Source organism: Quercus lobata, chromosome 8, assembly GCF_001633185.2.
Source record: "Quercus lobata isolate SW786 chromosome 8, ValleyOak3.0 Primary Assembly, whole genome shotgun sequence".
Lineage (NCBI taxonomy): Eukaryota > Viridiplantae > Streptophyta > Magnoliopsida > Fagales > Fagaceae > Quercus > Quercus lobata.
In genome coordinates this window covers 2,378,705-2,450,793 of record NC_044911.1, presented here as the reverse complement: position 1 = coordinate 2,450,793, position 72,089 = coordinate 2,378,705, and the positions used below count along the sequence as shown (strand labels likewise).

General features: G+C 33.6%; 2 protein-coding genes and 2 pseudogenes across 10 annotated transcripts; all 4 read left to right on the top strand.

The window, feature by feature from the left end:
* The first annotated feature begins 17,390 nt into the window (after positions 1-17,390).
* Positions 17,391-30,208, top strand: LOC115955434 (disease resistance protein RPM1-like). 9 transcript variants are annotated; one of them, XR_004084135.1, is made up of 9 exons: positions 17,391-17,580; positions 17,949-21,008; positions 21,831-21,871; positions 23,744-23,858; positions 24,349-24,485; positions 25,185-25,261; positions 28,195-28,290; positions 28,501-28,851; positions 29,446-30,208. XR_004084135.1 is itself a non-coding variant. In XM_031073560.1 (2 exons), the coding sequence occupies exon 2, from the start codon at positions 18,113-18,115 to the stop codon at positions 20,981-20,983; it is 2,871 nt and encodes a 956-aa protein (XP_030929420.1). In that variant the 5' UTR covers positions 17,391-17,580; positions 17,949-18,112; the 3' UTR covers positions 20,984-21,010. The 9 variants fall into 9 exon arrangements, 1 of the variants encoding a protein (XP_030929420.1); XR_004084133.1 differs by having other exon boundaries at positions 28,501-28,877; XR_004084138.1 differs by lacking the exon at positions 28,501-28,851.
* Positions 30,209-39,150: 8,942 nt separating this feature from the next.
* Positions 39,151-41,387, top strand: LOC115955432 (annotated as a pseudogene).
* Positions 41,388-54,963: 13,576 nt separating this feature from the next.
* LOC115955488 lies at positions 54,964-56,266 on the top strand (annotated as a pseudogene).
* Positions 56,267-63,059: 6,793 nt separating this feature from the next.
* Positions 63,060-66,960, top strand: LOC115957747 (disease resistance protein RPM1-like). Its single transcript, XM_031076071.1, has 2 exons — positions 63,060-66,118; positions 66,522-66,960. Exons 1-2 carry the CDS (start codon positions 63,217-63,219, stop codon positions 66,542-66,544), a joined length of 2,925 nt encoding a protein of 974 aa, XP_030931931.1. The 5' UTR covers positions 63,060-63,216; the 3' UTR covers positions 66,545-66,960.
* The last annotated feature ends 5,129 nt before the right edge of the window (positions 66,961-72,089 follow it).

Sequence of the window (72,089 nt, the reverse complement as noted above, 5' to 3'; positions counted from 1 at the left end):
ATATATATATATATATATATATATATATATAAAAGAGACTCCTTTTAGGACTCTCTTACTATTTAGTTTTAAAAATTAAAATTTTTTTAAATTAAAATGATGATGTGGAAAATTGTGGGAGTTTCAAAGATTTCGGTTTTATATATATATATATATATATATATATATAGATTAATTGATTTAACATTTAAATAAATAAGCAAGAAGGTCTGACAGTATATCTAGAGCATTTGTAGCATTGGAGAAGAAATAACTCTTGCCACGAGATACAACAATAACAGATGATAGCAAATATAAGGCCCCAACTATGCGCACAATACCTATCAAGGGACACATCATAAGTAGTCTTAATTAGTATCACGTGTTCTGCCCATCCCATAACCAATTTTAATAGCATCTTCCAAGACAATTTGTCTACCTACAAATATTGGTGCCTGCACAAAGCAAATTTTAAGCTGATTATAGAAGCTTTAAAGAAACATTCTTACATAACCAGGGAATGTTATTAGAGTTGTTGAAATCTCAAAGGACGTCAAGAGGGATAAAGGGGTGGCATTGTTGTGCAGTCCCTATCAGATTTCATACTGAAGAAAAAATATTGCACAACACACACACACACACACTATATATATATATATATATATATATACATACACACACACAAACAATGAATGCACAAATGCAAGCATGTACTTGCTTAAACAAACGCCTATTAAAATATTTAAAAAAAAAAAAAAAACCACCAATTGGAAGCTCCATTCACAAAAAGGTAACTTCAACTGTCTTGAGTTGGAAAGTTTGAATTTCATTATTGTACAAAATTGACTTGTACCAAATGCAATGTTGATTTGTGGAAAATATATACCTTGCATCTATTTGCCACATTTATGGCATCTGAGGGATGTGCATCCACACCCAAAATGTCATTTTTTCTAGGCTGCAGATAACAAATGCCTTGATGTAACATAAAGCTGAATTGAAGATAATCAAGACATACTAATCGTAAATTTCTAACCACCTTGCTAAAATATAGTTTGGCAAAGTATTAACTCTTTCTGTAATTCTCACCATAGTAACCTAAAACCGAGTGGGGAAAAGAAGAAAGAGAAAACTTTATAAAAGGAATAGATTTATACCCCAGTTTTTGTATAAAAAAGGACTTAATATACAGATGTGCAGTGCTATTAAGCCAGAAATTGAGAGACATACACCCAGTCATATTCACACCTTGGACCTCGTAGGTTCTTTTTCGATCAACAAACTAGTTGAAGTTTGCAATATTTGTTCTATTATCGAGATTCAGTGTTGCATTAGGGGAGCATATCTGCACTACATCTTTAATACCGAGGATGTGTGTTTCTATGAAATCTGCTCGCTCTTCAATAGCTTTCACCTAGTGTTGCTTTCAAGTTTTAAAGGTTTGAAGTAAATCATCTATACTACTATTTAAGAGGCTTCCTCTGTTTGAGATCCTAATTTTTTGGTTAAAAAATGCCCTACACCCACTAAAACATTGTCTAAAAAATAAGGTCGCTCTCCTGTTGATTTTCAAATTGTTTTATCTACTTTTATCACAAAAAAAAAAAAGAAAAAAAAATTTCTTTATCAACTTATAAATTAGATTTTCAAAATAAAAATTATATATAAAAATATAAAATAGGATCACTAAACCCAAAAAAAGCCTCATTGCACGTGCGAAGCACATGTAATGAGGCTAGTCAAATAAACTGTTTTAGAAAGCCAAAGGTCTGAAGTTTTGAAACTGTCTTTAGAAGAGCAAAATGAGGGGATATAGAAAGGATTGGCATAAATAGAGTAAAGGGTATTCGGATTGGGTTTGGGCGTTATGGTGGACAGCATTAATATAATAGACATGCATATAGATTTGGGCTTTATGGTGGACATTATTAATGCAATAGTGGGCCTTATGGTTAATGTAATAGTGGACTCTATGGTGAAGTATTTTCTTTTTAGTAGTATTTTAAAATTATAAGAGAAATTCAGGAAAAAAATTGGTAATGACATGGCTGCTAGTATGGCTCAACGGGAGTGTAGCAACATTAAGTGGTACTCTCCAGCTTTTAGATATAACTAGTCACTAACCCGTGCGATGCATGGGAAAATTCAAAAAAATGTTCAAGAAATTCATTTTTTTTTAATTCATCTTCCTCTAGATTGATGAAAGCTATAAGATTAATTCCTAATATTGATTTACTTAAATAGCAAGTTTAAATGGTTAAATGTTGCAAGTTTGATGAATCCATAATCATAAACTTTAAAAATAATTCATTCCAGACTTACAAAAGTAAATGTATGAATCTTTACTCCTCCTTTGGCAAGCACAATTATTTTCCAATTAAATCTCCTTTCAAGTAGTGTTTCTCAGTATTGGTACATTTTGTAGTTGGAAAAGAGATAGCAAGTCTAATGTTTAGTTCATATTGCAAAGTTACATGATACTTATAATTTGTTTCTAAATATTTGAAGATTGATCTATTTAATGAGGCATGTTATATAAACTAATTCATTAAAAAAAAGGTCAAATGTTTATTGATATTCAATTGGTTGAAAACACAATCGGTGCTATCTAACAAATTTCCACTTTGAATTCATTAAATTTTATTAAAATGCAAAACCCCATTTATGACTAACAGGTATTTGCTAAACTATCTAGCCATGCAACTATATATGTTGATAGTGTATATATTGTGTGCGGGAATGTGGATATGCATACACAAAAACACACAAAATTAAAATACAAATTTTGTGTTCCTACTTCTCTATAAAATCTAAAAGGGAATAAAAACCGACATCAAAGTTGAATAAAAATTGTATCTGAAAGCATAATGTATAAGACATTTATTATTAACTTATATCCCAAAATTTTAAGGAACATCTCAAGTAGTTTAGTAGCTGAACATAGCTTCTAGTAACTATAGCATTCAGCAAGAACTTTCAATATCTAGCCTAATTTACAATTTTTTTTTTAATAAGTAACCTAATTTACATACCTAATAGCTTAGCAACTGTGAGAAGACTTCCACTGAAACTTCTATGGCACCATCAAACCCCAAAATTGTCAACATGCGCTAATCCAAAATGGTTCCTCTTTCCTTTAGATTCAATTTTTCCACCATGTTCTATAATAAGTTACATACAATCATCATAGAACTCCTAATCATATCTTGAGGCAAGTTTTCATGAACTCCACAGAACTCCAGTTTATGGTTTTCTTCCACTCTATCTATGTGTGGGAGTGCACCATCAAGTACACAATTCAATGTAAACATTCACCTCTAGTTTGATTCAATAACTTAGCAAAAAAATAATTAATAGGAGTTTCTTTGAATATATTATGTTCAACCTATGACTATAAATATAATCTATATAAGATTTCAAAGAAACTATTACGCACTTACAACTTAATATAAAGGAAAAACAAAAACCTTGAGATAGAAGACAGGTAGCTCATTATCTTCGTCTAAGTCCCCCCACATCACCATTCACATCCAGCAAATTAATACAAACTACAAAACACAAACACAGAAAACTCATCAAATTTTCCCCGCAAGTAAAACAATAGTACAAATACAAAATAAGTTTGTCACTAAATCCTTAACATTGAAACAGTAAGCAACAGAAATTAATAAATCAGAGAGAGCTTTAAAAAAAGAGCATCAAGAACTCTCATTTCCACCTTCATGTTTGTGTATTGAATTGATGTTAGTTGCAATGAAAACTATACATAAAATAAAAACTCATAAACAATTTCATCTAGAATAAGAAAATTGTGCTATTTCAATTTCAACTAACAAATCAAAGGAAGAAGCTATATTAGGGGAAGGAAAAGAATTGAAACAAAAACATGCCAACAGACTACCTGGATGTTCATGGCCTTCATGTTGGACTTAAGTTGTTCATGGCTTTCTTGTTAGACTCAAGTTGGCTTCCTAAGCAGTAAAAGTTTATAAAATTTTGACACTATTACATTCCCCAAAATTCATCAAATAATTTGAAACATTGCAAAATTTATGAACTAAAACCCCAATAACTTGCTCAAAATTTAAAAATTAACAAATCAAAATTTTTTCATTTAAAAAAAAAAACTTTTTCGGTAAACTCTATAAAATAAGCAAATTTAAGAGGAAGAGAGAGAGATTTATCGTGCACAAAATCCCTAAGGAACTTAAGCCTTGCGGAACTTACATCTAAAAATTATAAAAATTGAAACCCAAAAAAAAAAAAATAGAAGTAAAAATCTCATTTAACTAAGCATAACATAATATTTAACTTCTCCAACTAACATACTACATATATAGTAGTACATTCTTTTGGAGCAAACAAAAAAAAAAAAAAGAACGAAGGAGAAAAAAATTCAAATGCAGTAATTAAATTAAGCTTACTACCAAAAAAAAAAAAGGAAAAAAAATGAATAAAGAATCATATGTAACCCTTGCTTAATGATGTACAATTACAAACTGAAAAAAAAAAAAAAAAAAAAAAAAAAAAAATGCAAGCATCTGCAACGAGAGAAGAAGTTATTAACGTGTTCATCTCTTGTTTGAACAACTCTTGGCCTTTTCTATTAGTTTATCTACTCTATTATCAATTTATCATAGCTGAAGGTCTGAAGTATTGAATTTATCTTTGGAAGAGAGAGAGGTTGGCGTTAGTCATGCTAAAGGTCTGAAGAAGAAGAAGAAAGGGTTGGGTTTGGGCGTAATGGTGGACAGCAACGTAATATTTATGTTTTGGGCTTTATGGTGGACATAATTAAAGCTATAAAGATTGGGCTTTATTGTGGAGATATGGCTAGAAATAATTTTCTTTTTAATAGTATTTTAAAATTAGGAAACAATTTAGTAAAATAATTTTAATATTATAGGAGAAATTCAGGAAAAAAAAAATTAGAAATGACATAGCGGCTGATGTGGCTCAACGGAAGCGTAGCAACATTAAACGTTACACTTCAACTTTTAGTAATATATAGATATAGATATATACAAAAGATTTCAAAAGTTTCAATGTCATTTTAATTTTTATTATCTAAATTTTGGAATTAGAGAAAATTGCATTTCAACCCTAATTTGATTTATTTACATGTGGAATCTTTTAATTACTTGGCTAATTCTTTTTTATAACCCTATTTAACATAATACATTCATGTTGATTGTGCTATTAGTTTTGGACTAATTTACAAAATATGGCAATGAGTAAACCAATACATGAGCCATTTTGACTGGACAACCTCACATTTGAGATTTTTGCTTTAACCTCCCAGCTTCAATTTAGTAACTGCTCACCTTCTCGCCCTTAATTAACATAGGGTTCGCTGGTCGTGTCCTTTAAGAGTTGAATTTGATTAAAATTAAGATGATAACTTACAAAATTATGGGTATATTCAATACTTCTAAATTAAAAGGGGGATGGGTCTATGGTCTATTCAGTAACAAACAAATAAGAATTTTTATTGGGAAGAATTAATGGTTAATCAGTTTCAAAGTTCAATGGCGTATGCCTTTTCCAATAACTCGTAAGATATGATTTTTTTTTCTCGACAATACTTAAAATATTATGATTTTAACCATATTGTTCAATGTAATTGGTATTGAAGTTTGAAATTTAATCTCATTATAATATCTGTTGGGCATTTGAAGCCATTTTTTGCACACTTCTTGTAGGTATTGTCTTTAGTCTGATTTTCTACTTACCAGAGTCCAAATAAATGAAAAAGAAGAGAGAATGAGAAATTATTATTTATTTCATATGGGTGTTAGTTTGGGTCATCAGGCATCACAGTGCATTTGATCTTATATCTTGGGTTATTAGGTAATGGGCTTTCTATGGCTGATAATGGCAATGCCATTTTCAACTGGCCTATATGGTCAAACTTTTTTTGTGATGGTCCATGTGGTCAAACATACAAACCCAGTTATTTGAAGGAGTAATTAAGGCCCATAAAGTTCAAAGTTCGAGAATTGAGACCATTTAGCACATTCCACCAGAAAAAACCCACCACCACCACTACCAATTTTTTTTTTTTAAATAAAAATTAAATTATAGAAATGAATGTATTTTACCTTATGCTTATCGCTTTTGCTCTATGAGAATTTTTTTTTTTTAGTATTTTTACCACATAGATGACCATTAACCATTCTTTGGTGATGATGTCATTTTCGGACTTCTTGATAGACATCTTTTTGTTGACTCAAATCAATATTAAGTAATAACAAGTTGTTTAATGTGTTAAGATAAGTTTTTGGAATAATCACTAATTAACATGATACGCGTATTAGGCCCCACTTAATAAAGGTGGCTTAAACTCACATGTGAAAAGAGAGTGTTAGATTAATTGATTAAATTCATAATTTCTTAACGATTTAAACTTTTGAAAAAATGGTAAACTTAATCATTTAATTTATCACTTTTTTGTTATATATTAAGTGGAGTCCAACCTATTGAATTCGTTTAAGAGAAAGAGAAATTAAGAGATATATAGTTAGTCAAATGTAGTAATTTAACACCATACCAAGTATAATTATCTGATAAAGTATATTGAATACAAGACAAACTCAAAACTAGAATAGCTTTTTGGTTATGGATTTTGTTAGAAAAATTAATATTACTTGGGACAATATAGAGAGAGAAGTATAGTTTAGTCAAATGTATTCTCAACAATGGGTAAGGCTTAGGTCTAGCGCATGTAGTGCACTGGACCCATTAAGATGGTGACATTAGTTCAAAAGTGAACACATTTTATAATCTCAACAAGTCCAGTGTAACTGGATACTGGACTCAAACCTCATCCCTCAACAACACCACAACTTGGTTGCATACCAGTCAGTGTTACACTGAGTCAGTCTTTTATTGGGCTCTCCCTCCAATAGAGAAGTAGCTCAGTTCTATCCTGGAAGATGTTTCCCTTGAAAGTTGTAACCTCAACGAAAATCATTAACTGCACATCTACATTGATCTAGACTCGTTCCTCTTACTATTTCAAAGATATTTAATACTCCATATTAATCATTTGAGAAGAAATTAAGAATTTGGAACGGTCCCCATGTTGTATCACTTGTAAGCGTGTCTGATGTAAGGTTGAATTTAATCAACCATGTGTTGGCTTTATTCCATGACAAATTTGCTTGTAATACAGCACTTAGAAACCCTGTATTTAGGTGGGAATCATGTAAAGGTAGTGTGTGAGAGAGTGTGAATGCTCAAGACAGTGCAGTGAAGCAGAGGCTCGCGGCTAGGACTCACGGGTGGCTCGCAGCTTGCAAGCCGCCAAAAGTTGCACACGTGCAGAGCATGCAAGGGAGTTGAGCAGTCATGCCAGCTAGAGCACTATAAGACAAAAATCCAGACTGGCCACTCAGTTAGCTCGCGACTTGAACTCGCGACTCAGTCAAGTCGCGAGGTCAAGTAGCCAGCCAGCCCTGTTTTTGGAAAAACTGACTCTTCGTATTCCATTCTCACACCAGTATAAATATCCCTCATTCCCATAAGATATGTGTGGCTATTCAGAAAGAAAAACCCTAAGAGAGGTTTCTTCAAAACACCCACCCAATTAGAGAGAGCTACTCATTCTTAGAGAGAAATCTTTGTAGTCTCTTCTCATTCCCTCTCTCATTGTCATACCTATTGAGAGGAGATTTCTATCCAAACACTACCCACACCCATTTAGAGTGTTGAGTGTTTTTGGAGCTTTGGGAAGCATTGAAAGATACCAAGGATGGCGGATGCTATGGTCTAGTAGCGGAATCCGGTAAGCTAGAAAAGAAAAAGGTTCGGCGCAACCTCGTTGGAGCAAGAAGCTTGGAGGGCTTAGGTACATCAGGTAGATTAGGCTTGGAGGGTCTATTGCTGTTCATGTATCCCAACTACATTTTCTAGTGGATTATTGACCGCTTGGAGGGCGGCGGAGAGGTTTTATGCCGAGGGCTTCGGTTTCCTCTTCGATAACACATCGTGTATTGTCCTTGTGTTTGCATCTCTCTTCCCTTTATCTTTGCCTTTTATTTTCTGCTGTGGATGTGATTTATAATTGGCTTAGATTGATTTCCAATTCTGTTCATAGCTTATGTTCATTTTCCGCACACTTGTTGTTTGTCATAAAACTTGAATTGGTTATTTTGTATTTGGGGTTCTAAACGTTCAAGGGTGTTTTTATACACATAATTTGAACTTTCATCTGAGACTCTTTTATTTTGTTTCTTTGTTTCCCGGTAATTAAGTGCATATAAGAAAGTCTCCTAGCTAGCCAAATTTAACCAAATTAGTGCCTGTAAAACATGTAGTATAATGTGTAAAATTTAGAGGATATCCTAATTCAAAAACATGAAAGTTCATTAGTGTCACAGACTCACAACTAACCAAAATTAGCAACCATCTCATCCACATAGCTGAGGAGATCTAATAAAATGGTACTTCATGGGAGAAAATTGGCCTCTATCATTTTTAAAAAAACAATCTAGCATTTTGTCCTTTTTCCCAAACTAATTAGGGAAATGCCTCTCTTTTGGAACTTGACTTTCTAAAAATCGAGTTTCAGTTTAAAACTCGATTTTTGGACAATTGAGTTATAACAAACTGAAAATTTAAAAAAAAAAAAAAATTTGGAGCCCTATATTGGCGTTTTAAGGAGCCCTATAATGACGTTTTAAGACCCTATAGCGGCGTTTTGAAACTCGAGTTCCATGCAAATTTTTTTTTTGTTAAGTTTAATCGCCCCATACCTATAGTGACGTTTTAAAGAACTTATAGTGGTGTTTTGAAACTCGATTTTTGGACAGTCGAGTTATAACAGGGATATTTCCCTAATTACTTTGAGAAATGAGGTAAAATGTTAGATTTTTTATTTGAAAGGGGCATTTGCCCATTTTCTCCGTACTTCATGAAACATCATTATAGAACCTTATTAACCATTTTGAAAATAACTATAGCTACCTACCATAATTATAAAAGGAAGAAATACTATAAATTGCACCCTGTAAAACAAATATAAATTAAAAAGAAAATTAACAATAAAAATTGGAATTGAGACTTTTGTATTCTGTTATATAGTGTTCGTTTGGATAGCACTTAAAGTGCTGCGTCTGCGTTTTCTCTTTTTTTTTTTTTTTTCTTTTTAGCCGCAACTGTTGACCCGGTCTTCTGTGAACAGTGTACTTATGTACTGTTCACAGGTTCCACAAACTCCACTTTTTATCAATTTTTTCATTAAAAATGAGTCCCACAATACTATTCACACATTTAAAAATTATTTTACTACTGTTTTTTCAGTTTTTAATTTTTAGTTTTAACAAAATAAGTTTTATCCAAACAGACCCATATTATCAATGGTGGAGAAAATTTACGTTCAACTTGTGGAAAATGACCATGCACTTCATATTTCGACACGTATTGTGCAGATGAAGACAAGTTTATTGACTTCCAAAGTCCATTCCTGTCGTTTTGCTCTTTTTCTTTCTTTCTAAATTTGTCACTATCTTGGCAGGTAAATGTTAATGCTACTTGCAAAATGGAATCTTGAATATTTTCATTTTGTGCATGCAGCAACACCATAATTAAAAGGGAACTGCAATCAGATTCCCTTTATTTAAAATAGATACATTTTAACAATAAATATTACAAATTTAATGATATATATAGTGCTGCGGCTTAGATATATGAAAGAAAATAACTATGAATTGAATTCTTTTCATTTTACTTTGAAATGAAATTCCCTATTCAGTGCAATAAACCCTTGTTTCAATCCTCTGGCGCTTTGTGAATACTTTCACATGGAGTAACTGAAAACCAAAGACAAAATTACAAAACACAATTTTTCTTATTGAAAGCTTCATTTAAAAAAAAGAAGAATACAAAGCTAAAGCTGGTTGATATTATAAATTATCTTACATACTATGAAGCACGAGTGCGTTTCGGGACTCGGGTGCAGGTGCGGGTGCGGGACTCGGCAATTTTTAAAAAAGTAGGGTGCGGGTGCGGCGGGACTCGACGATTAAAAAATTATTAAAAATATTTTTATTTATATTTTCTATATATTTTTACTATTAAAATATTCTTAAAAAACACATTAATATACTTGATTCACAAAACAAAGAAAGAATAAGGCAAGAAACGCATCTGAGGTCAGAATTTCGGCCTCTCCGGCGATTTTCAAGGCCGATTTCAGCCTGTTTCGGCCGATTCCGGCCTGTTTCGGCCGTATCGGTCGCCGGCCGATATTGACCGATATGGCCGATACGGCTCAATTCTGGCCGAATCAGCCCGGTTCGGCGCGAATCGAAGCCGATTCGGCGTGAATCGAGTCGAGTCGGCACGAATTGAGCCGAGTCGGCGCGAATCTGAGAAAAAAAAAAAAAACGCAGACGCAGCACCGACGCACGGTCAACCGAGTCGAACGCCGCGTCCCGCGTCGCGCCGCGTCGGACTCGGGTGCGGCACCCTCCCAACCGCGTTCGTGCATTCTAGCTTACATATTAAAAAAAGAAGAAGGTATTTTAACCAAAATCTAAAGCTCCTCACACATGAGTTAGGGCATATATAGGGGTTACGTAAGTAATGAATCTAAGAGACATGAACAACTAGAGGGTAGATGAATACAAATTTTTTGTCCTGCATTTTGTGTTTCACTTTATACTCCATCAATCATAGTATGTCAAGCTGGTTAATATTATAAATTTATTCTAATCTTTTATTATTTTATAATATAAAAAAAATCAAATAAATACATGACAAGTTGCTATTGGAGCATAAAGAGAGAAGACAATTTCACATTTAAAATTGATCAAACCGCCTCATTAGCTACCTGCATTCATCCCAAATTGGACTAACATGTTATGAATTGGACATAAAATGCATTGTAGTGGACTCATTTGAAAGGAAGCATCAAGTTACAAGGTGTGGGGTTACGATGGCTAGAAAAGTCAAAAAGTCTAACATGTTTTGAGTTACTTTACAGCTGTGGACCAATTAAGAGCATCTCCAATAGATGCTCTACTTTTTCTCCAAAAAAGCTCACTGTTCACACTCCAACAACTTCTCTAAACACACAACTTTTCCAAAAAAATTTTTGAAGTTGCTATAGTAGTTCTCTTAATCTAGAGAACACTATAGCAACTCCAAACCCTTATTTTATCTTAAAAAAATACCCGGCTGAATAAAAAAAAAATTCTTTCTCTTTCCTTCTCTCTTCTTTGTTCATCTGTCTCTCTCTCAAACAGTAACACAATCAAAACACAAACACAATCTAAAATCAGAATAGAAACAACAGATCAAGAACAGGGAAAAATACAAATTTAATTAGAACAACAAATCTAAAATCAAAACAAAAACAACAAATCAAGAGCATGAAAACCTATCTAAGCTCCGTTGTAACAACAAAGTGAATCAAAACAAGAAAAAAAGAAAAAAAGAAAAAAAAGATAGACGAAGGCCATGTCGACTGTGTTTGTGTGAAGTGAGCTGAAGAGGAAAGAAAATAGAATAGAAATAGAAGTCAAAAGATCATGCTAGAGAGTGTCTAGAATCAAGTAGAAATAGAAAAAGTAAAAAAAGAGAGAGCTAGAGAATGAAAGAGAGAGTCCGGAATGTTCTTGAATGTGAGGGAGAAAAAGAAAATAAAAGAAGGGGTTGGGGAGGGGGGGATAGAGATAGGCTGGACACGTGTGTGGAGGAGAAAAACAAGAAAAAAGAAAAAGAAAAAAAGAAATGAAAACGTATGGATGAGAATGAATTGAAAGAAAGGAAAAATAATATAAAAAAATTCTTAATTGAGAAATGCTACCACAATATTTTCATAATAAATTTTAAGTAATAGATTGTTATTAGTTAATATTGGTGAGTAAAAAAATAATTTCAACAATGGGTTCAAATTAGAACTAGTAACAACTTTCCACATAAGATTTTGATGTGATTCTTGTGAAAGTATAGCGAAAAATGTTGTGAATATAACACTTTTCATTGAAAAATATAATTGTTAGGAATGAATATAGGAAGAATAAATGATGATTAAAAAAGAATAATGAATGAATAAAGAAATAATATTTAAATGAAATAGAGAATGAGATAGAGAATCTGTTGGAAAGTGTATTTGAAAAGGTTGGTAGCTAAAAGGTAAATATCACTGTTCATTCTTCAAACAGTACACAAATTTGAAGAATCTGTTGGAGATGCTCTAAAACATGATTGATTTTTCTGAAAAAATGTGACTAAAGAAATCTGACTCAAAAGCTAGAAAGAAGAAAATAAAAAACTTTTGGGAAAGTTGGTGGAAGCCTCCTTTTTCTTTTAATTTCAACCTCATCCATTCTTGATAAGATAATTCTTTATGATCAGATCAAGACACCAACCTCATCCATTCCTACACCAAAAATTGATTGGTGTAGGCGGAGATTGAACTCCAAATCTCTTATTTAACCATCATTAACTTTACTAATTGAGCTAATTAAAATCTACAATTGGTGGAAGCTTTATCATTGAGAAGAACCTAAATTTTCCATTTATGATATATTTATATCCATTTTGGAAAATTTTTTGTGAAAAATTGAAAAAACTGTGAAAATAGTAAATTACTTTTTCATTTTTTCATAAAAAATTTTCTAAAATGTTTTACTAATATATGTCATAAAGTCAAGCGTTAGTAAAACCCTTATATATGTGTGTGTGTGTGTGTTACCCAAACCTAGGCGTGATGTTTATTGGACCAAGAATTTGGTTTTCCAATTTATTTATTTATGGGTATCCTCATAGTCCTACAAGTTGTTGCTTCAAACGCTACCTTAACAGTCCAATTTCCGTTATCCCAGTGATATCAAGCCCAACATGTACTCTCCCTCTCGATCTTTTTCTTCCTTCCTCTCCTTTTGTTTCTCTCTCCCCTTTCCAACCACCCCCATTGTCTGATCTCATCTCCCTTACATAGTCTCTCCTTAATAGGATTCAAATCATTACTTTGTCACTAATTCCCATGCAATCCCATTTATACCCAAAATCCCTAGAAACAATCATGTCTTCTGAAAATTTTATTGAAATTTGTTATGGACACCAAATAGTGTTCGACAGTGAACTCTCCAAAGGCATTATCAGTACTCGAAGACTGATATGAATTTAACCATTTCATCATCGATCTCCCATTATCAATTGGTAGTGGGCCTAGCTTAGCCCGAACCATGTGACATTCCCCAAACGATACTTTCTAGATCTTGATATACCTGTCGTTGGGCTGGGCCTATTCTTACTGGGTCTGGGCCAACCTCAATCTTTTGGGGTAGCCTTGGCTACTTAGGCTGGTCCTAGGCCTAAGCTCAATGGGTCGTTGCTGCTTACCTGGGCCCGAGCCCCTCACAATATATATATATATATATATATAGGATTTACTAATGTGTGCCCTTAGAGCATACATTAGTAAACCATTTTAGGAAACTTTTTATGGAAAAATGAAAAAGTAATTAACTCTTTTGACAGCTTTTTCAATTTTCTATAAAAACTTTTCTAAAATGAATGGTTAATGTGTGCCCTAACCAGACCCTATATATATATATTTAAGGGTTTTACTATCGTGTAAAATAAACTTCTTGTTTGACAAGTTTGTGGGAGGTAAACAATTAATTGTTGCTGCTGGGACAAGTTGGGCTTATTTTATTTTATTTTATTCCGAAAATCAAGAAGGGAATTCAATTCCATGGTTTTACTTCTATATGTTTGCAGCTATCTCTTCTACTGTGATGGTCATTGTTGTAACCCAAATATGTGGTTGTTTTGCCAAAATCATGGGCAGGGTCAGCCCAAGCGTTTCAGAGGCCTAAGGCAAAATTTTCAAATGGAGCAATTATATTATCACTCAAATAATATTTAATTGGCATTTTATATAATAATTTTTTTTAAATCCATTCTTTTTACTCTTTATTATGATTTTTGTTTTTGAGAAAATGCTAAAGTTATAACAAATTTTACTACAAACTGGTGTTATAATGAATATGATCAATGACATGAGGCTTACAAAAATACTAGAAATATTATAAAATTTACAACATGAGAATTACAAAGATATATCACCAATCACAAATATTCATTCAAAAATGCATTCAATAGTTTGTTGAAATCTACCTATCATATTCATTGTCACATCAAATTATAAAAATTATGGAGATCACCACGCACCCTTAGTATAGTGATCACTCCACAAGTATAAGTTTTTGTGGGGTGTGGGGTGGCAATGACCAAGATTTAAGTCTTTAGAAGAAAGTTTCGCACACATATACACTTAGATTAGGTTAGAGTATAATTTTTATCTTGTATAAAAATAATTAAAAAAATAGAAATTATGTAGTAAAATTTATAGTATTTTTAACATTTTCCTATTTGAATTACTTGTGATTAATAACACATCTATTTGTAAGACCTATTTATTTAAATTTGTCTTATCTCTATCTCTAGCATTACTTAATTCTTCGAGCCTTTTTAATAGTGAAAAAAATGTAAAATAAAATGTTTTAATATCTCCCAAAAATATTTATATATAAAAAAATAAAAAATAAAAATTTGCCCCCAAATTTGGGACCTTCTCTAGTAACGGGGCCCTAGGCAATGGCCTAATTGGCCTAAGCCTAGGGCCGGCCCCGATCATGGGTTCATTGGTGTTGTTATTTTCCTAAGTACGATTGCAATCACCCGTAATTGTTTATTTTGTGCAATGATTTGAAAATCTTTGAATTATTCTCTATGTGGTTTTGATCTCTTTCTTTCATGTGCTATTACATGTTTTAGGAAATAGTCGTAGACTTGTGAGATGCATGAAAAAGTTTGATGATTTATTTATTTTCTTTTGTTAAATGAACAATAAAATAGTAGATAACACTTATAAGTTAGGTTTTTTTTGTTAAATGATTTATTTATTTTCTTTTGTTATGACCCATACCTTTAGCCAACTTAGCTCTTAATACATGATCATTCAAGTTAGGTTTTTTGTTATTGGGATAGGTGAATTATTATAAATCCATCCCTCGAGGTATGGAGCTTCGACAGAAGATAAGTCTAGAGGGAAATTATGAGCATTACGTTCATGTATAACTTCCATACCAAGGTTAGCACGATTAATAATATCAAAGTATCATATTTCATAATTCTCGTAGGGCCCCCTCGGAATTCCTTCCATGAACAATACAACTACAAATAAGAAAAAATTTATAACTAAATAATCATGAGCATAACACCAAACAAACACATACTATATAAGAAGAATTTAGGGTTTGGGTTTGGGTTTTATTTAGGAAGAAGGACAAAAAAGCAAATAACAAAATTATACAATATTTTTTTTTTTAATTTAAAAACTTATTAAATATAGATGGGTTAGATCTGGTCAAGTAAGGTGGATTTATAAATCTTATGACCCGAACTCAACTCAATTCATTGTAAAAAAAAAAAAAATAAAAATAAAAATAAAAATTCAGGACTCAATCCAACTCATTAACCTTTGAAAACTGACCCAACCCGGTGAGTTGGATTGGATCAAATAGGTTTGAGCAGGTTGGCGGTTCGCTACACAGCCATAATTTTGAAATAGATTTGTATATTTGAGTTTAATGCGAGTGTACAATGACAATTATCCCGACAAGGGTTAGTATCTACCACGTGACATCTTTGGTACCAACTTATCTAGTCAACCTCACTAACTAAATCTTGGTACCCACGTGACATCTTTGGTTATAAACTTATAATTTTCTGTGGAAATCTTTCATTTTGTTGGTTATAAGAGCATCTCCAGCAGACTTTTCAAATTTTTGTATTGTTTGGAGAGTGAACAGTTACATTTACCTTTTACCTACTTACTTTTTCAAATACACTTTCCAACAGACTCTCTATCTTTTCTCTATCTCATTTAAATATTATTTCTTCATTTATTCTTTATTCTTTCTTTAATCTTTCTTTATTATTTTGTAATCCTTCTTTATTTATTCCCAACTATATTTTCTAACTCTCAATGGGTAAAAATTTTAAAATTGTGGTTGGTCTTTTTTTTTTTTCAATGGATCTCTTGAAGCACTTGAGATAACCAATGTTATGAATACCTTTTTGGACCCCGTTTCGGTTTGTCCATTGGAACGGAATGTTTTGGTACCGGCCTATTTCGGTGTACCGTTGCGTACTGTTTCGGGCTTATTAATATTTTATAAATATAAATAAATATATATATATATATATATATCTATATTTTATTGATAAAAAAATTCATATAATAAATTATTGAAGGTTTTAAAGTTATAAGTATATTATTTTTTTTTTCACTAATCACACTCTATCACATCCCAATTATGACAAAAAGTTGTAAAATTTTTTATAGCCCTATGCTTTTTCTAATTTTAGTGACTGTGGAATTAAAAGGTTGAAAGTTTCCTTTTTATTATGAGTCACGTGAGGTTCACAATAACCCAAAAAAAAAAATGTTAATTAAATTCAAACAGACAAAACAAAAGAGCCTGGAAGGAATGAGTATTACATGGGGCTCACAAACACCACAAAACAAAGAAAATATCTAAAGCCTAAAGGCTCTAAAGTCTAAACACAAGTGGAGGACAACCAAGGACACACAAATAAAGAAGAAGAGGTAGTTAGGTAGTAGACCGAAACTAAGAGAAGAAGAAGAAGAGGAAGAAGAAGAAAGAAAAGAAGGAAGAAAAGCACGAAACCCAGAAGGAGGGGGTAGGAATTTTTTTTTTTTTTTTTGGGTCAAAATCTTGTATCGGCTGAAATTTGCATTTCGGCTAAAATTGGTCGGAATGACCCGAAATAGGCCGAAATCTAATCCGAGGTGAAATGTGAGGTATTCTCATACCAGTTTGCGTACCGGTACAAGATATTCCGGTCGTTCCGGCCGAAACGACACGGAATCAATAACATTGAAGAGAACAAATAATATAGTCATGAGTTGTTAGTTTTTATTTATTCATTTTTAATTTTCAACAATCCTACTTTCCAATGGTTTTTTTTTTAATGATCATATTTTTCATACTTGCATTATTTTTTATTTATCAAATCTATATTAGTCTTGAAATTTATCAATTCTATATAATTTGCAATGAATTTATGCATTAAATTTTTCACAACTTATTTTTTTAATTATTATTATTGTTGTTATTTAATAATTAAATAACTTTTAATTAATTATCTCTTTCTATTTTTTCTCAAAAAAGAAGACCTATCTAATATTAAATACTATATCACACGATTACATACCCAAAAAAAAAAAAAAAAAAACCAAGGGATTAACTCAATTTTATTTCAACCTACTAATTTTAAAGACCACACATTTACACACACAATTGATTACTCAACTTCAACCGTTCTTTTTATCCCAAAAAAAAAAAAAAAAAAAAAAAATTGAGACGCGTTATTCTATTTTCCTCACAGTTACACGTTTACCACATCAGAGAGAACAGAAAAAAGAGAGAGAAAGAACGCAGCAGAGAGAGGGGGAGAAGGCCGGTGGAGATCAAGTGTCGCCGGAAGGACAAAGCCGGTGGAGATCGGCGTTCACCAAGCAGCAGCGCCTCATCCGCCTCCCCACCGCCAGACTGGGTCAGATCGGCTTTACATTTTTTTTTTCCTTATTTTCTTGTTCTGATTCAACTTTGCTGTTATAATAAGAAATAGATTTTGTTTTGTGTTTTGATTATGTGAGACGTTTGAGTCTGTGAGGGAGAAAGAATTGTTTTTTATTGAGTTGTTTGATTTTTTAAAGGAGAAAAAATCATTTGGAGCTGCTACAGAGAGCTACTGTAGCAACTCCAAAAAAAATTTGGAAAAATTTTCCTTTTAGAGAGTCTGTTGGAACTGTTTTTTTTTTTTTTTTTGGGTTTGCTCTCAAAAAATGGCTTTAACTAGTCTATTGGAGAAGCTCTAATTTTCTTATCCTTTTCAACTCTGTATTTTTGCTTCGTACACAGTCTCATCTATTCAAGTTTGAGAGAGAGAAAGAAAGAGAGTGAAAGAAAAAAGTTTTAGGAAAGTGGATTTGATCCACACGAGCTCAATCTCAGGCAATATCTGATCACAGAGAACAGCCAAATTCAGACGAAATAACACTGGAGTAAGAAGATAGGCTACATATATGGCAGAGGCTGCGATATCCGCTCTTACTGAGAAGCTCATTTCCTTGTTGAGCGAAGAAGCAACACTGTTACAAGACATCCATGAAGAAGTAGCTGACATCAAAGATGAACTGGAGAGCATTCAGTCCTTCCTTAAGGATGCAGATGCAAGGGCCGCAGCAGAGGAGGACATGAGCGAGGGTGTCAAAACTTGGGTGAAACAAGTCAAAGAAGTAGCTTTCCACATGGATGTTTTCATGGACGAGTACTTGCTTGAGATGGCACAACATCATCCCCATCGGCTTCAGGGATTCAGTTGGTTCCTCCATAAATCTGCTCGCTTATTTTCAATGTTAAAACCTCACCATGAAACAGCCACTAAGATTCAGAAGATCAAAGCATCAGTGCAGAAAATCAAGGCAAGAAGTGAAAGATATGGCTTCCAATCCACTGGTCAAGGATCAAGCAGTGGTACTCAGAATGTTAGGTGGCAAGACCCTCGAAAGGACTCCCTTTATCTTGAGGATACTAATGTTGTTGGAATTGAATCTTCTAGAAATGAATTGATAGGCTGGTTGGTAGAAGGACAACCTCATCGTATTGTAATTTCGGTAGTAGGAATGGGGGGTCTAGGCAAGACCACACTTGCCAAAAAAATCTATGATCATCAAATGGTTAGAGGACACTTTGAATGCTATGCGTGGATTTCAGTGTCTCAATCTTACAACATACAAGATCTATTAAGGAGCATCATAAAGCAATTTCGTGAGGCCAGAAATGAGCTTCCTATGCCAGGAATTGACACAATGGACGAACAATCATTGGTAAGAAAATTAAGAGATTACTTACAGCTAAAAACGTATGTGGTCATATTTGATGATGTATGGAAAATTGACTTTTGGGAGGGTATAAAACATGCTTTACTTGATAATAATAAGGGTGGTAGAATTATGATCACAACACGTAATAGGGAGGTGGCTAGTTTTTGTAAAAAATCTTCACATGTTCATGTTTTCGAATTGCAACCACTAACTCCTGATGAGGCATGGGAGCTATTCTGCAAAAGGGCGTTCCAATTTGAATTTGGAGGACGTTGTCCCCCAATATTGGAGAAATTGTCTAAGGACATTGTTGAGAAGTGCAAAGGCTTACCACTTGCAATTGTTGCTATAGGTGGTCTTTTGTCAACCAAAGACAAAACTGTCTTTGAATGGCAAAACTTGCATGATAGTGTTGGGTTTGAGTTAGGAAGAAATCCCCATCTTACAGGTGTTGATAAAATCTTGTCCTTTAGTTATGAAGACTTGCCATGCCACCTCAAATCTTGCTTATTATACCTTGGTATGTATCCAGAAGACTACTCCATCAGTTGCATCAAATTGATTAGACAATGGATAGCTGAAGGATTTGTGAAGGAATTGGAGGGTAAAACATTTGAGGAAGTTGCACAAGAATACTTGACTGAATTAATCCATAGAAGCTTGGTTCAAGTATCATTTGTTGACATATCTGGGAAAGTTAGAAAATGTCGACTTCATGATATCTTACGTGAGATCATTCTCCGAAAGATGAAGGATTTGAGTTTTTGTCATGTTCTCTCAAAACAAGAGTCTCGCTTTGAAGGATTAACTCGACGCATGTCAATTAATGGAGTTTCATGTGTTGTATTGCAGGAATTTGGGAACCCTCATATTCATTCTCTTTTATTTTTCAATCTTGATGAATTTCCAAAGTCCTTTATGAGTACTTTTGTTGCTAATTTCAAGCTTTTGAAAGTTATGGATTTTGAAGATGCTTTGTTGGATTGCATTCCTGATGATGTTGGAAGTTTATTTCATTTGAGGTATTTAAGTTTAAGAAATACCAAAGTTAAAATTCTTCCAAAATCCATAGGAAAGTTGCAAAATCTGGAGACTCTAGATCTAAAGCAGTCCCTAGTTTCTGATATACCAATTGAGATCAACAACCTTCATAAGCTACGACATTTTATAGCTTACAATCTTGATTTCGAAAAAGACAACAGTTTGACTTTGGGAAAAGGGGTAAAGATACAAAAGGGAGTTGGGTGTTTAAAGAACTTGCAAAAGTTGTATCATGTGGAGTTGAATCATGGAGGGGTTGATCTTACTAAAGAGTTGGGAAAGTTAAGACAATTGAGGAAGCTAGGCGTGAAAAACCTGTCAAAGGAAACCGTGACGGCTTTGTGTGCCTCTGTTGAAAATATGAACCACCTTCGATCTCTTGATGTAACCTTAATTAGCGAAGATGAGATAGTTGATTTAAAATTCATTTCATCCCCGCCTATGTTTCTTCAAAGCCTACAAATAAAGGGGCGATTAGAAAAGTTACCAGAATGGATTTCAGAACTTCAACATCTGGTCAAACTAAAGATTTTATGGTCCAGGTTAAATGATGACCCATTGAAAGTCCTTCAAAATCTACCAAACTTACGGGAGCTCATGATCTCACGCCATGCATACAGCGGAGAACATTTGCATTTTAAGCTAGAAGGGTTTCCAAAACTCAAGTGGCTATGGATTAGACACTTAAATGCATTGCATTCGCTATTGATAGATGAAGGAGCATTGCCTGTTCTTGAATTTCTTTCAATTGGGCATTGTCCGGAACTTAAAGAGGTGCCTTCTGGAATCCAACATCTGAAAAACCTCAAAGAACTGGGATTTTGGGAGATGCCCAAAGAATTTGAAGAAAGTTTGGATCCTGAGCAAGGGCTACATTATTGGATCGTTGAGCATGTACCAGTCATTATTCTCTTCCGCAAGGTTCGTATGGGATATTATGGCTATGACAACCACAATCTCCGTTCCAAGCATTTGGCGGAGTTAAGAGGGCAAAGGCAAACATTCAACCAGAATGAGTTTAGATGCTAAAATATCAATGCTTCAATTGAGATAGGTTAGTGCAATTTAGCTAAAAATGGCTTTAGATTTCTTGATAATATATATATATATATATATATATATTTTCTTTTCTAGTGAATAATGTCGTGGGATTTTTGTTGTAGATTTGTATAGTAAAAAGCAATTGTTGTCCTTTTTATCTTGCATTTCTTGAAATATGTAATTCACCATCTACCATTTTAATGGTTTGCTTGTTTGGGTTTTGATATTTTCATATAACGCTTAAATTGCACTTTTGTGACTAATTTAGATGCATGAGCTACTTTGCTAGATTTGGGGGTGTGCTTTTCATATTAATGTACAATACTTGTATCAAAACAATACAATACATGTATCAAAAGTCAAAACAAAACAAGTTATAGAGTACAGAGAGATATGAAAATTGTCAAAATGTTGCTCTTAGGAATTTACAAGATTGCACTTTTACTCATATTTTTGTTTTGATTGAGAAGACAATCTTACCCCTACTTAAAGTGTGTTAGTTGAAGTTTTATTTAGGGAAAATGTTAGAAATACAAACTTTTTTTCAAAATTTTTTACAAACTACTGATGTGACAAGCATTTATTAGTAAATAAAAAAGTGATGTTGGTGGTGGATCTAGATAAGAAATAGTAAGAAATTGGTCACAACAATTGTTTGTAAAAATGTTATAAAATAGCTTGTACCTGTAGAAAGAGTATTAAAAAAAAAAAAGTTTTCTTGAAGCATTTAATTTGAGGTTTCAAATTTGGGATTTTAATGGTATTTTTTTTTTTTTTTTTGGGTGTAAATTTCTTCATTACTAATCAAAGTTTGTCCATTTGTGATTTGTGGTAGGTAAACAATCAAGTTCTACTCAATAATGTTAATACAAATTCGTAAGTACGCTTTAGTACGCTTTTTCCGATAATATGACGCTTTAATAGTTTGAATCTTCAATATCCCTATTAGATCCTTTTTATGTGAAGCTTAGCTTAGCTCGGAATTGTTGGGCTTTGTTTGTGGACTTGGATGGAGAACGAATATAATTGTTGTTGCTAGCACTGGTTGGGCTTGCTTATATTTTTTTAAGAGACAATCAAGTAGGAAATTTTGTGGTTTTAATTTCACATGTTTACAGTTATCTCCTCTAGTTTGTTGCTCAATGTGCTCATTGTGTCAGCCCAGATAAGTTGTTTTCAGAACAACTATGGATTGGTTGGTTACTATTTTCCTATGTACAACTGGAGTCCCTACCTAATTGTTTATTTTGTAAAATGATTTGAACCTCTTTGAATGGTTCTCTCTCTGTGGTTTCGATATCTCTCTTTTATGAGTTATTGCTTTTATTAGGAATTCTGTAATTGGCCATAGATGCATTTGATCAGGTACTTTAGGTTAGACCATTTCCAGAATGATCTCTATACTCAACTTTTGGTACTAATAGTGTAGAATGTTCTTTGATTTTGGTACCAACTTTTTTTTTTTTTTTTTAATTTCCTTTGAATAAACTGAATTGATCGACCAAGTTATCATTGATATTTGATATACAGCCTAGATCTCTCTATGAATGTCTACATGTCATCCACACCTTCACCTAGTCAAATTATATCTATTTATTAGATTGGGTTGAGCGATGATCCACTCAAAGCCTTTCAAAAGCAGGAGACAACACAAGTTTCTTGGCTTCTTGACCACATGTACATGTGGAGATCCTCTCTTGCTCTCTTTCCTACCACATCATATCATTATCATATCATATAATATAATATTATATATACTATATAATAAAAGTTAAGCTTAGAAGTCGTGGCTGTATCAAATTGCAGTAGTGTTATAGTTTTAGATAGATTTGCTAGAGATGTAAATGATTTACATGTATGGCTGGAGGATACCTCCCCAGTAATTTGAACATAGGTTCTTGAATTAACATTTTTTTATTTAATTTTATCATCCTTTATAAGGCATTGATTTTATTGCTTGTGTATGTGGTTTTTTTTTTTGGATTGAATTGCATGTGTTTTTGGATAAAGACTATGGTAGCTATTTGTTTTTTTGTGGGTTTGGTATTGGTATTTTACTATGATTATCGACATGTACTTTAAGGCTTTTAATCAGTAACATATATTCTTCCTTGAAATAAATAAAAGTTTAAGAATAAAAAACTTAAAATAACGTTTATGATAAAAATGCCTTTTAGTGACAAAGAAATTTGATGGACCCAAAAAGGCCCCTCAAAATTTTTTGTTTTTGATGGCAAAATAATGCCCTCACAAATCCTTGGTAAAATGTGAAACATTTGTGACCAACAAGAAAAGCTGTTGCAATTATGTGTTGTAGCTGTCACAAACGCTAATATTTTGGAGGGAAATTTTCCCTTCATATTATTTGCAAGGGACAGTTAAAAATCTCTCACAAAAAGTGTATTATTTGTGACGGTTAAAAAAATGTTGTCACTAATACTAATGCTCTGTTTGGATGTTTAAAAAGGAAGGGGGAGTAGAGTAAAAGGAGAGTAATTCAATTACCTTGTTTGAAAGTTTTTTAAGAAAGGAGAGGGAGAGGTTTGGAGGGGTTTCAACTACCTCTAACCCCTTATTTTTAATTCTCCCAAATTGGAGAGATTTGAAAGGAGAGTAGAATAGATAAATTATTGACAAAATGAATTCCTCAATTTATCCTTTCTAAATTAACAAAATTACAAACTAATTATATAAAATAAATTCACGTTATTTCTCTCATCAGTCTCAAATTTCTCTCAACTCTCTCAGCCTTGAAGACTCTGCTGCCTCTCTCTTACACAATTTCTTCCACACTTCACGTTGTCTCTCTCTCACAACTTCTTCACAATCAATCGTCTCTCACGCCTGGGTTTTTCTTTCAGAGGTAAACTCTGTTTTTCTTTTTGTTTCATGGGTTTCTTTTGAGTTGGATCAAATAATTATGTTCTTCAAATTGTGATTTTATTGGGTAATTTCTTATTAATTGTGATTTTATGGGGTAATAACATGTTATTTGTGGGTGGGTTTCGGATTTGATTGTTTTTTTTACTTAAATTTTAAAGTTTCAAAGTATTACTCATAACTTGTTTGATAAAATGCTTGAGTGAGTTTAGATTGTGAACTTGCATAAATTTGTATGTTGTAGCTATATATGAATCTGTGTTTCTTGTTTATTTTTATTGGGTAATTTCTTGTTTTTTGTGAATGGGTTTTTGATTTGGTTTATTTATTTATTTTTAACTAGAATTTTAAATTTTCAAAGAGTTACTCACAATGTGTTTGATAAATATTGGTGTCTACTCTTTTACAATCATTTCAGCTGCTTGATCATTTGTACACCAATAGTGACCTAATTGCTAAACTTCCTTGATCAGGGCCAATGCAAAACTAGTCTATGCTTGCGAATGGAATCCCAATGCCATTGAGGCACTCCCAACAAAATCTACAAGCCAATTCAGTGAGTGATTGTTGTATCGTACTTGAAGGAGATAACCGGATTATAGCACCTAAAGTACGTCCATACTCTAATTTGTTTTGTTAGTTAATAAATTCTAAATAGTCAAGTTGTAGCACTAGCATATCATGATTAAATTCCTATTAGGTTATTTTAAGTTCATGAAAATTTTCTTGTCTAGTGATGTAGAGAGGAAATTTTAACTAACAATGTATGTTTGAAGGTCATGATTGGTTAATAGATGTTGTCCTGTCAACTTTCCTGTGTAATGTTTGATGAACATTATTTATTTTTTTATTTTTTGATAGGTTGATGAACATTTTTAAATGCTTGATTTGAACCTAATTTGGAAGACGAATTATTATACTTAGATGCTTCTTCTTTTTTTCTTTATTTATTTATTTATTATTATTAAGTCAACTGAATTTAAGATGTAGGCAACCACAACCCACCCACCTAATAGTTGCCTAAGCCAAAGTCTGAGGAGATCTTCTGAGGTGTTAGTTGAACGTGTTAGCTTTTGATGCTTCAAATTAAATTTAGAAGCACACGGCCAATGGTTGAAACCTTTTATAACTGGGTCACAACAGATTGTGAAACCATTCTTTGTTGATATAGAATATTGATGCAATAAGCTAGTTTATAGTGGCTGATATTTTACACTGGTCCAAAAGGAAAAGTTTATCATAAAAACATGCATTAATGTACAAGAAGATGGACTGCTCTGATTGATTCCTTTTGATTTTCTGCATGCAGGATGTTGCTGATCGTGTTTGTCTTGGTCTCATTCCAACAAGTGAGGGTAGCTGGGTCACTACTGTAAGGGCATGAAGGTGACTGCCAATTCTCTGTATATGGTTCCATTCAATCACTTTTTTTTTTTTTTTTTTTTTTTTTTTTTTTTTTTGTGGTCCAAAATGTCTTCAGCTTCAGGAAATGTTTAAGACTGCATTACTTCCAATTTTTGTTATTTGCTTTTCAAAATGTTTAAAATTTCTAAGTATCCTTTCATTGCATTGTTTCTTGTTGCTGTTTCGTTTTGTAGTTTGAAACATCTCAAATGTCTAGGAAATGTTTCAAATTCTGAACAATCTCAGTGTTAAAACTTCCATTCCTGGCTTAGGTTTTGTTTCCGAATATACATTAATTTCCCCAAGATTCTTTCTTATCCAAGGCATGTGGACTATAATTTTAAAGTTTCAAAGAGTTACTCACAATGTGGTCATAATCTGACAGTTCAGTAGTTTTTACAATCTCCAGGACACTAGATTTAGCATCTTAGTAGATTGCATTCTTTTATGTCATTGTACTGGTTATGACTCTTCTTATTTCATTTTTTGGCTAATTGGTTGTAAAGCTAAATTGCCTGTTTGTGTGTTCAATTCTAACTAATTGGAGTTTTTCTGAATGTTGGCTAGCTGTCTTTTGTGCAATTTTGATTATGTCATTCCCTTTTTGGCTTTAATTAATGTCGATAGTTGGGAAGGGTTAGTATATTAATCGCAATTTCTATTGCAGCAATTTAAGTTCATTAAGTTATATTATGGTGATACTTTTATTTGTCTTGTAAGGTTGTTGATGCTGGCTATGGAGTTGTTTCTTTTATTTGATTTTAGTTTTAGTCATTACTATAACCATGAAGTGGCATTCCACTAGCAAGCCAAATACTTTCTAAATTTTATATTCTTATATAATAGATTACACAAAACACACTGAATTGTAATAACTTAGTGTATTTATGCATATCATGGATTGTAATAGTTTTGCTGTCATGGGATAATTTTATTAGATGGATAGACAAGAATAAAAGGAGACGTGTATTGCAAATTTGGGAATGGAGACATGGATTATGGGATTGGGAATGGAGACGTTGAATGACAGTTGTTTATGTAGTTTGTCTTGTTGCCTATTGGTTAATACTTTGAAGGAGGCCTCAAAGGAGACAAGTAACTTACTCAATTAGTAGTTTGAGTTTAGAAAGACGAAGTGTTCGCGATGAACTGATGAGAGAGATAATTGGAAATAAAAAGTGTTGTGATATTATATGCATGGGGCCTGGAGCTTTTTTAGATTTGTGTGACATGCTACATAAAGAAGGTGGCCTCCAACCCAACACAACGAGCAACGATTGAAGAACAAGTTGCCAAATTTCTTTACATATTATCACATGGTGTAAAGCATCGGGAAATATATATATATATATATATTTTTTTTTTTTTCATTGCTCTAGTGAGACTATAAATCGTCATTTCCATCAATTATTAAAATCTATGATACAACTAGAAGAGAAGTTTCTGAAACAACCTGATGAATTTCAAACTTCAGTAGAAATACTCAACAGTTCTAGGTTCTTCCCATATTTTATGGTAAAAAAAAAAATTATTATATTCTAATAGCTTAATTGTGGTATATATAAAGATTTTAATATATAGAAGTAAGTACTCAACAGTTTTAGTTCTTCTCATGTCAGAATTGCATTGGGGCAATTGATGGAATGCACATTCGGGCAAAAGAGCCTATTGAAGATGCACCAAGATATCGTGGTAGAAAGGACTACCCAACACAAAATGTGCTAGTGGCATGTACATTTGATTTAAAATTTACATATGTTTTGCTTGGATGGGAAGGAACTGCGTCAAACTCAAGAATCTTAAAAATTGCATTAAGTAGATGCGATAAGCTAAAAGTCCCCCAAGGTAATTTTGTTAGGAAAAAAAAAAAAAAATAGCCATTAGTGTATAACAACATAATGATGCATGTCATTCCTATAGGTAAATATTACCTTGTTGATGCTGGATTCATGTTGAGGAGCACACTTCTTGCACGTTATAGAGGAGTTCATTATCATTTAAAAGAGCATTCAAGAAATCCACCACAAAATCCTAAAGAGTTATTCAACCTTCGACATGCATCCTTACGCAATGTGATTGAAAGAGCATTTGGGGTCTTGAAGAAAAGGTTTCCTATAATAGCAAGCTCAAATGAGACATCTTATGGAGTTCCAACTCAGAAAAAAATAATTTTAGCATGTTGCATTTTGCACAATTACTTGATTGGTGTAGATCCGGATGATAGAATTCTTCATGAGGTGGATGAAGAAATTTTAAACAATCTTGAACCCCATGAACAGCTTGGTGCGCAAAGAGAGAGAAATAATGATGATGCTTCCCAAGGAGAGATTTTAAGAAACTCAATAGCAACTGATATGTGGAGGGATCATACATCCAATCCAACTTGATGTTATTCAAAATTTAATAATTGTAAACAAATGCTTCTAGTGGATATAGAACTATGTCTTTGTTTTAAGGGGCTGATTCTCATTAGAATTGTTTTATTATTTAATTTTCTTTTTATGGACTTATCATTTTGTATATGATACATTTAATTTGCTTGGGATAAAGTATTTAATGAGTTTTGATTGTGACTTGAGAATGTGTTTCTTCTTGAGGTTTGTGTGAGACTTTCCTCTTTAGTATGCAAAATGAATTATTCCTCTATATTGTGTTAGAGCAACACTATCACAGTAAGTTCCAGTTTTTTTAGTATAATTTTAATAAACTTCATTCACTGTGACAGTGGCAATTTGCAGGTAATCTTTCTTTTTCTATTGTTTTACATTATGTGTTTGTCCTTTAAGTTGTGTTGGCAACCTTTTGCTTTCGACTTGCTTACGTTTGCCTGCTTAGTTTTCTCTGCTTAGTTGTGTTGGTAAAATGAGTTTTTATTATTTCAACCTTGGATAATGTGTAAATATGACGTTTTACAGGGGGACAGCACTTGGAAAGCGGGAGTTGTTGATAGTGAATACATTTTTCATAAGGGTATACAAACTTTGGGTCGGAGTGGACTGCTTGCAAAAAAGGTTTTGCTTTGCCTTCTCTCCCATCTTCTTGTTGATAGTTCTTTACTTTTGAAACATAAAAATTAAATTATTTCTGTTTCCAAAACAGCTTGTCTTAAATTTTGCAAGTTTGTTTGTTAAGTTTTTTCATTCAAGGGGCTGGCACATGACAACAAGCTAAATCTGATGGCTTTGTTAAATATATTTATTTGCTCAAATATTTTTTTATAGGTCCAAATATGTCAGAAAAAAGGACTATTGATGATGTGGTTAAGAAAGATGGAGAATAGGACAGCTGTTATGGATGGTGTGCTTATAAATGCACTCTTGCATCAACATCATCTAGGTAATAGAAATGGTTCAGTCTTTACCACACATGCCTATGACAGTATTGTGAAGGAATTGCAAGAAAAATTTGAAAAACCAATAGACAAGCAAAAGGTGAAAAATCGCATTAAAACCATCAAGTATAATTGATCAGACTGCTATGATGTGTTTAAGAATAGATTGAGTGGTTTTGCTTGGAGTCCAATCACCAAAATGTGGAGTGCTGAACCGGAAGTTTGGGAAATTCTAATCCAGGTTTGTTTTGGGAAATTCTAATCCAGGTTTGTCACTTATACTCTAGGAGTTCATATTGTTTCATTGAATTCTATGGTTTTCTTTTTCATGTTGTATCAGTTTACAATAGGGTATAGCACCATGAACTTATATTTAGACAGATAGAATTAATTGGATTGTTTCGATGATTCAAAGGACTCCGATATATGCTTTGATGAGATTTTGCATCTAGTCATGTCTTACACATTGCAATGATATGTTGTTTGTAACTGGGTTTTACCATAAATGCAAGCTTGTTCAGTAGAATACTATGGTGCATAAATTTGAGTGTTTTCTTGTCTGTGGGGTTATAATTTTTTTTTAATGGTGATGTGGGGATGAAACCAAATGAGCTCGAATACTTCTAGGATTAAATCATGCATAGATAAATGCAAGACGTCAGTTTTCTGTGCTCAACTCTATCTATCAAATTGTAAACGTGACCTTGTACCGCTACATGAAATATGGTTCTTTGTAGGCTGGGTGTAGGGGAAATTTTATATTTGTTTCACATGACAATGGGATAATAAGTTTCATTTTATATTTGTACCTTATTTTGTTATCATTTTTTAACAGGCTAAACCTAGAGCAAAAGAGCTTAAGAACAAACTAATTCCAAACTACGACAAATTGGTTGAGCTTTATGGAAAAGATAGAGCAACTGGGGAACAATCTGAAATTGCATCGGAGATGAGGCAATGGTGGGCTACTTCAACCGGAGAGGGCTCCATGGAGAACATTGAAGATATTGATCATTTAGTTGCTCAAAATGAAGTTACTTTGGAGAGCTGTGATAATGTGGGTGAAGCCTCCTCAAAAGCCAAAAAGAGAAAAACATCAAAAAATGAGGACGTGGAACAAATTATGGGAGCAATTTAGGATGTTGCTTTAGCAATGGGAGAAGGAAATTCAGCACAGAGAAGAAAATTTAATTTTTGAGAGGAGCTTGACACGTCTTCCCATTCCTGAGCAAGACGTGTTCTATCTCTTGGATGAGATAAGAATTGATTCTAGATTGCAAATGAGGGTTTATCTCAATCTTATTAAGAATCCAGATATGTTTTATTGGCTATCCAGTGGAGGAGCGCAAGGAGCTATTATTCACAATGATGTCTGATCCTTAATTTTCTCTAAAAGTTAGACAAGTAAATGTTCCAAGACAATTTTAGCTTCTAAAAACCTTTTCAATTGATCATTGAACTGTAAACTCTTGGGATTAATTTTTCTAAATAGATGTGTCAGTTACTATTTAGACAAGTGGAGCCGTATGAGGTGTATTATAAAATTCTGTCATTTGCACCAGTTATGTGTTAAAAGTTAATGGTATTTGATGAAATATGAATTGTTGGTGTGTTTATCTGCCGTTGGATTAGTGGAAAATGGGAATAGAAAATGGGGTTTGACATTGATGAGTGATGGTGTGATGATAAGGTAAAAAGAAAAGTTTAAACTTTAAAATTGTCTGTCCAATTTTTTGTTGACAAGTGGAAATTGTGAGATAAAAGGATTGTGCCCTAATGTTTAGGGGCACCTCGCTGATTGAAGTTGTCGGCAGGTAAGAGAACTTGTTGCTTAGGGAATGAGCAAAGTTATAAATACGCAGTTCAACAACAAAAAATTCAAATCCAAGCTTTTACGGGTTTGGATTCTTATTTACACTCGCCACTGTGCTGGCCATTATGCGGCGCTGAAGAATGAAAAGGAGGTGACATGCCAATATGGGGATTGGTTGAAAGCTGTGGGAGTCCGTTATGCGTCACCGTCTAAGAAAAAACCAAGTCAGTTTTCTGCATCTGAGAACGGCGGCGGAGACAAGAGGACGGCAGCAGTTGGTGTTCAAACAAAAAACCCTACTGAAGGAGTAAATGATGAAAAAGGAAAGAGCAAGGATCAAGGGACCGGTACTGATTTTCAGGCGGTTACCAATCTAAGCAATGAAGAAACAACGTTAGTTACGGATAACATATCTCCTATTAATTCGGAGACTATTTTGGAAGTGCCAGCTACATGTGGGGAGTTGCATGCTGGCGGTGAACTTACTAAAAATGGGCCCATTGTGGGAAATCACACAGCCAGGCCCAAGTGGACTAGAGTGATTAGGATGGAGTGTGGGCCTAGGACTGCAGAGCAATGTCAACGAAAAGAAATATTAGGGAAGAGGGACTCATCACAGTTTAACATGCAGGAGGCAGGGGACGATGAGGAAATGCATGTGGAGAAGCGGGGACGTGTCCAAGATGATCAAATTCACATTACAGCGGCGGGGGTGCCTGAACACCCTTGCCGATCACAATGAGGCTGTTAAGTTGGAACTGCCAAGGGCTTGGGAACCCTTGGACAGTTCGAAGCCTTTGCAAACTTGTGAAGGATCAAGCTCCCATGGTGTGCTTTCTAATGGAAACGCGTTTAGACAGAAAGGGTTTTGCGAAGCACTGTAAAGAGGTTCCTTTTCCTAACAAATTCATTGTCAAGAAGCCTGACTCCGGTGGTGGTTTGGCTCTTTTGTGGAAAGCGGAAGTGAAACTAGACGTCATTAATTTTACTGAACATCACATATTGGCTACAGTGGTAGAGGAAGATGGTTTTCAATGGTACTTAACTTGTTTTTATGGCTGGCCTGAAAATAGTCAGAAGGCAAACTCTTGGGCTCTCTTATCTCACCTTACCACGTTTGTAAATGGGCCGTGGCTTTGTATAGGAGACTTCAACGCCATCTTACATTCCTTTGAGAAACAGAGTGGTAGGCCCCCCTCATATGTTCTAATGGATGACTTTCGGAATGCATTGGAGAGGTGCAACTTGGCTGATCTGGGTTTTTTAGGCTACCAATTCACTTGGAATAAAAAGCGTCCTGGACATGCAAACATGAGGCAACGACTAGACCGAGCTGTGGCGAATGAGGAGTGGCGTTCAAAGTTCACAGCTAGCACGGTCACACACTTGTTTTCTCATGCCTCTGACCATCTGCCTATTATCCTTCAGACTAAGACTGATAGGCGCACAAGTTTAAGGAGCAAAAAGGGCTTTAAGTTCGAAGAAGCATGGTTGCTATGGGCAGAGTGTGAAGATGTGGTCCGTGAGTCATGGATTTCGAATGGAGAAGCTTTCTCGGCTCTTGGTGATGTAAAAGGGAAAATTGCTAAGTGTGGGGCTGACTTGCAAGCATGGGGGGCAGCTAAAACACATCCGGATACAAAAGGATTAAAGTTTTACAAAAACAAGTGGAATTACTTACCAAGTCTGAACTGACAGAAGAAACAAAAGCTGAGTTTGTCTTGGTCAGCAAGGAGTTAGATGATCTTTTACTTAAACAAGAGATCTTTTGGGCACAGAGGTCTCGTATTTCTTGGTTGAGACATGGGGATAGAAACACCAAGTATTTCCACTCAAAAGCATCACAAAGGCGGCGTAGGAATTTTATTCAAGGGATCCGGAACCAAGATAATATTTGGCTAGAGGAGATAGAGGATATTGTGGATGTGGCCATCAAGTATTTTGAGAATATGTTCAAGTCAGGTACATGTGATAGACTGGATGATTGCATCGCTGCAGTCCCACACAAGGTGACTAATGACATGCAGACAATTCTAATCGGGGATTATAGTGCAGAAGAAATAAAAGCGGCATTGTTCCAGATGGGACCAACAAAGGCTCCAGGACCCGACGGTATGAATGCTCTATTTTATCAAAAATTTTGGCATATTGTGGGTGACAATGTGGTTAATGCAGTTTTAGAATTTTTGAATACGGGATATATGGAACTTGATCTTAATTACACTCATATTGTCCTTATTCCTAAAATAAAATCACCGGAGAAAATGTCTGATTATAGGCCAATAAGCTTATGTAATGTCATCTATAAAATTATCTCTAAGGTCTTTGCAAATAGGCTGAAGCTAATTCTCCCACAGTTGATTGCTCCTTCCCAAAGTGCTTTTGTTCCTGGTCGCCTCATTACAGATAATGTATTGGTTGCCTATGAAACTTTACATGCTATGCATTGTCGAAGAAAGGGTAAAAGAGGATCTCTTGCTTTGAAATTGGACATTAGTAAGGCCTATGATAGAGTTGAGTGGGACTTTCTTCGAGGTATAATGGTGAAGCTGGGTTTTCCTGAAATTTGGATTAATCGGGTGATGTGTTGTGTCTCTACTCCATCATTTTCAGTTTGTATCAATGGGAAAGCCTATGGTAATATTACTCCTTCTAGGGGACTACGACAAGGAGACCCATTATCTCCTTATCTGTTTCTTTTATGTGCAGAAGGCTTCACATCCTTAATGGCAAGAGCGGAAGGGGAGGGGCAGATACATGGAGTGTCCATATGTAGGAGTGCTCCTCGCATCTCGCACTTACTCTTTGCGGATGACTCCTTGGTCTTTTGTCAAGCCAGTAGAGAGGAAGTGAAAGTGGTTAAGGAGATGTTGCAATTATATGCCACGGCGTCCGGACAATGTATAAACCTCGAGAAGTCATCCATTTACTTTAGTACCAATATGGGGGCTGATCATAAGGAGTGGATAACAAATTGCTTGGGGGTTAAGGAGGTGGATAAGTTTGAGACATATTTGGGGCTGCCTACTCTAATTGGTCGCTCAAAATATCAAACCTTTTCTTTTCTAAAAGATAGGGTGTGGAAAAAATTGCAAGGGTGGAAAGGAACAATGTTGTCAAGAGCGGGGAAGGAGGTACTTATCAAAGCGGTGGCTCAATCAATTCCAACATATACAATGAGTGTGTTTCAATTACCGGTGAAGCTATGTGACGAGCTTAACTCAATGTGTGCAAACTTTTGGTGGGGTCAAGTGGGCAATGAAAGAAAAATACATTGGAAGAGTTGGAGTTTTTTGTCTAAACCAAAGAAACAAGGAGGGATGGGATTCCGGGATATCCGGAACTTTAATCTTGCAATGTTAGCAAAGCAAGGATGGCGGTTGCTGCAACATGAGGAGTATCTGGTTCACAAATGCTTCAAGGCCAAATACTTCCCTAGGTGTAGCTTCTTGGATGCAGGGGATGTGCCAAATAGTTCATATGTGTGGAAAAGTATGCTTGCGGCTCAACCCATCTTAAAGCAAGGCTGCTGCTGGGGGTGGGGAACGGGTCTGCAATAAGAGTTTTACAAGACAAATGGCTTCCCAACCATCCTACTAACAGAGTGATTCACCCACCTATGGTGGAGTGGGAATGGAGGGTTGATGAGCTCATTGATTGGAATTGCCGTGTATGGGACCGCCAAAAAGTTGAAAGGAGTTTTCATAGAGAAGATGCAGCGGCTATTTTGCGCATTCCGTTGAGTCATAGCCCTGGTGAAGATGTTCTTTTCTGGCTTTACAACAAAAATGGGGAGTATTCAGTTAAGTCAGGATATCAGACAGCTAGACAACTTATGAGGGAAGAGAAGAATGAAGGTGAGTGCTCTAAGGTAATGAATGGAGGTGCTGTATGGAGGAACCTATGGAAGTTACATGTGCCTAACAAAATAAAGGTTTTCGCATGGCGGGCTTTGCATGATAGTCTCCCTACCTGTGAGAAGCTAGCTCGTCGACATATTGTAACTGATGGCACCTGTGAGCTCTGTCAAAGAGAGAACGAATCTGTGCTCCACGCCTTATGGGAATGCAGTGTTGCGAAGGGTGTGTGGGCTGGGTGTTCAAGAGAGCTGCAGAAGCATGGGAATGGCCAAGCTGATCTCATGCAACTATTTGAGGAATTGATGAGCAAGCTATCTGTGGAAGTCTTTGAACTATTTCTGGTGCAGCTGTGGCTAATTTGGTCCCAGCGCAACGTGATTACACATGGTGGTATAATACAGGATCCATCAAGGCTGGAGCAACGAGCCAGAGATTTCTTGGAGGACTTTAGACAGGCGCAAATTCAGTTATCCCTTCCACCACCAACTACCAGGAACCAACAAAGGTGGTCTCCACCAATTCGAAGCCTCTTCAAACTAAACTTTGATGCAGCGGTGTTTAACGACATCAATGCGTCGGGTGTTGGGGCTGTAATCCGAAATGATTGTGGGGAGGTCATGGTGTCTTTGTCTGCTAAAGGTCCTCAAGTCGTGGACAGTGAAGAAGCAGAGGTTCTGGCGTGTCGAAAAGCACTGGAGCTGGCTATTGACTCGGGGTTCACAGAATTGGTAATTGAAGGTGACAATGCCTCTGTTATGAAGAATATCGCTGGAGCATGGCCAAGGCTGTCTCGAATAGGACACGTGTATGCGGACATTCACTGCTTGGTTTCTGGGCTACATTCTGTGCACTTTACCTGTGTACACCGGGATGCAAATGGTGTGGCTCACTCTCTGGCCAGACATGCTAGAAATGTAATAGAGGACATTATTTGGATGGAGGATTCACCTCCACCTGCTTTAGATGCTTTGTACTGGGATGCTTGTTAATTTGATCAATATATGAATGGTTCAGTTTCAAAAAAAAAAAAAAAAAAGTGCTTGCACGTAAACAGCTATTTCACAAAAAAAAAAAAAAAAAGATTCTTATTTACACTCATTACTAACATCCTTTTTTCTTTTTTCTTTTTTTAATTGTTATTACTAACAATTTGCCATATCAGTCAGATGTGAAAGTTTTTATCATATTTTTATTATTTAGATGGACAAGGCATTGTCAATGGGCTCTATGTTTGGCAAATTCCAGTATCTCATGTCATGATTCAAAGTGGCGTTGGTTCCCAAACGAATAAGTATGATCATGAAAAAAAATGTTTCGAGGTGTGAAATTCAGCATTTTTTTTGAGAAATTATTGCCATTTGTTTTGGTTGAAATTTGTGTGCTATTGCTTAGTATTTAGTAGGGATACTCTCTTGAGAATTTTGAGTTGCTTTCTTTTTTGAATGGTAAGTGGGCAAACACTTGAATTTAAATTACATAATAGGATCCTATTTTTTGAGTTAATTCATAGAGTTAACTCTCCCTAACTTTTTTGTTTTTTTGGGTCTCAATTCTTCTCCGAATCCTCAAAAAATTAAATTCACGTACTAAGCAAAATTAAAAAAAAAAAAAATAATAATAAATGAAAGAAGTACTCAAAATTCAATATTTTGTTGATTTTTTCAGTAAACAAACAAACCAAATGTTTTTTTTTTCTTATCTTAATTATTATCAATTAAGGATGGTTTTTGTTAGTACAATAAAAAAGGAGAAAAAATATTTAATTATAGACCAATGTTGATTATTTAATTCACATCAGAAAAAAAAAAAATTATGAAAAAATATTGCATGCTATAGTCATAATTATTTAATTTAACAAATTAATCATAGACCAATGTTGCAAGTCCATTTTCAAATAAGGATAAAGTTGTTTATTTAAAAATATTTAATCATTTTCTCTCATTTCTATCCTAATTTTTAAAACATCCAAACAAAGGGGAAGAGCTTATTACTCCCTTCTCCTTTATTAATTTTAAAAACATCCAAACAAGGTGGAGGATAATCATTCTCATCTACTCTCCTTTCCTCTACTCTCCTCCCTCTCTAAACTTCCAAACAGACCATAAATTATTTGCGAGGGCCAGGATCGACCTTCACAAATAATCATTAAAATGTCAAAATTTTTGGAGGGAAATGTTCCCACCAAATTATTTCCAACTGACGATAAAAATCCCTTGCAAAAAGTTTATTTTTTGTGTGAGTTAAAAATATGCCCTCACTAATACTAAATTATTTGTGAGAGCCATGATTAGCCTTCGCAAATAATTATTAAAATATTAATTTTTTTTGGAGATAAAAGTTATTCTAAAATTTAAAGAAAAATAAAAAGAAATGCATAAACATATAGCACTTTGTATTCTTTAGATGAAACTTTTGTTTATAGCCTAAAAAAATGCCTTTTAAATACATCCTATATATGAAAGGTTTGTCCTTATTTTCTAATAAATTTTACCCATAAAAAAATGACAGTACTTTCAACTTCAAAATGGTAGCCTCAAATTCAAAAATAGCAACCTTTTGTACTCTCTCTCTCTCTCTCTCAAAAGTGAATAAAATTTTCTTCCCATCAAGGAAAGTGAGCTTGTCCAATTGGAATGTAAGCCAATCACAATAAAAACATTATCAAATAAGTCAAGTCTCTCTTTTTCTTTTTTTCTTTTTTTTTGGAGCTAAAAAGGATAGAAATATTGAGTAATGGTTTTTAAAATAATAATATTTTGCTCAACTTGAATTATGAATTCTGATTCCACAAAAAAAAAAAAAACTTGTATTATGAATTCCACAATGAGGGATCAGGAAATAATACTCACCCTTGGTAACAAAGGAAATAGAATAAGTATTATGATTTTCTGTCTCAAAATTTGAATTACTTATTAATTAATTAACTTTTTGAGTAGAAAAGGAAATAAAAAAAAGGCAAAAATGCAAATCGCATACTCTAAATTTGACTATAATTTATTTCAATCTTTTCACTTTACTTTTATTCAATAGAGTTTTCTAAGTTTAAAGTTCATTCAATTAAGTTATCTCTATCAAATTTCGTTAGATTTTGCAGCCAAGTGTCCCAATTTTTATATTTTTTTATTCAAGAATTTTTAATTAAAAAATCCATTTAGTTATTGAAAAATATTTTCTAGATTTTTTTAAAATAAAAATTGACGAAAGTTGACGCAGAAACTTTAATTGAATAAATTTGAAACTTATAGAGATTCAATAAAACAAAAACAAAGTTACATGACTCAAATTAATTGTTTTTTTATTTTTTATTTTTTATTTTTATAAGCTGACTCAAATGAGATGCGGTTAAACTTAGAGATTACACTTTATGGTATGTACACACCCATTTGCAACTCTTTATATGTGTGGTGTTTGGAATTTGATCCAACCGCCTCATCAGTCATCAGCCACCTGCATTCAACAAGGAGAGGCCTTAAAAAAGCGTTAATGGATTTCATTTGAGAGGACCAGGTTTACGAATTTACAAGGGAAAGTTTGTTGTATTTGAGATAGTCCTTAAGTCCTTAAGGACCATAAACAAGGTCAAATCTTAGCTTTGAGAAAATGAATTTCTATTTCTATAACTGTAAGACACGTGGCCGGAGGCTCATGCAATTGCAACGAATTACCAAAATCTTGCTTGGGTACACGACACGCAGCGTTTGGAATAGCTGAGATATGGTGCCGTTCTTCTGCTAAGTAAATAGCACAGGATTAAGTGTGTGTTTGGCTACAGATTAAAAAGTCAACTTATTTTACTATTTAGCTCATATGTGGTCAGGAGCGACTTAATGCATTTGGGGGCCTAAGGCGAAAATTGATTATCTTGTATTAAATGCAAAATTATCACTAATTAATATGAACTACGTAAAATTTTTTCTTTTTTTTTAAAAATTTATAGATATAAAAAGTTTAACAAAATTTTTCATACTTGTTGATGTGGCAGATTGATAGTGGTAAGTAAAAAAATGGTGTTAATGGTAGATTTAGATGAGAACCAGTAAAAGTTTGCTAACTCAACTTTTATTATTATTATTTTTTTTAAAGTACAACATTCACAATATTTTTTACAACAAATCCTAGGTTTTAAGTTGTTTGTTGTTTTCTATTTGAAAATATCACTATAATTATTTTTTTGCCATCAATAACAACTTACTACTTAACATTAGTTGCAAAAGTGTTGTGAAAAATATCGTGAACGTTGCATTTTTCTCTCTTTTTTATTTGTTTTTATCTGATAAAAAAAATTATTTTATTTATTGATTATAAATAACCCTATTGGTTAAAATTTGGGGGCCTTTTTTTTACTTGAGGCCTTAGGCAACCGCATTTCTTACTCTAGCATTCAGCCGACTCTGTATGTGGTTGGAATTTGTTTCTAGTAAACCTTATAAATGGTTCATCTTCTATATATCTTAAATAACCTAAAAATAAAGTAGATATAAGTAAATCTATCACTTACATTAGAAAAAATAAATACAAAACTTTAATAACATAAGAAAAATGTAATTTTGTCAATAACTATCAACATTACGTTAAAAATGTGACATAATTGTCAATGAAATAATCCATCTTTCTACCCAAACATTTTCTTCCAAAGTATCACCAAAGTAGACCGATAATATATTGAAGTAGACTGAAATTGATTAAAATGCTATGCTAATATAGCTTAATAGGAGTATACTACAAAGTATTTTAATTATTTTTTAATTTTTCTAATAACAAAAATATAAGTATACCAATGATTAGCAATATCATTACTCACTTGAATTTTTTTTTTTCCCCCTCAAATCCTTCACTTATACATTGAATATCCCACCCACCACACATTTTGAAAACCTACTACATCCACACGGCACCACACGTTTTGCTAAATTTTCATCTCTATCTTCAATATACTCTCTCCCTCTCTCTCTCGTCAACCTTCCCTTATCCTCTTTGCTATTGCATAATCAGATATTCTATTCTCACCCGCTGAAAAAAAATGAGTCTTTGCTTCCTGAATTAACACAAAAACGCACCCGAAAACATTTCAACAGACCAGAAACAAGTCCCCAGCCCAGAGTTGACAGCTAGAAAAGCGGAGCTCCATGCCAGACAACACGTGGGAAAGGTTACGAAATTTGAAGCTAGATTGTAGATCTCAAAGTGCTAACAGTTTGTTGGTGTTTGTGAACTTCAAATTACAAGACCTAAACTATAAGCCCAATCGCAGACAACGATTCATCCAAGAGAAGAACCAAACGGTTTAAAGAAGTAAAAAGAGGCGCGATATGTCGGAATATTCAGTATTTTATCTCATTTAACAGGCTGGTTCCCTTGCTGACCGAAGAAGCAAAACTGTTAGGAGGCATCCATGGAGAAGTAGCTGACATCAAAGATGAACTGGAGAGCATTCAGTCCTTTCTCAGGGACGCAGATGCAAGGGCAACAGCTGAAGAAGACATGAGCGAGGGTGTCAAAACATGGGTGAAACACGTAAGAGAAGTAGCTTTTCACATAGACATCGCAATCGACCAGTACTTGCTTCACGTGGCAGTTCATGATCCTCATCGGCGTGGTCTCAACGGTTTCCTGCAAAAAAACCACTCACTTACTCAAATCATTGAAAGTCCGTCATAAGATAGCTAGTGAGGTTCATGAGATCAAAGCATCGCTGCATAAAATTAAGGAAAGAAGCGAAAAATATCGTTTCCAATCCACTGGTCAAGGATCAAGCAGTGGTGCTCGGAATGTTAGCTGGAATGACCCTTGAAAGGACTCCCTTTATCTTGAGGATACTGATGTTGGAATTGAATCTTCTAGAAATGAATTGATAGGCTGGTTGGTAGAAGGACAACCTCATCGTATTGTAATTTCGGTAATAGGAATGGGGGGACTAGGCAAGACCACACTTGCCAAAAAAATCTATGATCATCAAATGGTTAGAGGACACACTTTGAATGCTATGCGTGGATTTCAGGGTCTCAATCTTACAACATACAAGATCTATTAAGGAGCATCATAAACAATTTTGTGAGTCCAGAATGGAGCTTCCTATGCTGGGAATTGACACAATGGACGAACAATCATTGGTAAATAAATTAATAGATTACTTACGGCTAAAAACGTATGTGGTCATATTTGATGATGTATGGAAAATTGACTTTTGGGAGGGTAGAAAACATGCTTTGCTTGATAATAATAAGGGTGGTAGAATTATGATCACAACACGTAACAGGGAGGTGGCTAGTTTTTGTAAAAAATCTTCACATGTTCATGTTTTCGAATTGCAATCACTAACTCCTGATGAGGCATGGGAGCTATTTTGCAAAAGGGCGTTCCAATTTGAATTTGGAGGACATTGTCCCCAATATTGGAGAAATTGTCTCAGGACATTGTTGAGAAATGCAAAGGCTTACCACTTGCAATTGTTGCTATAGGTGGTCTGTTGTCAACCAAAGACAAAACTATCTTTGAATGGCAAAACTTGAATGATAGTGTTGGGTTTGAGTTAGGAAGAAATCCCCATCTTACAGATGTTGATAAAATCTTGTCCCTAAGTTATGAAGACTTGCCATGCATCAAATCTTGCTTACTATACCTTGGTATGTATCTAGAAGAATACTCCATTAGTTGCATCAAATTGATTAGACAATGGATAGCTAAAGGATTTGTGAAGGAATTGGAGGGTAAAACATTTGAGGAAGTTGAACAAGAATACTTGACTGAATTAATCCACAGAAGTTTGGTTTAAGTATCATATGTTGACATATCTGGGAAAGTTAGAAAATGTCATCTCCATGATTTCTTACGTGAGATCATGCTCCGAAAGATGAAGGATTTGAGTTTTTGTCATTTTCTCTCAAAACAAGAGTCTCGCTTTGAAGGATTAATTCGACGCATGTCAATTGATGGAGTTTCATATGTTGTATTGAAGGCATTTGGGAACACTCATATTCGTTCTCTTTTATTTTTCAATCTTGATGAATTTCCAAAGTCCTTTATGAGTACTTTTGTAGATAATTTCAAGCTTTTGAAAGTCATGGATTTTGAAGATGCTTTGTTGGATTGTATTCCTGAAGATGTTGGAAGTTTATTTCATTTAAGGTATTAAGTTTAAGAAATACCATAGTTAAAATTCTTCTGAAATCCATAGGAAAGTTGCAAAATCTAGAAACTCTGTGATAAATTTAGAGGCATGAGCTACTTTGCTAGATTTGGGTGTGTGCTTTTCATATTAATGTACAATACTTGTACCAAAAGTCAAAACAAAACAAGTTACAGACTACAGAGAGATCTGAAAATTTTCAAAACATTGCTCTTAGGAATTTACAAGATTGCACTTTTAATCCTATTATTTATTTTTACTTTTTTTGGTTGAGAAGACAATTTTACCCCTACTTAAAGTGTGTTAGTTGAAGTTTTATTTAAGGAAAATGTTAGAAATACAAACTTTTTTACAAAATTTTTTACAAATTACTGATATGGCGAGTGGTTATTAGTAAATAAAAAAGTAATGCTAGTGATGGATCTAAATAAGAAATAGTAAGAAATTGACCACAACAGTTTGTAAATATGCTATAAAATAGTTTGTACATATAGAAAGAGTATTAAAATAAAAAATAAAAAAAGGTTTTGTTGAAGCATTTAATTTGAGGTTTCAAATTTGAGATTTTTAGTGGTAACCCCTTTTTTTTTTTTTCTTTTTGTGTGTGTGTGTGTGTATTTCTTTATTACTAATCAAAGTTTGTCCATTCGTGATTTGTGGTAGGTAAATAATCAAGTTCTACTCAATAATGTTAATACAAATTTGTAAGTACACTTTTTCCCATAATACGACGCTTTAATAGTTTGAATCTTCAATGTCCCTATTAGATCATTTTTATGAGAAGCTTCGCTTAGCTCGGAATTGTTGGGCTTTGTTTGTAGACTTGGATGGATGGAGAACGAATATAATTGTTGCTGCTGGCACCGGTTGGGCTTGCTTATTTTTTTAATGGTCTGCTTGTTGGGCTTTGTGGTTTTAATTTCACATGTTTACGGTTGTCTCCTCTAGTTTGTCGCTCAATGTGCTCATTGTGTCAGCCCAGATAAGTGGTTTCCAGAACAATCATGGATTGGTTGGTGTTACTATTTTCCTATGCACAACTGGAATAACCCCGTAATTGTTTATTTTGTAAAATGATTTGAACCTCTTTGAATAGTTCTCTGTCTGTGGTTTCGATATCTCTCTTTTATGAGTTATTGCTTTTATTAGGAATTCTGTAATTGGCCATAGATGCATTTGATCAGGTACTTTAGGTTAGACCATTTCCAGAATGATCTCTATACTCAACTTTTGGTGCCAATATAGTATAGAATGTTCTTCGATTTTGGTACCAACTTTTGTTTTTGTTTTTTTAAATTTCCTTTGAATAAACTGAATTGATCGACCAAGTTATCGTTGTTATTTGATATACAGCCTACATCTCTCTATGAATGTCTACATGTCATCCACCCCTTCACCTAGTCAAATTATATATATTTATTAGACTAGGTTGAGTGATAATCCACTCAAAGCCTTTCAACAGCAGGAGACAAAACAAGTTTCTTGGCTTCTTGACCACATGTACATGTGGAGATCCTCTCTCACTCTCTTTCCTACCACATCGTATCATTATCATATCATATTGTATTATATATACTATATAATAAAAGTTAAGCTTAGAAGTTGTGACTACACCAAATTGCAGTAGTATTATAGTTTTAGATAGATTTGCTAGAGATGTAAACGATACACATGTATGGCTAGAGGATCCCTCCCCAATAATTTGAACATAGGTTCTTGAATTAATTAATTTTTATTTAATTTTATTATTCTTTGTAAGGCATTGATTTTAGTGCGTGTGTGTGTCTGTGTGATTGAATTGCATGTGCTTTTCAAAAAAGACTATGGTAGCTATTTGTTTTTTTAAGGGTTTGGTATTGGTATTTTACTATGATTATCAACATGCATTTTAAGGCTTTTAATCAGTAACATACATTCTTCCTTGAAATAAATAAAAGTTTAAGAATAAAAAAAACTTAAAATAACGTTTATGACAAAAATGCCTTTTAGTGATGAAAAATTTTTGGTGGACCCAAAAAGCTCTCTCAAAAAATCCTATTTTTGATGACAAAATAATGCCCTCACAAATACTTGGTAAAATGTGAAACATTTGTGACTAACAAGAAAAGCTGCTGCAATTATGTGTTGTAGTCATCACAAATACTAATATTTTGGAGGGAAATTTTCCCTCCATATTATTTGCAAGGGACAATTAAAAATCTCTCACAAAAAGTGTATTATTTGTGATGGTTAAAAAAATGTTGTCACTAATTCTAAATTATTTGTGAGGGCCAGGATTGACTTTCACAAATAATCATTAAAATATCAAAATTTTTGGGGGGAAATGTTCCCACCAAATTATTTCTGAGGGACAATAAAAATCCCTTGCAAAAAGGTTTTTTTTTTTTTTTTGTATGAGTTAAAAATATGTCTGCACTAGTACTAAATTATTTGCAAGGGCCATGATTGGCATTCGCAAATAATCATTAAAATATTAATTTTTTTTGGAGATAAAAGTTATTCTAAGATTCAAAGAAAAATAAAAAGAAACGCATAAACATATAACACTTTGTATTCTTTAGATGAACCTTTTGTTTACAGCCTAAAAAAAAAGCCTTTAATATACATCCTATATATGAAAGGTCTAACTTTATTTTCTAATAAATTTTACACATAAAAAAAAATGCTAACACTTTTACTTCAAAATGGTAGCCTAAAATTCAAAAATAGCAACCTTTTGTACTCTCCCTCTCTCTCAAAAGTGAGTAAATTTTCTTCCCATCAAGGAAATTGAGCTTGTCCAATTGGAATGTAAGCCAATCACAATATAAACATTATCAAATAAGTCAAGTCCTTTTTTTCTTTTTTTTAGCTAAAAAGGATAGAAATGCTTTATTAGAAAACAAAGAAGAATTACATAAAATAGTCCTTTTAACACGGAAGCATGAAGAAATTTTAGGCAATTACAAACAAATAGCCTGTGTTTCCTTCCCATTTTGTGGAAAATGCTTATTAGATAGATGTCCAACATCAGATTTGTCCTACAAATATATCATACCCAAATGCATACTATCATGTAAAAATGTATGCTTTAGACATTTTAAGTCTCAGAATAATTTTAGGCAATTACAAATATATTAGTGACCTTAACATAGGAAATTCACTTACATTAAATAGTCTTTTTAACATGGAAGCATGAAGAAATTTTAGGCAATTACAAACAAACAACCTATGTTTCCTTCCCATTTTGTGGAAAATGCTTATTGGATAGATGTCCAATATCAGATTTGTCCTACAAATATATCATACCCAAATGCATACTATCATGTAAAAAATGCATTCTTCAGACATTTTAAGTCTTCATGCAAGATAAGAATCTGTCAAATTCTTAATTTAAAGCTCTAATGAATACTAAGAGAAAGACAGTACGTTATATTATTAAGGAAGGCTGTTGAAATCAGCCTGGAGAACAAGATCAACGTCAGGTGGAACATCTTCCATCTAGACTACCATATGAGAGGAGTGAATAGCTCTCTGTGCAAGTGAGTGTGCAAACAGTATTACAAAGCCTACGTACATGAGAAAAAAAATAATCAGTGAAAGACTGGGAGGCTATGTGCTGCAAATCAGCGGCTAAGTGACCAAACTGTGCCAATGATCTACATCCATGTTGTAAGGTGTTGACGAGTATCTTGGAGTCCCCTTCCAATACAATCCGATCCAAACCAAGTTCTGCAGCAAATTTCACTGCCCTTCTAGCTGCAAGTGCTTCCACCTCTATGACAGTGAATGGGAGAGGTACTTTTTGAGAGAGGGATGCCATCACCAAGCCTTGCCCATTCCTTATTACTACCCCGAAAACTGCACAGTTTTCTTTAACAAAGAGGGCTCCATCAAAATTTATTTTATGCCATGATGCATCTAGAGGGCACCAAGCAACTGCTATAGGGATCCGCTGAGGTGCTAGGATTTCTTGCAATGCCGAGAACTCCTAAACCCACTCTTTTGCTTGTTGGAGAAGCTGTCTCAGCGTGACAGCTTGTTTACCTAGGCAGAGATTGTTTCTTCGATTCCATATTGCCCAGATAACCATTGAGAAGAGAGTAGGGTCCCAATTTTCTGCAAATTTGCAGCCTAGTAAATCCATAAAATTATCACTTTGTTTCAGTCTGCTGTGATTCCATAAAGGGACTACCTGCCATAATTGTGAATTTCTGCAAACAAAAACTGATATCCAGACTTCATTGCAAAATTCCCATCTGTAGTAAAAGGCCAGGTTAGGATGTCACTCTGTTGTGAATGGCAGAAGGGTGTTAGGATGTCACTCTGCTGTGAATGGCAGAGGGTTATTTTTTTTAACAGTTCAAAGCCCAAAGAGATGTTGGTCTAACCAGCACTTTCAAAGATGTTACTTGAATAGAAAAAAACACCATTGATACAACTGAGTTTCTGTAGCACAAGTAATCCAATTCCTATCTGCAGCATCTGGTAGTAATCCATCAAAAGGGGATTCTAGTTTAAAAGAACAGAAAACAACCTTACAAAAAATTAAATAATTCTTTAAAAAAGAAAACCAGTCTACGGTTAAAGGAAACCAGTATCTCTTTCCCTTGAGATCTGAAAACTGGATTGTGGTTCTTTTGCTTGTTGATGCTACAAATCTCTGTAAAAATTACATTAATAATAAATGATGGTAATGTTAGAAAGAGAGTTGAAGTTGCACTTGTGGAATAATATTATTAATGTCATCCAGATTAATCATATTAAAACCCCTCAAATATGGCTATCATACAAGATAGAGAAATGCAAAGAAAATCAATGCCTATGCTTCAGCCATCTTGTAAGAAGCAACACCAAACCTTTTACATTTAAAAAAAAAAAGTACAAGTGTGAAGATTGGAACATAGTACAAGTTTGAAGTTGGCCTTAATGAGGAAAAAACTATGATCCCAAATTAAGATGGATTTTTAAAGGGGTACTTGACTGTAAATTCATCATTTTATAATGAACCTTATATCCCTTGTACTAGGATGGCTTGCATGCCATGTATAAAGTAAAACTTAAATAAAAACACAAATAATTGAACTGAGATTGTCACATTCCTCAAAGAAGGCAAACACCTTTCCTAAGCAAATACCAACTCTCTTATATCCAAAACATAGACACGTCCTTTTCATTTCCTGGTCATGCTACAATACCCTAGTATCATGCTATTACTGTATATCCATAAATTACTGTAAGACACTGGAGCTAGGTCTTGACAAATAATACATTCTCTCAATGATAAACAGTAATTTTGATATCTCAAATTAATGATGGTGTCAACAACAGCAACAAGCACATATAAAGGGAGCAATAGAAGAAATTCATTTGGTAAAATACTCATAAAAGGGTAAGAGTTACAAATTCAGATTGTGGGGTGGGGTAAGGAAACAAGAAAACAGATCAGTATAGCACTTTCTAGGCTATTATTGCTTGGCTCACTGCTATCCCTCCCAAATTGCAAACACAGAATATAACCACACAGGTTAATAACTATATTGCAAACCAAAACTACTCCCCAACTGCAACAAAAGGTAACGCCCTGATGAGAAAGAAAAGCAAGGGCAAAATCAGTACTAATTACAACTCTCTCTATCAATATTGATGAGCAACTAGGGACTAAAAAAATTAACATTTCTAGTACTGAGAAAACTTCCAACATAAAGTGATTAAATTCATGAGCTCACCCACCGCCCCATAGTTATGTAGAGTGGAAGTGCCATCTTATCCAAATGCTATTAAAATTGTATTTTTAGGATAAAAGATATAGCCGTTTAAGGAAACGAACAAATTTTATAATAATTGATAATGTAAATAACGTTATTTTTATTGTGTATCATACATCACACCATGTCAATAGCAGTAATAAAAAATTATATCCCTAGGCTGATTGGCATCAAAATGAGTAATGTGTTTCTTGTTTTCAAATTTTGGGTTTTATTTTTGATTGACAGAGTCAGTGGACGAGCAACTTCCAACTCTTGTATCTGCCACCAAAGACTGCACATATAAGATTAGAGAAATGAATAAAATCATTAAAGGAAAATAGTTCCTTTTTTGTTTAGGATGTGGTACTCTACCATTGTAGCATGGCCAGTCTTGGAGCCAGGATCAGAACTCCCAAATCGGATCACATACTGACCAGCATTAGTAAAGATATGCATTTCATCAAATTATATTTCAAAATTTGGGGCAACTTAGAATCGTAATCTTCCTCATCTACCAAATTGTAATCAGGATCACTTACAATACATGGCTCTACGAAGGAAGGGGCAGGTTGGTTAGGAACGTTTTCAATATGATTGCAGATTAAAACTGTTTAAAAAATATTGACAACATAGGTATGGTGATGAACAATCAACGCATGCGTTGCTCTGTGCATGGGTTCTCAATCAATGTGTAGATAATTTGATCCAAAAGTTTAAATAAAAATTCTAAATCCAATGCAAAAGGCTCCAATAATATGTTAAATAAATTCATATTTATCAGGATAGTTGTTTATTTAAAAAAATAATTTCGAGAGACCTGTGGGGTTCCAATTTAAAGTCTATATTTCTGCTTCTGCTATTGCTCTGCTGCCACTGCACTGCCCAGCCTCTCACACTCCCAGGTCTCACTTAGAAAGTTAGGCATTCTTTTTTTCAATTGTCTTGATCTTTAGTCGCTTTTCTCTTCTTCTTCTTTTGGGTGTCTTGCCGCGCAGTTGCGTGTTGTCAGTTGGCGTGGGTTGGGAGTGTTAGAGGGAAAAGTGAAAAATTTTAGAAGGAAAGGGGAATTGTGTTCCGAGGGAGTTGGGAGTAGGGAGTGTTAGGGAAATGTGAAAAAATTATGAGGGAAAGAGGAATGGTGTTTCAAGGGTTGTAAGACTTTTGTTTTGTTTTGTTTGTTTATTGTAAGACTTTTGTTTTGTTTTTTTTTTTTTTTTTTAGAATATATGTAGCGGCTTGTGGTTTGAAGTTTATAAGGTTTAAGTTTAAACAATTATAAATTTTTATAATAAACAATAACAAATAGGAGTATGTATATGAAATACATAGGTTAATTAATGAAATAAATTAGATACAATTCATAAATTGAATAGCTCCCCAAAATTAGATAATAAAAAAGATTATATCACAGGTTAAAAGAACAATATGAAATCTCCACAAGTGAGCTATATCAAATACTATAAAATAACAATATAGTTCAGCTATTAAATATTAAAACAAATGATGGGTTTGCTTATATATAAAAATGGTTTAATTTGAGCTCGATTTGGCTGTTCAATTGAACTTAAATTTCATTAACACCAATATCTTACCATGCTACGCAAATCCAATGGTTAGAATTGGAATCTAAATTGCCGCATGATGGTTGCATGTTATGTACCCGTACTTTGATTTATCCACTCTCACAATCAAACCATCCAATCGCACCTTAATTTCACCAATACCCATACTTTGCCATGCTCTTCCCATCCAATGATTGGACTTTGAATTTGGTGCCATTTTCAAAACTGTCAAATTCTAGACTCATGCCCTTGTAGGGCTAGCCTAAGGCCTACGCCTAATGCCCCCACCACAAAAGGCTCAAAATTTTATAAAATTATATATGTGTGTATGTGTATATGTATGTATATATATGTGTGTATGTGTGTGTGTCTATATATAATGGTTGTTTACCTTCTTTATTATCACTAATGATACTAAGGATAACACAAATTTACTATAGGATTACAAATTGACATGTTACCTATCACAAAAAAGAAATTTAATTCATAATTAGGTTGTTGAAGTTTATCAATCATAATCGTTTTCATATTATATTGTGAATATTTTGTAGTAGCATTAATGCATTTTTCGTTTTCATTTCTATCAAGACTTCCAAAGTACGAGACCAATAGCAACCTAACCCAATTGAAACCCTAAAAAAAATGTTATAAATGTGTTAAATCACCAATTATAGATTAATCTCTCTCTCTCTCTCTCTCTCTCTCTCTCTCTCTCTCTCTCTCTCTCTCTCTCTATTAAAAACAAGTAATAAAATTAAAAATTAGATTACAATTTAACTTAACTATACATTGTCATATATCCGAAATAAAGTATCTTTTTTAATTGGCATATATTTTTATTTTTTTAAATAAAAATTTATGGTTCAACTATGATATTAAATTCTCTATATTAAATTAACATTAGTTAAGTTGGTATTATTCTTCAAATTAAGTATTTAATATTGTAACAAATTAACCTTGATTTGATTAGTATCAAATGATTTTATTTAATTAATATTTACATATAAAGTGCTTCACATGAATTTTTAGTCTTATGCTCCAAATTATGTTGGGACACCTCTGTGCCCCTATACCTATCCCCTAAAAACTTTGACTACCTTGACCACAAAATCTAATATACATCCTTTAAAATTTTGTTTAAAATCCATTTTTTTAACCTTGATTTTTGAAAAATCTCTTTTAAGGACAAGATACTAGTAGGCATCCCATCGATCACACATAAGAGTGATCGAGGTAGCCCAAAGTACTTCCTTTAAAATTTTGTTTTAAACCTAGTTTTCCACCAAATACAATGTACTTGAAGGTGTTCTCGTGGATCACATATGGGAGTGATAGGGGAGTTAACCCAAAGTACTTCCTTCAAAATTTTGTCTTAAATTCAATTCAAAGGTTTTCATTTTTTAAAAACCCCATTGCAATGATTAGGACTCCCCCACCTTAAAACGTGATTGGGATATGGAAAACATTGAGATTTTTATTTTATCTCAACAATAACCCTCGCAAGTCATGGGTTTTTTAAAAAGAATTTAAAGTAAAGACATTTTTCCCCCTCTAAAATCAAAACCACTTATATCTAAGCACATGTATTATTCTAAATGTGTGTATGATATCATGGGACATATGTCCTACACATTGGGCAAGTGTCTTGTTTAATCTATGTTGCACACATTTTGAAGGGACAATCAAAATTAGGTCTTGAATATGGTTAGGCCCCTAGTGATGAAAAAAATGAGGGTGAGTGAATTGAGATGCTTTGATCATGTTCATACGTGGGTAGCTTATGCATTAGTAAAAAAGAGCGAGTTGATTCAAGTTGAGCAATCAAAAAATGGTTGAGGAAGACAAAAAATAACATTAAAAGAAATAGTAAAATATGACATGTCAATTAAAGTTTTTTAATTTTTTTTTTTTTGAGAAAAATAAACAAACTAAAGTTAATTTCACCAATCATGATATGCCATATATTTGATTTTTTTTTTTTTCAATTAAAAACTATAGTTATTTTTTAAAGAAAGTTAAATAAATACATAGCAAGTTTTGATTATAGGAACATAAAAAATAGTAGGATAAGGACTTATATTGGAAGTCCAAAACTTGTTACATAGTGTGTGCAACTACTAATAATGTCATCATCATCATGCATCCTTGGTGTAGTAGTCAGTTCACAAGTATAAGTACTTGTAGGGTGTAGTGGGCAAGGGTCGGGATAAATCTCTAGGAGGGAACTTCACACACATATATACTTAGATTAGACTAAAATAGAATTTCTATCTTGTATAAAATAAAAAATAATGTCATCAATAAATTTTGGACTTTACATTCTTTTGTTAATTAGTTTGCCAGGTATTTATATCTTTTTATTTAAGTCAAGTATAAATAAGATGGAAACTCTCTCATAAAAAAAAATTATAAATAATATTTCTTCTTAAAAAAAAAATATGAATAAGATTGACTTTAAATACTTCAAACCATAAATTATTTTGAAAGATAGTCCCCTTCTAAATAAACAGGTTGTATTTCTATTTCTTTGGCAAAATTTAACTTGTGTACATCTACAATTGCCTATGTATATATCATGAGGCAAATGACATATATATATATATATATATATATATGTACATATATTTTTTTTTTATTAGAAAGGCAAATGATATCTTTACCTTAATATAATAAAAATATATATGCATCTATTCCCAAAACTGGGCACATCTATAAGTTAAAAATATAATAATAAATAAGAATCCTTAGCATAACGGAACTTGTGACGATGGACCATCTACGCCCCCCCACCCCCCCCGCCACCCACCTTCTTTTTTTTTTTTTTTTTTTTTTTTTGCATATAAAAGAGAGAAGAAAAAGAAAAAAAATATGTCTTATTAATTGCAAAGTAAAGTCAACGTGAAAGTGTCTACCACACATTAGACCATTTTTTTCTTTTTATTTATTAAATTATAATTAATTTCCTTAAAAAACACTTGGGGTGTGGGAATCAAGGATGTCAATACTGTACCGGAGGCCGTATCGGTTTGACCACCGGTACGATATATTTCGGATACCGGTCAATATCGGTGTACCGTTTCGGGTTTACCACTATTTTTTATATTTATAAATATATATATATATATATATATATATATATATGTATGTATGTGTTTGTGTATATATATATTATAAATATAAAAGTTTACCATAAAACATTTCCTCAATTCAGAACTAATTATTCATGATTTTAGACTTTAGTATCAATTAAAAGGGAAAAAAATAAAAAAATAAAATAGAAAGCTTAAAAGTTATCATTGCATACTAAGAAAACAAATAATACTAATAAGTTAATGCAAATAAGTTACCATTCTGTCCTAATAAAAATTCAAAAATTACAAAACTTGAAAAAAAAACTTTTTTCTGTACCGGTCGGTATTGCCCGAAATTGGCCGGTATGGCCGGTATGAGGCCGGTACAGTACGGAATCGATAACCTTGGTGGGAATAAACCTTCAAATAAATAATTCTTATAACAATTTCATAACTTGTAACTCATCAATATTTATCATTAAATATTTCATGTAAAAGAAAAATATATTTATATTGTGAGCCATCATAATATATATATATATATATATATATATATATCAATACCATCACATACACAGTTTCCTAGGCTTTGCTCGTGGTCAACGTTTACGCCCCATTAATAGGGTTGTGTTGTCCCTTTTTCTGGGACTAGAACCTCCTTTTCATCCCCTTTTTTAATAATAGCTCCTTTGGAGCTTAAAGGTGCACTCCCTTGCTAAGGAGCTTTCTTTTTGGATCCTTAATAGTATACTCCTTTGCTAAAGAGTTATCAAATGTACACTGTCCTCTTTTCTGGGACCGTCCCTTGTTAAGGACTAGCTGCAGTATGATTGTCTCTTACTAAGGACCAATACAACACTGAGTTTTTAATCATGACTTGCCATAGTGTTAGGTTCAAAAGACTTAGGATTTTATGTATTTAGAACTCTAATGTATATTGTTGGCAAACCATGATCAAAACAAGATGTTTAGTCGTGTTTAGACTTGCTCAAAGTTGGTTCATTTATGTAAAGTTGGAACAAGCTGATGCAGAAATTAATATTGCTTCTCGGCCTAGTTCGATCAATCGAAACTTAGACTCGATCAATCGAAAATTGGGTCAGATGCGTTTTCTGCAGAATTCCAACTCAGCCCTAGTTTATTTTAAAATGTTTAGGGTTTTGTAATTTTTCCCTAGGTATATAAGGCAAACTCTAGCCACGTTTAGTTGCTGCTCATATTGCTATTTGTGTAAATCTCTTGTGAGATCTGTGAGGAGCTTTCCTTTACACAAGTTTAGGATTATCAAGAAGGAGATTTCTTCAAGAGCTTGATGATCATTCAGTTACTGCCATAAGAACTTAAAGAAACACAAGCGGGTGTGCTTGTACTTGCTGGAGAATCCAAGAAAGAAAGAGTCCGTGGTTTCAGAGCTTGCACGTGGTCGTGTCAGTAAGTTTCTACTGGTGGGTAGTAATAGGATGTTAGTGGTCTAAGTCCTATTGAACAACCTCGATTCTTTCATAGTGGATTCAGGTTTACCTTGAGGATAGTTAGGTTAAATCCTCCCTAGGTTTTTACTGGTTTGGTTTCCTGGGTGATCATATCGTTGTGTTATTTATCTTTCTGCTACTTTGCATGATATGATTGTTTGATTGTGATAACCTAGATTTGGAATTTTGACGAAGTAACAACTTGGTTAATTACCTAGGTTAATCCAATTGTCTTTTTAAGGGATCTAAAAACTATCACATAGGTTTTCAAAACATATAAAAGATGCTCACATAAATAATCCATTCAAGATGCTCACAACAATAATCCATTCATAATTCTCGAAAATATAAGGATATATTCACACATACAAATTTAAATAAATTTAGGTTGTCCCACAAGTTTTTCATAAAACAAATAATTAATGTGCACATCAAGAAATTATAAAATATCCATTTATATGTATAGAATAACAATATATTTCTTTGATATATAATAGTTTAATAACCAACACTATTTGGGGAAACCCCCAAAATTAGTAAACACCACTTACCTCTTAGTTGCAAAAATAAAAGAAATCAACCTCCATTGAATCACAATAATTCTGTAAAATTAGAACCTAGCAACACCAAAAAATAGGTTCATCAATACACAATTTCCCACTTAAAAATCTATTTTCACACTTAAATGGTTTTATCCTAGACAATATTGATATATCCAAAATTCTCCATTTATTCACCTAACTATCCAATTTACTTTCAGCTTTCATCAAATTTTTGGGCTTAAAAATATTGCTGCCTAATCAGATTTTTCCATTAACGTAATCATAGATATTCATGAAACTTCAATATAGCTAAAAGATAGATATTTGATCAATCTAATATATAGTTGAAGCTAATATTACATCTTAATTCTATCAATCCCATAGCTAGCCCTTTATTCCTCTGATGTCGCCAGACTTGACAATAAAGCAAGACAAGTTTTTTGAACCTTAACAGGTGCGTGAATGACAGATTGGGAACTTAGATAGATAGTGCAATAATATAGTTCTGCCAAATCAATCTTAGAGCCAATAGAGGACCATCTGACTATACATACTATTCATACATAATCAATTTCAAAGCCTGGACCATACGGCTATATAAACAATTCCTATTATAATATTGTAATCATCAACCCAAAGACCCAAAATCTAGTACACGGCTGAACTAGTGTAAATGCATATTGACCAGTCAACAATTGAGGCTTTGCATGAATGCATATTAACCACAAGCATTATTATTTTTTTTTCCCTTTAGCATGGTGACAAAGTCCAAGTCTATTACTCTATTTGGTTCAATTTCAAAGTCTTCCTGACATACAACCATATTTACCATTCTTAATCAAATATAATAACAATTCTAGAAGCCCTTTTTCTATTAGTATAATCATAGAAACTGTACCTGTAATCTCTACTCATAGCCACTGTGAAGAGAAGCGAAGTTCAGTAGTGTGATGCGGTTGAAGCAAAAGGAAGCCTCATAAGTATATGCACGTGTAGCTTAAGAGGTAAAAGACTAGGGTTTTCAAGGCCCATATATTTACTTATGTCTCCTCACTTGGTCTTCATATCACATAGTATTTTTTTTTTTTTTTAATATCTTAGGCCCAAATCAATTTAATTCATTTAATTGTAGGCCTCTTTTATAATTTACGTATAATAATTTAATTGGTATCAAAATTATGGGGTGTTACATCACTCTTGTCAAGAAAGTCTACAATCATCAAACCGTGCAAGGGCACTTTGACTGCCATGCATGGGTCTCAGTGTCTCAGTCATACAACGTGGAGGATATGTTGAGTATGATAAAGCAATTTTGCAAGGCTAGAATGGAGTCCCCTGTGGCAGGAATAGAGACAATGGAGAAGGCATCATTGATCAATGAATTGAGAGAATACATACAACAAAAGAGGTATGTGGTCATATTTGATGATGTATGGAAAGTTGACTTTTAGGAGGATATAAAACATGCTTTACTTAATAATAATAAAGGTGGAAGAATTATGATCACAACGCGTAACATGGAGGTCACAATTTTTGGTAAAAAATCTTCACCTATTCGTGTTTTCAAGTTGCAACTACTATCTCAAGACAAGGCTTGGGAGCTCTTTTGCAAAAGGGCCTTCCAATTTGATTTTGAAGGATATTGTCCCCAAGAGCTGCAGAATTTGTCTGTAGACATTGTAGAGAAGTGCAAGGGATTACCACTTGCAATTATTGCTATTGGTGGTCTTTTGTCAACCAAAGACAAAACTATTTTTGAATGGAAAAAGTTGCTTGATAATCTTGGCTTTGAATTAGGAAGAGATCACAATCTTGAAGCTGTCAACAAAATTCTATCCTTCAATTATGAAGACTTGCCCCATAGCCTCAAATCTTGCTTCTTATACCTTGGTATGTATCCAGAGGATTACTCTATTAATTGTGTAAGATTGATTCGACAATAGATAGCTGAAGGCTTTGTGAAGGAAACCTTGGGTAAAACATTAGAAGAGGCTGCACAAGAATATTTAATTGAGTTGATCCATAGAAGCATGATTCAAGTATCACAAATTGACTTTGTTGGGAGAGTTCGACAATGTTAACTCCATGATCTCTTATGTGAGATCGTCCTTCAAAAGATTAAGGATTTACGCTTTTGTCATGTTTTCTCAAAACAACAGTCCTTCTTTGAAGGACAAACTCGACGCATGTCGGTAGATAGAGTTTCATACAATGATCTGAGGGGATTTAAGGGTACTTCCATTCATTCCCTTTTGATGTTCAATATTTATGAATTTCCGACATCCTTTGTTAGTACACTTGTTGTAGATTTCAAGCTTTTGAAAGTAATGGATTTTGAAGGAGCTCCACTAGATCACATTCCTAAAGATATTGGAAGTTTATTTCACTTGAGGTAGTTAAGTTTGAGAAAAACAAAAGTAAATGTGCTTCCAAGATCCATAGGAAAGTTACAAAACCTAGAGACATTAGATCTGAAGCAGTCCCTAGTGTATGATATACCAAAAGAGATCAATAAACTTAATAAGTTGCGACATCTTCTGGCCTACTATTGGGATTATAGAAAAGGCTACAGTTTAACTGTGGTAAGAGGGGTAAAGATTTAGAAAGGAGTTGGATGCTTAAAGGACCTACAAAAGCTAAATCGTGTGGAGGCGAATCATGGGGGGATTGATCTAATTAAAGAGTTAGAAAACTTGAAACAATTGAGGAAGCTAGGCGTGACAAGCCTTACTAGGGAAATTGGATGGGCTTTATGTGCCTCTGTTGAAAAGATGAACCACCTTGAGTCTCTAGATTTAACCTCAATAAGTGAGGATTAGATAATTGATTTACAATTTATTTCATCTCCACCTCAGTGCCTTCAACGCTTATATATAAAGGGGCATTTGGACAAATTACCTGACTGGATTCCAAAAGTTCAATATCTAACAACATTACGAATTCGTTTCTCAAGATTGAGTGATGATCCACTGAAAGTGTTACAAGATTTGCATAATTTGTTGGAGCTTGAAATCTCAAATCATGCATACAGTGGAGAGCAATTGCATTTTAAGATAGGAGGCTTTCCAAATTCAAGTTTTTACGGCTTAGGCACTTGGATAATTTGAATTCATTGATTATAGATGAAGGAGGATTGCCCATTCTTGTAACTCTTTGGGTTGGGCCTTGTCCGAAACTCAAGGAGGTGCCATTTGGTATCCAACATCTTAGAGATCTCAAAGCATTGCTATTTCGAGGGATACCCAAAGAACTAGAAGAAAGTTTGGATCCTGGGCATGGACCACATTATTGGATCATTGAGCATGTACCAATTGTCGATATCAGTTGCAAGGTTGACACAGGAAATTATGACTATGACTCTCGCATTCTCGATCCAATCATTTGGAGAGGTCAATCAACCACAATGACAACATAAATGCTTCCCTCCTTGCCCAAAAATAAAAGACATCAATGCTTCCGTTGATAAAGGTTAGTGAAATGGTTATCTCTCTCTGTATTTTTTTTATTTATTTTTTTTTTGTTTCCTATTATTTACCACCTCATTTTTAGAATCACATAAGTCAAGAAGTGTACTATGTAATAACAGTACCAAAACAAAACAGGTGATAGAAAAGAAGTGAAGTTCGCGAAAACAAATAATGGAGATAGGAGAATCTACTTAGATAGAGTATTTTTAGGGGGAAAAAGGATTTGTTGTAGCATTTAGTTTGAGATTTAAATTTTTAGATTCTTCAATGATTCATTGATACTTCTTGTCTGGTAGTGTGAACTTCTGCATTGTTAATTGGAGTGTGTCCATTTGTGGTAGGTAAACAATCAAGTTGTACTCAGTGATGCTAATCCAAATATGTAAGCACGCTTTTCCTCACCACTATGATGCTTTAATAATTTGAATACTCAATATTCCTGTTAGTATCTGTAAACACAAAATTTTCCAATAGTAGAAAATCAAACAATTGAAAAGAAATAGGTTTGCAAATATAAATTTATATTGATGTATAATGAGTACAATCTCTATTTCGATTCTTTTATAAAAGAATACCCTCTGATTCTATCTTTATTGAATTTGACTCGAACAAGAATCTTCTTGATTTTAATTAGAAGATGGATTGATCGGTCTTCACAATAATCTCTAGCTTCAAGCTTATTAGAGATTTATTGTCCTTCAAGTTCTTCAAGCCCTTTGAATGTTCTTCAGGTTCTTCGAATGTTTTTTAAGTTCTTCAAAGATTCTTCAAGTTCTTCAAAGTTTCTTGAGACGGAATTTCTCCAGAGCTTAGGCATCTTGAAAACTTGGTGGGGAAAATGAGAGGGGATGTCCTCTATTTATAGTGATTTCAGAGGATAAGCTCCACTTGAATTGATATGCTTGAAAGTATGTAGCAAACTTTTGATTGGTTCAAATTCTTCTTAGAGATAATTATCTCTATTTATCTATTTTGGTAAATATCATATTTTGATAAAAATAATAATCAACAAAGATAAATAATTATGTCTATTTAATTTATTTTAATAAAAATAATTATCTATCAATTTTGAATAGAAATTTTATCTTTATTTTATTTATTTATAAAGATAATTATTCATAAATTTTGAATAGAAAATTTATCTTTATCTTGTGGGCCAAATGACACTTGGCAAATTTTAATAGGTCAATGCGATGTCAATTTGGATGACACATGTCATTATTTGATTTAATTAATTTAATGACATTAATTCAGAATTTGCCATTAAATTTTGATGTGGCATTTTATAATTGGCTTAAAATTTTGCCTCCTACAATATCATATTTAATTTTATGTGCACCTTTAATTCTGGAATGTTTGGCCTTATTCACGGACTTGGATGGAGACCGAAAATATAGTTGTTGCTGCTGGAACGAGTTGGATTGATTTTCTTCAGACAATCAAGTAGAAAAATCAGTGGTTTTTCTTCTAACATGTTTGTAATTGTAACTTGTAACATATAGTGTGCTACTCATTGTTTCACCCCAAATAAGTGGTTGTTTTTGCCACAATCACACGGGTTCGTTGTTACAATTACCCGGTAATGAATCTCCTTGAATTATGCTCTCCATGGTTTTGATCTCTCTCTTTTTTATGAGCTATTACTTTTATTGAGAATTCTGGAATTTGGCCATAGATAGATCCACTTGGATCTGGTACTTTGGGTTAGACCAATTTAATTGTATTCTTCAAATAAATCTCACAAATCTTGAGAGATGAAAAGTGTCTTCATGAGTGTGCTTCAAAAATCATAGTTCTCACCGGTTGGGATGGGAATCATTGCACTTTATGATATTCTTCATCTATGGATTCACTAAGGTATAAAGTTTAGGGATCATTATTGCTAGAACGAACCCTTTCTGGGTGTTCTTTGGGGAAATTTCCAACCTGACACAAGATTTCTTTTATCTCCATGTTATTTGAGTACGATTATTGGGTTTCTACTTATGTTTGTGAGAAAGTGAGGCAAAATTAATTTTTGGCCCATAATTTGGCCTTCTGGACTAGCTTTTGTAATTTTTTTGGGGTCCGTATACATCTCATTTGTCCCTTCTTAGCCTTGGTGCAAGAGAGTCAATTTAATACCGAAGGCTATACCGGTTTAACTAATGGAACAATAAATTTCGGTACCAATCAATACCAGTGTACCGTTTCGAATTTACCACTATTTTTTATATTTATAAATATATATATTATAATATAAATAAAAGTTTACCATAAAACATTACCTCAATTTAAAACAAATTATTTATGATTTTAGACTTTAGCATTAACTAAAAAAAAAAGAAAAAAGCACAATATAAAAAACAGAAAGCTTAATTGTTCATTGCATACTAAGAAAACAAATAATACTAATAAGTTAATGTAAATAAGTTACCACTTTGTCCCTACAAAAATTCAAAAATTGCAAAACTATAAAAAAAAATAATTTTTTTTTTTTTTCTGTACTGACCGGTATGCCTGGTACCAGCCGAAATGTTCGAAATCGGCCAATACGGCTGGTACACGGCTAAAATGGTCGGTATTTAAACTGGTACGAAATGTTGAAGTTTTGGTACCGATACACGTATCGATATGGTACATACCGGCTGGTACGACTAGTACGATACAGTATCAACCACGTTGCCTAGGTGTTCTTGATTCACTCGTATTCTCTTTTTTGTTTGAGAGTATGAGACATGGTGAATGAGTTATGATTTTTAAAATAATAATAAGATTTTGCCTAACTTGTATTATGAATTTTGATTCTCCAAAATAAATAAATAGCTTGTACTATGAATTCCATAATGAGGGATTAGAAAATAATACTCGTACTCGGTAGCAAAGGAAATAGAATAAGTGTTATGATTTCTTGTCTCAAAATTTGAATTACTTATTAATTAATTTATTTAATTTTTGGTAGAAAAGGAAAAAAAAAAATTTTGCAATACTCTAAATTGACCAAAATTTATTTCAATACTTTCAATTTACTTTCGTTCAACAGAGTCCTCTAAGTTTTAAGTTCATTCAATTGAATCATCTACATCAAATTTCATTAGATTTTGTAGTTAAGTGTCCCAATTTTTATATTTTTTTCTTCAAATTTTTTAAATTAAAAAAAATCAATTTAGTTATTGAAAAATATTTTCCATAATTTTTTTTTTAAAATTAACGAAAGTTGAGGGGAAAATCTTAATTGAATAAATTTGAAAACTTATAGGGATTCAATTAAACAAAAACAAAGTTAGATGGCTCAAATTCATTGTTTTTTTTTTTTTTTTGAAAACCTGACTCAACTAAAATGTTGTTAAACTTAGAGTCCGTTTGGGAACAATTTATTTTGCTGAAACTGAAAACATTTTGTTGAAAGTACTATAGATAAATCTAAAAGATAGCTAAAATGGTCCAGAAAAACCTATGAATAATTTCAAAAAGTGTAATAAAACTTTTGAATAATAACAAAAATAAACTAAATAGTAAAAAAAACTGATTTTTTAAACCAATGTCAAATGCAAACTTAAAGAGTACAATTTAATTATATTACTATTGCAGCTTGATCACGATGAGCTACATTACAGCTTTGGCGTGGTTAAAGCGTGACTAAAAAGCAGACGAATCCAAGTCAAAAGCTAAAAGAAGAAAGCAAAAAAAGTTGAGAGAATGTGGGTGGAAGGCTGGAAGCTTGATCATAAAAAAGAACCCAAATCTCCTCATCAGATACCTACAAGACTAATCTCAATTTGACTCAAAAGCAAGAAAGAATTAATAAAGGAAACAGCTTTAGGGAAAGTTGATGGAACCTTTATCATAGATAAGAACCCTTCAAATTGTACGAGCTCTATTTCGCTATAGAAATAGGTTGGGTGCTGGAAATAGTAATACACAATAATTGTGTTAAAGCAGGGATTTGATGCTATTTTTAGCTTAATAAGGACTAAAATGACAAAAATGAAGTTTAATAAGAACCAAAATTAAAGGATGAATATTGTTTTTTTGTTTTGTTTTGTTTTGTTTTTAAGCTCATTTTAGCTTTATTATTAATTTTCTTTTAGAATTACTTTTTCACTAAAATGAATAATGTTAATTACTAAGTGGACTGGAGTTTGATTTTTGTGTGTGAATGGAAAAAAATCTTATGATAAAATTAAAAATAACTTGATGGGAAATCTTATACATTTTTAACTTTTTTATTTTGTGGTTTGTGGTTATTTTGCTGTTGCATACGCCACCCATTAATTTAGAAGTAGGAGAGGTTTCTTCCTGGATTAAACAAAAAAAAAAAAAAAAAAACAATCTTTAACGCTTTCAACGGACCAAAGACAAGCCCGCATTCCCAAATTGACAGCCAGCATTGCCCGGCTCCATACCAGACATCAAAAAATTGTTTTTAATTTTTTTAACTCAAATTCAATTTTTTGAGTATTTAGTTATGAGAATTAAGTTAAGAAAGTGATCCAAACACAACAAGTTCATGTGAGATCCACAAAATATGAAAAATGAGTTATAAAAATTGAAAATTTGGTGATGAAAACACCTAAGCCAAACGAGCTTGACTGAGATGTTGTTGGGGAAATTCAAATTTCCAAGATCTACAAAATAGAGAACAAGAGTCTCTCGTTTTTAATGTAAGATTAAATACTTAATTAACTCCTTATATTTCTAAGCTGGTTGATTTTATAAATTTATTTTAAAATTTTAGTATTTTTAAAAAAAAAAATCAAATAAATAATCTATAAGTTGTTTTAGTGGACCCTTTGAAAGGAGGCATCAAGTTACAAGGTGTGGGGTTACGATGGCCAGCAAAGTCAAAAAGTCTAACATGCTATGAGTTAATTTACAGCTGTGGCGTGGTTAAAACTTATAATTTGATTGATTTTTTCTGACAAAATGTGACTAAAGTAGAATAATAAGACTCAAAAGCTAAAAAGAAGAAATCAAAAAACTTTAGGGAAAGTTGGTGGAAGCAGAGAAGAGCACAGATAGTCCATTTGATCATATGGGAAAGAAGAGCCAAATTCAGATGAAATGATGTACGTTTCGATGGATTTTTTATTTATTCAAATGCTGATATGGATTTTTTAAGATATTGATTAAATATTTTATTTTATTTTATTAGTTACGTATGTGTATCAACAGTTAAGTGAGCATTTTATTAGCCATGTCATCAAGTTTTGTTATTGAGATGATGACAAGGATTAAAATGAAAATTTTAATAAAATTCAAGGCCTAAATTGAAAGTTTTCAAAGGATAAGGTCTAAAGTAAAAAATATCTTAAATATAGAAAACAATAAGGTATTTTAACCAAATCTAAGGCTCCTCACACATGAGTTAGGGCATATATAGGGGTTACGTAAGCAAATAGGAACAAGTAGAGAACATCACAATATAAATTTTTTGTCTCACTTTTCATGTTTCATTTTTTTTTTTTTTTTTTCGTATTTCACTTTATATTTCACCATTCATATTATGTTAGGCTAGTTAATTTTATAAATTTATTTCAAAATTCTTTTAATTAAAAAGAAATTCAAATAAATACCTGCCAAGTTATTATTAGGACAGTATCACATTTGGATTTGGACAAAACGTGACTAACATGTTATGAGAATTGGACATAAAATGCATTCTAGTGGACTCATTTGAAAGGAAGCATCCAGTTACGAGGTGTGGGGTTACGATGGCCAGCAAAGTCAAAAAGTCTAACCTGCTATTGAGTTACTTTACAGCTGTGGCGTGGTTAAAACATGATTGAATTTTTCTGACAAAACGTGGCTAAAGCAGACTAATCTGACTCAAAAGCTAGAAAGAGGAAAGCAAAAAAACTTAAGGGAAAGTAGGCGGAAGCTTAATCATAGAGAAGAACCCAAATAGTCAATTTGATCATAGGGAAGGAAGAGCCAATTTCAGAAGAAATACTGTACGTTTCGTTGGAGTAAGAAGAAAGGCACATGGCGGATACGGCAGTATCCCCTCTTATCAACAGGCTGGTTCCCTTGCTGACCCAAGAAGCAAAACTGTTACGAGGCATCCATGGAGAAGTTGCTGAGATCAAAGATGAACTGGAGAGCATTCAGTCCTTCCTCAAGGACGCAGATGCAAGGGCGGCAGTAGAAGAAGACACCAGTGGGGGAGTCAAAACTTGGGTGAAACAAGTACGAGAAGTTGCTTTCCGTATAGACGTTGCCATAGACCGATACTTGCTTGATGTGGCACAACATGATCCTCATCGGCGTGGCTTCATCGGTTTTGTTTATAAAACAGCTCACTTACTAAAAACATTGAAACCCCGCCATAAGATGGCATCTGAAATTCAGGAGATCAAAGCATCATTTCAAAAAATCAAGGAAAGAAGTGATAGATATCAGTTCAAATTCATCGATCAAGGATCCGGCAGTAGTGCTCCAAAAGCAAGGTGGTTGGACCCTCGAAAGGATTCCCTATATCTTGATGATATTGACATTGTGGGAATTGAATTTCCTAGAGATACGTTGATTAATTGGTTGGTAAATGGACCGCCTCATCGCACTGTGCTCTCGGTGGTGGGAATGGGCGGACTAGGCAAGACTACTCTTGTCAAGAAAGTCTACGACCACCAAATTGTGAGAGGACACTTTGTCTGCCATGCTTGGGTCTCCGTTTCTCAATCATACAACATAGAAGATCTTCTAAGGAGCGTGATAAAGCAATTTTGTGAGGTGAGAATGGAGCTCCCTCCTGTGGGAATGGACTCAATGGATGAGGAGTCATTGATCAAAAACTTAAGAGATTACTTGCAACAAAAGAGGTATGTGGTTGTATTTGATGATGTATGGAAAATAGATTTTTGGGAGGATATAAAGCATGCTTTACTTGATAATATCCATGGTTGTAGAATATTGATCACAACTCGGATGTGGGAAGTTGTTAATTTTTGTAAAAAATCCTCACATGTCTATGCTCATCAGTTGCAACCACTGCCTCCGGAGAAGGCATGGGAGCTCTTTTGTAAAAGAGCATTCCGATTTGACTCCGGAGGGCAATGCCCCACGGAGTTGGAGAAATTGTCTCGTGAAATTGTCATGAAATGCCAAGGATTACCACTTGCAATTACTGCTATAGGTGGTCTTTTATCAACCAAGAACAAGACCTTGTTTGAATGGAGAAACTTGCATGACAATCTTGGCTTTGAGTTAGGAAGAAATCCCCATCTTGCTAGTGTCAACAAGGTTCTATCCTTAAGTTTTGAAGACTTGCCTTACCACCTCAAATCTTGTCTCTTATACTTTGGCATGTATCCAGTGAGTTTTGCCCTTTCACGTGGAATATTGATTGAACAATGGATAGCTGAAGGTTTTGTCAACAAAATAAATGATAAGGCATTCGAAGATATTGGCCAAGAATACTTGATTGAGCTTATTAACAGAAGCTTGGTTCAAGTGTTAAACATTGACGCTGCTGGAGTAGTTGTACGCTGTCGAATCCATGATCTACTGCATGAGATCATCCTACAAAAGATGGAAGATCTAAGTTTCTGTCACGTTTTATCCAAAGAAAAGTCTACTTTTGAAGGACTAACTCGGCGCATGTCAGTTAATAGAGCTTCGCTTGGTGTGTTGGAGCAATTTAAGAAATCTCATATCCATTCTCTTTTATTCTTCAATATTAATGAATTTCCAATATCCTTCATGAGTAAATTTCTTCAAAATTTCAAGCTTGTGAAAATATTGGATTTTGAAAATACTCCCCTGGATCATCTTCCCGAAGAGGTGGGGAATTTATTTCACTTAAGGTATTTAAACTTGAATTATACAAAAGTGAAGACACTCCCAAACTCCATCGGAAAGTTGCAGAATCTAGAGACTTTGTTAATGTTGCAAACCGCAATACAGGAGATACCAGTTACAATCAACATGCTTCATAAGCTACGTCATCTTGTAGGCCGCTATTTTGATGCCAAGATGGATATGAGTCTTAATATGATGAGAGGAGTTAAATTACATTGGAGTATTGGATGCTTAAAGGCACTGACAGAGCTACAATACGTGGACGCAAATTATGGAGGGGTCAAATTGATTGAAGAGTTGGGGAAGTTGAGTCAATTGACGAATCTTGCCTTGGTAAACCTAACAAAGGAAACTGGGAGGGCTTTGTGTGTCTCTATTGAGAACATGAACTGTTTAAAAGATCTATTTGTAAGTTCGATCAACGAAGATGAGGTCATCGATTTACAGCCCATTTCATCTCCTCCCAAATGTCTTCAATTCCTCCGCATAAGTGGGCGTTTAGCCAAGTTGCCTGACTGGATTTCAGAACTTCAACACCTAGTCTTATTACAGATTTATTGGACAAGGTTGAGTGATGATCCACTCAAAGCATTTCAAAATCTACCTAATCTAGTGGAGCTCAAACTGGGAATAAAAGCATACAATGGAGAGCAATTGCACATTGGGAAAGGAGGATTTCCAAAACTCAAGGAGCTACGGCTCATAGATTTGTCTGAATTGAATTCAGTGAATATAGAAAAAGAAGTGTTCCCCCTTCTTGAAACATTGTTTATTGGGGATTGTTCACAATTGAAGGAGGTACCGTCTGGTTTCCAACACCTCAGAAACCTTAAAAAACTGATTGTTACAGATATGCCCACAGAATTCGAAAAAAGTTTGGATCCAGAGCAAGGGTCACATTATTGGATCATTCAGCATGTACCATTCATCTCACTCCATCACAAGGTTCGCGAAGGTATTTATGGCTATGAGACCCGCAATCTCCGTTCTAAGGATTTGGAGAGGTCAAGAGGTCAAACAATCAACCAAGATGATGACAACAAAAACAATATTAGTGGCGATGACATTAGCGCTTCAGTTGAAAAAGGTTAGTAAAATAAGTTTTTTAGCGTTTTGGTGAGATTTATGCTACTGCTGCTTTTATTTATTTTTTAAATTAAAATATTGGGTACAATGCTTTGAGTTGCATTGTATCTCAATCTAAATGTGATGGTTCTCTTGTCATTTTAGAAATTGTTACTATATTTCATCTTTTATTGCTTTTAGAATCTGAATTTTCATATTATTTTCGAATTGCACGAGGTCAATGAAAAATTTTAATTAGCATGTAGAGGTTTTATTGAAGGGGCAGTAACAAACATACATAAAAACTTGTTTTATCGAATCATTTAATTTTAAGATTTTCGTTTTTTAAATTTTAGTAAAGATACATTTCTTTTGGTCACATTAACTCCTTCCATTACTAATTAAACTTTTTTCCATTCGTGTAGGTAAGCAAGCAATTTCTACGTAGTGATGCCAATTGGAATTTGTTTGAATCTCTCTGCATTGGATCATTCTCATGTGCACCTTAGTTTTGGAATTGTTGGGCTTTATCTACCGACTTGAGCAGAGAGCGGAGACATAAATGTTGCTATTGGTTGGATTTATGTTCTGACAATCAACCCAGAAGATTTGTGGCTTTTGAATTTTATTTAATTTTTTCAAATGCTTGTTATTGTGTCTTTGGTACTGCTAGTTGTTTTACCCCAAATTAAGTGGTTGTCTATGACATAATTAAGTACTTCTTTGTTAATTTTTTCCCTACTGCTGTGATCACTTTGTAACTCTTTATATATCCTGTGAAAGGATATGAACCTCTTTGAATTATGTTCTTTCTGGTTTTGATATCCCTCAATTATAAGATATTGCTTCTATCTCTTTGATCAAGTTTAGGATGGTCCAATTTTAGTAGGTCCAAGTACAGACTAGACTTTCAGTATTATGTACTGAACTAAGATTTCATTTTTTGGTACCAGACATAAAACATAAAAAGTTTTCAACATGTGAGAATGAGAGAGACATAATATTAATTCATGTCAAATAATATCGGCATCTATTTAATATTAACAGAATATTAAACATAAAGACATAATAATGATCTATAATCTATGTTAAATATAATAATGTAAGCATTATATTTAAGTTTGCCAAGCTCTTGTTGCATCACATCATTCGAGATTGTTAACATAGTCGAAGAGAATCATGGTTACAATAGTATGAGGTTGTTCATGGTTTAGTTCTTTATTTTGGATCACTGAAGAGGTGGAAGATATTGATTTTGTGAATATTGATACATGTGTAAATGAAAGTTCCAATTGATCGACATAGGCTACAACAACTGGCCTCCTAAAAAGGCCCTACAAGGTGTTTGTCAAAATGCTTAACCAATTAGATTTGGTTACATGTAACATCAATCAAGACATTCTCATTGCCTCTTTGAGCCCACTCATTGTCTCTTTGAGCCCAACCCAAGGGAGTTATGTTTAGACTATGAACGTTCTATTTTTTTGCTGAGACTTTGAGACTTTATGATTTTATGAACGTTCTATAGTTGTCATTAACTAAGCATATTTTATGCACTATAGCTATTAAATCTATGGCTTTACAATGCAATTTTAATTTAACTATACTTTTGGATAGTCAGAAGAATTTAGCAGAGGCTAATGGTGCACTTTTGCCAAACATTTTTTTAGTGGTTGTTTTGGTCTTATTTTAATGAATAGTAGAATGCATTGAGGAGAATGTAACATAATATGATCTTTTGAAGAAAAGCTTCGATGAGGAGAATGTATTTCAATGTTCTCCCCTATTTGCTTATTATCCATTAGAATGACCTCTTTGAATCTAATAGCAGATAATGATTAGTAGTCTGGACCATACATAGATAGATTTGTTTCTCTTTAAAATTAGATTGTACAAGAGAACTTGATTTTGAACTATATATATGGGTACCGAATTATATAAATGTCATGTAGCATAATTTTGTAAAATACTACACTTATTCTTAGTAGTAAATTTACATACATTTTGATCGATTTGTCAACCTTAAAAATATATTCTTAATTCTCTGGAAAAAGTGAACACTAATCTTTTGATTTTTTTTTCGATTGCTCTATCATATTGAAGAAAATACCAAATATGCTTGTTGGTTGGGCAAATCAGGGACGTCAATTAGGCAAAGAATGAATTCTTTTAACAATGTGACCTTTTTAGTGCTTAGTATGAGACAAATCTTGGGTTTAAAAAAAAAAAATTTTGTGGTTTGAAAATCTGATAGACTTAAAGCATGCTATACTAGAGAATGATATCCTTTCCACGAGCATCCAATATAAACGACCATCTCATTATAGGTATCAAACGCATGTAATTATCCAAGTAGTTTATAGTAACAGCCTATAAAGCAGAATGTATTGGCTGTAAAGCTCATCAGCAGCCATTTTGTCACGAATATCAACAAGATTATACAAATGTAATATCAGCAAATAAAACCCCTGAAAATCCTAATTTACCCTAAGGGAGGAAGAGGTCGAACCCTAGACATACATGTTGGGAACATTGAGAAGAATCACCTGATCAAAGGATCATCGGTTATTGGCCTAAACTAATCGAGTAGTGCAAGGGCGGAACTATGTTGATAAGTGAGGGGCCGCCAAAAAATTGTTTAAAAATTGTCTAAGATAAATTTGAAGTCCTAAGCCATTTGTCATGAGTTGTCCACATTTGTCCTCCTTTCAAACTTGATTTTCACAGATTAATATTTTCACTCGTTTCCTATTAGCGTTTTGTCTTTACTATTGAAACTCCCCCCACATGTTAGACCATGAACTTGATATTCATGAAATTTCACCTTTTCAATTCCACTAGTTATATTTAATTTCAATTCATATTATGTCTTTTTGTAGATAAACTTCTTTTTTAGAGGAAATTTTGTAGATGTACTCAAGTGTTATTATATTCATATATTATATTTCTTTAATGTTATGTACTTATGGTTATTAAAAGGAATAAGAGAAACTTAGGTGGGAAATTAACCTTAAAAGATACTCAATTGGTTATCTAGTTTTGCTCAAAGCTAATTAAAATTACATTGATTAAACTAATGCAACTTGCAACAAGGTATAATCTGTTCAAGACATGTATGTAGTGCTTTTTTTTTTCCTTGAATTGTGACTCAATATGAGATAATTTAAAGTCAGCCCCTAGACAAAATTTTTTGATTTCGCCCAAGGAAGTCAATTGCATACTGTACCAGCCGTATACCATACCGGCCAGTAAACCGATACAAAATACTCTCTTGTTTCGTACTGAAAAAAACTACCGGCCGTACCGGTCGCATACCGGCCATACCGGCGAATATCGGTCATTTTGGGCGGAAAATAAAAACCGGCCGGTACAAAAAGCTTCTTAAAAAAAAAAAAAAAAAAAAAAAAAAAAAACACACACACACACACAAAACAAAACATAAAAGTACCAAATGGCTCACGTCGCCTTCAAACTCAGCACCACTTTGTTGGTCGTCATTAACATTTAGGCTGGTTTCCTGTTCGTCTTCCTCGTTCAGCTCCGTCTGTTCACTTTCCTTCTTTTTTTTCTTTTTCTTTTCTATTCTTCTTATCTGTTGTTTAGACTACAGCTGCACCATCCCCTTGGTCCTTTTGTTTTGTGTGGTTCTTGTAGTCTTATTTTGTGTGTGTATTGACACCACACGTGTAGACATTGATATGTTGAGTTGATGAGTATCAAACACTGGTAGCAAATCAAAGGACCTACTAGCTAGAATTTTAAGTTGTATTTTATTGATTTATGTGTTGTCTACGGGCTCAGGCCTACTAGCTAGAATTTTGAATTGTATTTTATTCGTTTATGTCTTGTTCATGGCTGATCAGTCTAGTACAGTCCATGACCCTATTATACTTATATTACTTTTCCTTTAATAAAATGATTCTACCTTTTTAATGTCAAAAAAAAAGTTTGAAATTTCAATGACATTTTTTATTTCAAATTTTCAACTATTGTCACTCATTGGTTTTATATTTTTATTAATTAATAGGCTGATATGTGAGTTAGAGATAAACAATAAGTGAAATATTATATGCTTATAAATTGAAATTTAAGTGCTCATAATAAATTATTATTATGTGAACTTTAACTACTAAACATATAAATATAAATATATACTCCAGAATAAAGATTTTGTGTGTGTGTGTGTATATATATATATATATATATATATTAAATATATAATAGCGGTAAACCCGAAACGGTACACCGGTATTGACCGGTACCCGAAATATATCGTACCGGTAGCCAAACCGGTACAGCCTCCGGTACAGTATTAACTTCCTTGATTTTGCCCCTATAGTAGTGTATCATATAATATACTTTTGGATTTAAGTCGTTCATTCCTGAATTTTTTTTAATATCTTTCTGTCTCTCAGTGTAGAATGTTAAATGCTAACGCAACTTGCGAGAAGGTATTATCTATTTAAGTAATGCCCGCAGGCAAAGTGCATGCCAAGAGGCCTAAGACCAGGTTTTTTTTTTTTTTTTGCTAATCAACAACATTATCATTCAACAAGCAAAACAAAGGCTGTCAGCCTTACAAGCATCAACAATCACTGCTGGGATACAGTACATATTGAAACAACATGCTCTACAACATCTAAATGCATACTTTGCAGCCACATGGGCAGCAGTATTGCAACATCTCCTAACCCAACTAAACTTACAATTCAAAAAGAGTTTACGAAGATCAAGTATATTACTAATAGTAGTAGCAATGGACCAATCAGGCTGCATTGCCTGTGTGGTTAGGGGATCAAAACAGGACTTAACATCTCCTTCGATGATGATATGCTTCCATTTTTCTTTTTACGCTAGCTGGATTGCCCAATATACAGCTGCAGTTTCAGCTTGCAGTGGAGAACACCATTCATGCCTTTTAGCCCAGACTTTAAGCACCTCTCCATTTTTATTTCTTGCCACCACTGCTAGAGCTATGGCATTTTCAAACACAGCAGCATCCACATTGAGCTTAATCCACCCATCATTTGGAGGTTCCCAACCATCTATGCTCTTGTCCTTGGAAACGGTCTTTTCCTTTGCTAAGGTCTTAGCATATTCCAATGTTCTCTTCTTTATAAGCTGGGAGGCCTCCCTAATGTCTATGTGCCCGGCATTGTGCAACAGTTGATTTCTCATGAACCAAATTTCTTCTAATGTGATCACCATTCTTAATGAGATTAGTTCATTTTCCTCTTTATTTCTTGCTGTTTCCACACCCAAAATGTTGTTTGGGTTAACAATGGATTTGACAATATCCTCATTAGTGGAGATCGGTAAGGAGTCAGATCTCAAACCATCCCAGCTAGCAAACGAAAGTGCCCTAGCAACATTGCATTTAAAAAATAGATGGCAGCAATTTTCTATATTTTCGCCACATAACACGCAGTTAGGATCCCCACCACCAATTCTCAGCACAATATTTTCTTTAGTGGGGAGAGCATTTTGTCCTATCCTCCATAATAGCATTTTTATTCTTTCTGGAGCTTTCAGCCTCCCCAATTTCAGCCAAGGCACATTATATGGAGCATTACTTGGAGATAGAACATGGGAGGCACGATAGGCTGACTTAACAGAGAATTCGCCCTTTTGGTCTAGAACCCAAATAAGCTTGTCTGGTCTAGGGTTCAAAGGAATTTGGATCTGGATAATTGCTTGAACTGAAGTTGGGTCAAACAACTCTTGGAGGAGGTTGATTTTCCAACTACAACAACCTGCGTCAATTAATTGTGATACCATCAAAGGGTTTTGGATGATGCAATCATCTTTTGGTTTAGGTTTGAAACCTTGAACCCAAGGAATCCATGGATCACACCAAGCATCCACTGATGTACCATCTCCAATCAAATAACAAGCCCCTTTTGCAATAAGCTTTTTAGCCCCTTCTATTGCTTTCCACACTGGTGAAGCTCTCTTGGGAGGATTTTTGCGAAGCCAATCATTTCTAACTTTGT

Excerpts from the sequence above, each read along its gene's own strand:
- LOC115955434 (XM_031073560.1), top strand. The coding sequence starts at position 18,113 with ATGGCAGAGGCTGCGATATCCGCTCTTACTGAGAAGCTCATTTCCTTG.
- LOC115957747 (XM_031076071.1), top strand. The coding sequence starts at position 63,217 with ATGGCGGATACGGCAGTATCCCCTCTTATCAACAGGCTGGTTCCCTTG. Across the intron at positions 66,119-66,521 it reads TAGCGCTTCAGTTGAAAAAG|GTAAGCAAGCAATTTCTACG; the intron begins GTTAGTAAAATA and ends CCATTCGTGTAG.